At 47.9% G+C, this 72,089-nt stretch overlaps 3 protein-coding genes across 3 annotated transcripts; all 3 read right to left on the bottom strand.

Annotated features, from left to right (window-relative positions):
* Positions 1 to 6,382: 6,382 nt before the first annotated feature.
* LOC123420719 (EP1-like glycoprotein 3) lies at positions 6,383 to 7,946 on the bottom strand. The gene has a single exon (XM_045107416.1). The coding sequence runs from the start codon at positions 7,894 to 7,896 to the stop codon at positions 6,475 to 6,477; it is 1,422 nt and encodes a 473-aa protein (XP_044963351.1). The 5' UTR covers positions 7,897 to 7,946; the 3' UTR covers positions 6,383 to 6,474.
* Positions 7,947 to 26,751: 18,805 nt separating this feature from the next.
* Positions 26,752 to 28,315, bottom strand: LOC123420720 (EP1-like glycoprotein 3). Its single transcript, XM_045107417.1, has one exon. It carries the CDS (start codon positions 28,263 to 28,265, stop codon positions 26,844 to 26,846), a length of 1,422 nt encoding a protein of 473 aa, XP_044963352.1. The 5' UTR covers positions 28,266 to 28,315; the 3' UTR covers positions 26,752 to 26,843.
* Positions 28,316 to 47,120: 18,805 nt separating this feature from the next.
* LOC123420718 (EP1-like glycoprotein 3) lies at positions 47,121 to 48,684 on the bottom strand. Its single transcript, XM_045107415.1, has one exon. It carries the CDS (start codon positions 48,632 to 48,634, stop codon positions 47,213 to 47,215), a length of 1,422 nt encoding a protein of 473 aa, XP_044963350.1. The 5' UTR covers positions 48,635 to 48,684; the 3' UTR covers positions 47,121 to 47,212.
* Between the last annotated feature and the right edge of the window lie 23,405 nt (positions 48,685 to 72,089).

Raw genomic sequence — 72,089 nt, 5'->3', positions numbered from 1 at the left:
AACATATGGTAGGCAACGAGACTTAATCGATAGAAGCGATAAAACTAGCATGGCAATGATAGTAATGTTATCTAGGGAAATGATCATCTTGCGTGAGATCCCGCGTGGAAGAAGAATGCCTCCGTGAAGCAGACGAACCGACGTAGTCGAGCGGGTCCTCACATCCGACACGCTTGTTGAACTCTATCGAGACGAAGCAAACCGGAAACACGAATCAACACACGAGATTCACCACACGATGCACAACACAAATGATGCATGAGCAGCTGAATACATGCAAGTCACGGCATGACAATTTCACACAATCAAAACTACACATTAAGTGAAGTTCAATATGCAACGAGTTGCATATCGACGAAACTCCGCATATGAATTATTTAGTTCACTCCCGGTTATTTACACGGCAATATTAATGTTGTCAAACATGCAAGAGGTGGAGCGGAAATTAAACTACCTATCTAGACATTTTAAGTGAGGTCGGAAATGACATATAGCACCTCCGAGACGACCTCACATGTTAATTTACAATTCTGTCCAGATCTGAGCTAACACATTTAATTAGTTGTTAAACAGCAAAACAAATAGGTTCACGTGATTCTACGCGTCAAGACAAGCAATCTACACATAGAGATCATCTCCAACGGAGCTACGGATCAAAAGTTACAAGCACCACAAGATATGATGGCATGAATGCAATATGCATGCAACGGCGGTCACGAGCACTTCAAAACATCCAACCAGCAAGGGAAAATGAAACTAAATGAGATTCTAAGCAAGTTTCATGTAGGACACGTTCAAATCGGAGCTACGGTTCAAAAACTACGAGCAAAACAAGAAATGACTACAATCTGCCAAAATCAGCCACATAGCACTTTCTACACCCCACAACTACGGCTACACAACTCCGATAAGCTCAAGCAAGGCATGGCACGGAAGAGGGCAAGATGCACTACTACAAACACCCAACAACAACTAGCATGGCAGCAAGGAGCACTAGGAAAAGAAGACACAAAATGGTATCTCACACACTATTTCAGACTTAGTGAAAATTACACCTCATGAAAGTGCAGTTTTCGATCTGAAGCTATATTGACAGCAGCAAAACCTATAGCTACAGGACTTCAAATGGCGTGAGAATTTACAGCATGCTAGAGAAACACAAGGGGTACAACTAACTCCATTGGATCAACCTCAAAAGAGCTACAGATCACAAGATGCAAGCAAGACAAGACAGCAACAAAATAATAACAGATTCCAGACTTAGAAATATTTCAGCACGTCCAAAACAGCACTATTTCTAGCAAATTGAGAGCAAGCAAAACACACCTAAACATGCATTTCTATTGCAACCAAAAACACCAGGGGCTAAACAAAACATCCAAGATCAACTCCCTAGTTGACAACTAATTCAAACGAGGCACGGAATAAATCCTACGAATTAAACAAAAGGGCAACATAGCAAAATATCTCGCGAACTAACTTGCTCAAAAGCTAAAACTAATTGCACAGAAAAATCACATGGATTTTTCTATCCCGAAAACATATAAAATATGTGGGGTTTGCAACACAAAATAATGTCACACATTAATGCGAGATAATCACCTATATACGGGAAAATAAACTACCGGCAATCCATACACGCAAAAATACAAATGACTGGCCTAAAATACAAGATAAAATGGTCCCTAAAACATAGACATTTTATCTATGGCATACGGGCAACCCGGTCTTGCACGAAAAATAAATACGGGTCGAAACCTATTAGGACAGCACACTTATCTAGGCAAACAGCACGCTAAACAACGTCAAACAAATGTGCAAGTTGTGGAATCATGTTCTACTCGCAAAACTACCCCAAAACCATATAAAATACTCCTCGTTTCGACTTACGGAATAAAAGTTACAGGCATTTAAATATATCTATTTACTGGAATTTATCTAAAACGAAATAAAAACTTAAAATACTACATGGGCCGACAGGGGCGCAAAATAGCAATCGGATGCCTGGGCGAGGAATAGGGAACAGGGGCAAGGGAGGCTTACCTTGGGCCGGATCAGACCGGCCTGGTCGGCTGGGGAGGCTCCTGGGCCAGGGAGCGGCGACGCACTGGAGTTGGGCCGCGACTGGCGACCCGGGGGCGAGGTGGGCCGCGAGGCTGACGGGGACGACGGGCCAGCGGTGCTGGCGGGCGACAGGAGGCCAGCCCAGGCGCTAGCGAGGCTGACGGCGCGGTCAACGGCGCGCCAGCGGGATCGTGACCCCGATCTGGATCGCACGCGGCGGCGGCTCCTTCTCCCGCGGCGGCGACCCGCGGTGCATGGCGACGGGAGCACAGGGGGCTCAAAGGGACCGGCCGGATCGGTGTGTCCGAGGCGGCGGCGGGACAACGCAAGGAGCAGGCGGCGATGCGGGAGAGGCGGCGGCGCATGGCGGCAGCGGCGAGGGGGCGCACCGGCCGGCGTAACTCCGGTGGGGCTCCGACCTGGCCAGGGACGGCGACGGGGCGCCTAGGCCAGGGACGCCAACTCCGGCGAGGCCCTCCGGTGGCGCTCCGATGAGGAGGCGCGACGAGGAGCAGCAGGAGGAGCTCGGCCAGAGAACGCTCGGGCGCGGCGGCGGCGCGGATGGGCCTGCCCGGGCCCGATCTGGGCTCGGCGGGCCCGCGGCGGCTGGTGGGTGGGAGGAGAGAGAGTGCGGCTAGGGTTTGAGGGGCGCGGATCCCGAGGAAGAGAGAGAGGGGTTGTCTGAATAATGCATGGGGGTCTATAAATAGACAAACGGGGGGGGGGGGGGGGCTCGGTTAACCGGAATCGCGTTCCGGATCCAACCGCGGTGTCGGATTCGGACGATTCCGAACGTGGGTATGGGTACGCGGCCGTGTAGAGGGGATATCCGAAGAGGAGAGGGAGAACGGGCGGCGCGACAACGATTTTTAAAACACCGACAGACGTCCGACGGTAGACCGAATACGGTGCCGCTACGGTCGACCGTTCGGGTACCAGACGGTCTCCGATCGCGACGAAATTCGATAGGCGGCCTAGCTATATTAAAATAAGACCGCACGTCAAATCTCAATCCGGTCAGAGAAAGTTTTAAGCATACTTAAAAAACAGGGTTTCGAACGATGCCGCGGGCGCGTGCGTGTGCGGTCGGACTCAGAACGGACAACGACGAGAACCGGCAACTACTAACGGATGCAAGTTTTGAAAACGGGCGGCAACGGGATGCTGATGCAATGCTTATGATGCGCATGATGCGATGATGATGCGACAAAAGAAAATAGACACACGACGAAAACGGAATAGAAGGGGAATCTTCTGGAACGTCGGCATCGGGCTGTCACAACGGTGTTGTCTAAGGGTGCTGCCAGACCTTCCTGGAGGGCGTCGGGGCTACCATTTCCTTCTCCCCGCCGAGTACCGGGGGAAACCCTTGGCGACAGCGTCGTCATCGTCACGTCCCTTCTTGGAGGTATTGATTGGTACTGGCGATTCGGAGCCTGGCAGCTTGGTGGGAGATCTTTAGTGGGCGCAACGGTCGCGAGGCTTCTCCGCTTTTTTTGTTGACCCGCCACTGTCGGCATTTGTTCCTTTTTGTATTTTCTTTTTAGTTTTTTTTTGGCGTGACTATGTTGTTTACGCCCCAACATATATCGTCATTTGTATCGGTGTCGGTTGCTTTGAAATACAAAGTGGGGGGAAACCCTTTTTCGTCAAAAGCCAGTGCAGCCACCAAAAGAGCAAATGGAGGACCAGCTCCATGGTGGACTTAAAAAGAACATATTTCTATCACCAAAACAATTTTGTAGGTACACTAATACATACATTACATGTTCAGTAATAATTTCATACATGGTGTATATAAAAGAAAATACAGACATGAAAATGGTCATTTTTTGTTGTTGTTGGGCCGAGATATTTTTTGTATACAATCTGCAACTCATAATTCTTTTGATCGAAATTTTACGGACATGTTGGGAATATCTATAAGTTTTCAGAAAAATATTATTTTTTTAAACATAGAAAAAACATTTCTGAATCATTTAAAATAAAGTTCTCGAGTGTACCTGTCTACCAAAACTTGCACTCAGTGAGCCATACACATTTTAACAAAGATGTTGTGATTTCTTTCCTTCTAGATGTTCCATAAAGCCGGTGTTGGCGACACGGAGTAGGGTTGGCAGCGCTCACAACAACATCAATAGTGCTATCTCAACAGACTTCTACATGCGTTTTACAGGGTTAGTTTGAGTTGGCAGATTGTTATTGAATTAAGGGGAGGGAGAGGGAGGGGAACTTTTGAAATCTGGGTGTATATACATTCTATATGTAAAACAAAATTAGCAATTCAACATAAAATCAAGAAAATCTCAAACTATTTTTAAATAAACTTGATCTTTAATTATACTTGTAAGAAAATTTTCAAAAAAGAAAATTACACTTTCATTTCTTTTCATAAAAAGACAATTTTTGGGTCAAAACAGTATGACTAGTGACCTATAATAACAAATAAATTTCATTTTTTTTGTTCAAAAGTCAATATAGACTTTTTTCTTGAAAATTATATAGTAGTACAAAACAAAGTCAAGTTTAATCTAAAAATATATCAAAACTATTTTGTCTTTTTAATTAACTAATTAAAAAATCATTATATAGGCTGTATATACAATCAGGAACCAAAGTGTATTTCCCGGAGGGAGGGACACCCATTTGAAATTCAGGAGGAGGGGGGGCGGGGCGTAATAGTGGGTATGTTGTTTAGATTACTAGATGATGCCTCGTCACGTTGCTGCGGAAAACTTGCTAGAAGATCTATGAAAATTGCTAAAAAACATCTATAACTTATAAGAAGCGAATATAAGCTCAGAAATGAAAATAAAATATAAAAAGTGTAAAAAGAGAAAAAAAATGCAGTAAAAGAATGTCATTTTTAACAAAAATGTGAATTTGAACTACATATGTATGGTACATGCAACCAACACATATATTGTTAATATAAAATCTAATGCGAAAAGTAACTTAAGAGTAATATGCATGAATTGATGTTATGATGCTTGCATGTATAGAGTAATGAAAAAACAATGTAATTTATAACTTAAATACATAAATTTCTCATGTGTAGCACACTTGCATGTCTAGGAAAATAGTACTAGTGGGTTGTATCTATTTAGAAATAAAAGATTGAAGTGGGATGGTGCTGTGTGGCGAGCTTTGCTACATCAAAAGAAATTTACAGCGCCCACCCCACCTGTTAAATTCTGGGGCGGTTAATTAGGAAGGGAAGGTTTAGGGCTTTGCTACAGCTACGGATGCTTTACAAGACTTCTATGGACGAGGCTGAGCTGGGTTATTTTAATTGGTGATTAGATGAGGCCGGTCCCACGGTGAAAATCAAAGGGGAAGATTAATGAAGGGAAAAGTATAGGTCCGTAACTTTTTGTAAAACAAATCCGTAAGTCTAGCATTTTTGAAAGGTTTATACTGACTATTAATCCCACCGCCCCCCTGATGTGCATTGGGTGGGCCCCTCCTCTATTTTCCTCCAATTAGAAAGAGCCATGTAAGCCATTACGTTACTTTACGGTATGGTAGCTATGTAGGTTTAGCATTGCTCACTAAAAAAGGACAAATCAACTGTTTCATAAAATTGTCTTAAATAAAAAACTGATCTGTAAAATCATGTAGCCTTTTTAACACATTATGAACGCAAACGTTTGTATATACATGCGTATATATTCATCTTTTTAAATGCACACACGTACACCTTATTTCAATACACCTTATAATTTTTTGAAATAAGTTGAGGTATATTGCGAGCATCGGAACTTAAACCCTGGTAAAATAAAGATACCAGTGTTCCTCTAACTACCCAACCAGGTACGTAAAATCTAGCATTTTGGACAGTATCCGACTAGGAGCTCAATGTGGTAAATTTTCGTGTTTTGATCCTTTTCTGGAACTTGATTCAAATCTGACCTTAATTTATACAAATTTTGGGATCTGATTTTTTTTTCCTATCATCAGGTTCTATAACGGTAGGGTATAACAACCTATCACCGTAGTCTCTAATGGTAGAATTGCAGGTCCTATCAATTTTTTTCCTTAGTATGCGGCACGGTGTTCACACCTACCGACGATCACCTTGACGGTAGGGTACAGGCTACCGCCATCATGTGTGGTTGTACGGGTCCGTGGTGTTGACGTGGATAAGTTTCCTACCGTCAGAGAGGTCAACGGTAGCCTGTTATACCCTGCCGTTAAAGACTCGACGAATTTTTTATAAGAGGGTCAGACCCCGATTTATTTACAAACAACGGTCAGATCCGGATCAAAATTTTAAAAAGGGTCAAAACATGAAATTTTGCCTCTCAGTTAGGGAGAATGGAGAAAAGATTATTTCATTCTCATGGTCAACTTTGGAATTTCAACATATATGCCATAGAACTTAATTCGTGGTGCTCAGGGTGGGAGTAATCAGATCCTGGCTGACTCGGCCTGCACCTTGATGTGCATGGTGGAGTTGTAGTGCACCACCTCGGGCCGCACCGTCTGCATCGAGAACACCTCCGACTGCAGGTAGCAGAACCCGTCGCCGGCGTTGGGGCCGTAGTAGAACTGCGCCGCCGCGCACGCGCAGTCGTCCAGGCACGCCTTCTTGCACGCCTCCTCGCCCACCCGCTCCACGGCCCGCATGCTCGTGGCGTGGTCGTTGAAGTAGCCCGTGCCCGGCAGCGACACCAGCCGGTGCTGCGCGCGCCGCCCCGGCGACGACGAGGAGCCGCACGCCGTCGGCGGTGGACTCGTCGGGACGCAGCCGCGGTTGGGCCTCCGGAAGTCCACCGCCCGGAAGTTGGCCGCGTCGGGGCAGCTGCACTGCGTGTCGTCCGTGCACACGCCGTACGCGCCGCAGACTGTTGGGTACGCGCAGCCGCCGTCCGGGAAGAGGCGCAGCACGTCGAACACCGGCGCCCAGCCCGAGCCGGAGCGCCACTCGTAGAGCCGGAGGTGGCCGTCGTGCTCCAGCCGCATGTACTGCACGGTGCCCGCCACGACGGTGGGCAGCTGGATGACGGCCACTGACGGCGCTCCGGGCCGGGCGGAGACCGTGAGGCTCCCGTTGGCGTACGTCGCGTAGGCGCCGACCGCGGTCTCGCCGAAGCCGAGGTGGAAATAGCGCTGCGGCGGCGTGGCGTAGACGTAGGCGCTCAGGGCGTCGTCCTCGACGGTGAGGTAGAACCTGCCGTCGCGCCAGTCAGCCGCCGACGCGTTGGCGGTGAGCCGCGCGCCGTGCTTCAGCGACTGGCCGACGAGCAGCGCGTCCGTGGGCTGGTCGAACGACTGCCACACCGTGGCGTTGAGCCCGTCGAACAGCACCAGGTTGCCGTCGCTGCCGATGGTCACCCCGGCGACGGACCGGCCCTTGGCGCCGGCGGACCACACCGCCGACCCGTTGGCCGATCTGAGCACCAGCTCACCCTCAGGCGTGAGCTCCGCGGAGGCGCCCTCGCCCACGGGGCTGGCGCGGTTGGCGGACCAGACGACCTGCGGGACGCCGGTCGTGACGGAGGTGATGAGCGCGCCGCTGTTGCAGTAGACGACGGCGACGCCGAGGAGGAAGCCGGCGCACGGGGCCGCGCCGTGGCTGCTGGTGCAGAAGAAGCCGAAGGCGAAGGAGGGGCCGAAGCCGGCCGGGTTGAGGCGCAGCAGGGCGACGCGCGCCACGGAGCCGTCGGTGTAGACGACGTGGTGCGGCAGGCCGGCGTCCGTGTTGGCCCAGGTCGTGGGCGCCCTCGCCGCCGGGTAGTCAAACCTCTGCTGCTCCTGCTGCTGCGCTCGAACCCCGCCGCCGGCGAGAAGGCAGCCGATCAGCGCGATGATCGTGGCACGGTGCATCATGGGCCGTGACTGCTTGATCGTGATCGTGATGTGATAGTGGATGGAGCACTGTGGTGGAGGAACGATCGACGGAGCGTGTTCTTTTATAGTATAAGCGATCGGGATCGGTGTGGACAGGAAGCATGTGGAATTCCGGCGTGGAAGTCGTCGTCGTCGACCGGGATGGCGCCGCGCCGCCGCGTGCCGTTGGTTCACGACCCGTCAGCGCGCGCGTATGTACGTACGCACACGCAACGTGGCGGCGAGGTGTGCCGGTGGCCAGCTTATTGCCCGCCGTACGCATGTGTGCATGTACAGCGCGTACGTACATGGTTTTCTTGTACCGTTCCTCGAGCTCATTTCCTTGCATGTTATACTTCGATCGCCCTGTCGGTGGCACGCGCATACATACCTTAGTACGATACTGTCCGGTCATGAGTGCTTGCTTAATTCATTGTAAGAGAGTTTGTGATTGGGGTGATCAGGATCCACCAACCCCGCGTCGTCTGCATCGTTGGATCCGCATGTAACATTTTTCCTCCTATGCAGCAAAATTTCGATATCATGCAACAATTTTTTCAACGGTTACAATAAAAAATAAAATTTGTAAAAAATAAAATTTGTAGAAAAAAAATATCTACGTGATCGTAACAAAAAATGAAGCTGATGGTACGTGGTAGCAAAAGTCAAACGTCGATTGTAACAAAAATTTACGTGACGTGTATGCAACTTTTAGTGAACGGTTACAGCAAAACATGATGCCGGTTGTAGCAAAAATTAACACGGTTGTAGCAAAAAGTAAAAAAACTAACAAAAAATCCGACAAACTAGAGTTGCAACGAAACTTATATGCATTTTTTTACTGAGACAAAATATAGTAAAAAACGCTTGTAGCAAAAATGACGCAGGTTGCAACATATTTAGACGCAAAATGTTGCATCCATTGACCAGAGAAGCGCGCAGATGGAAAAAATATTGCAAGGGCCCGCGCGCGCCAGGGGGCGACCGACGCGTCGGTTCGGCCGGCGCGCGGGTGGGAAACGATTCCCTTTGTGATTTGCATGAGAATAGATAGAATCGTTTGATTCCGTATATGTGCGTGCTTGCATTTTTTTTTGTCCATGTCTGAGTGATACTACTTTAATCATGTGTCTATGACACATATAGATGTGACATCGTTATTGCACATCTAAATGATTAAATCAAGTATAAAAAGGTAAAAAAGTGAAAAATAAATACCAACATGAATCTTCACGTAAAGTCAACAATATACTATGGTTTATATGTGTAATACTTATCTCATATCTAGAAGTGTTTTAGTAAAATCGTACTGTAATATCAGCTTCGGAACTAGTCTACTTCATTTGTACTAAAAAAATTAACCTCTTCCTGCTAGTTCACATGGCGGAACTACCATTTGCAAACGAGTTGTGCATACGGACATCTCCTCATTTTTAAAAGGAATCCAATATGATAAAAGAACCGGTTGCCACTGAGATTAGAGAGGCAAATCAAAAAGCTCACACTATAAGGAAGGGTAGTAGTATGCACTTATGTCAGCAAGGTAGTGAATTAACAAAGAAAAGGACTAAACTTGGCTGTATAATGACGAGTCGAAAGACAGGAGATTTGTTGGCTGGAAGTCAAGATTTCAAGCCATATATGAGAAATAAAAGGAATAGGCATGATGTAATATCTAAATGTCTTGAACCAGGGATTGGAAGGCATTTTAACAGAAGTTTTCACTTTGCTAGCACGGAAAGTGGTCAGTCAAACAATAGGGATAAGCAGTTTAAGCCAAGGCATCAACAGAGGACCGTCGAAGTATAAGACAATGGGGAAATTACCAGGAGAGAGAGAGCTCATGGAATAGCATTTTTACCTCTAACAATGAGAATATGGAGCAGAGGGCACTTAATAAGAAAATGAGGAGAAGGGAGAAAAAACCGAGAACCGCTCGCGTCGCCTTCAGGGGGGAACTCGGGCGCCCTAGCCGCCGCCGCCCTCAACCTCCCTTCTCCCCTGCTTCCCCGCCGTCGTCGGAGGAGGCCGGGCTCGCCCGGCGGACGGCGGCCCTTCCTCCCTTCTTTACGAGGGGATCCTTTGGCTGAAATGCGACGGCCTCCCTGGGCGTACGACATGGAGGCGGAGTTGGTGCGCTCGGGTGGCGGCCCGATGGGATCTCGGCGGCGCTGCAAGGCTGGCATCGGCGGGTCTGGGGTTCACAATCCCAGATCGGTCCTCCTCGGACTCGGGCGCCGTCCGACGGCCCTAAGCGGTGTTGGGCGCGCGCATTGACTCTCCTCCTTCACAGATGTGATTGGGGGCAGCACGAGGCGTTGGCGTGCTGCTGGATCTGAACAAGGTGGTGGCGCCATCCCTTCGTCAGGGATGACGATCAGGTGGTGGGTCCCTGTGGCGTCGCTGGTGGCGGCGGATCTTGGGATCCCGCTCACGGGGACGTCGCAGGATGTGGTGGCCCATGCAGGAGAGATGGGTTTTTCGAACAGATATGGATGAAAGCTTGCTTTTGGCTACTGCCAAGGCCGATGATGGCGGCGTTGTCTATGTCGCTCCCTTCCTTAAGGCATCACGGAGGAGTAGTTCAAGGCCACTCTCTTCTACCTTCGGGGGAACCCTAGATCAGTAGATCGGATGACGACGACGTTTTGGTGTCGTTTCCCTCTTGGGGGCGTCATTCATGGAGGTACACACGGCCTCGAGGGACCATTGGTCGGCATCTACGGTGGAGCGGCGTTTCCTGTGACACATCGACGTCGTGGAGTCTCGGCGACGAGGCGCGGCAAAGTCTCAGCGACGGATGCGTGATGATGAGCGCACGTAGGGAGGAGGCGTTGTCTGGTGCCGTGGGGGCATCGATGACAGGCCTTGCAAGGTCGATGTGTGAGTAACTGTTCTGAAGATGGATTGATGGAAACCGACGGCGACGACTTATGAGGGTGCGTTGGACCGGTTTGTGCCCCTGACCCGGTATGTAGCTCGATCGGGGCCTCCGGCTTTAGATGTTAGGCTGTGTGAGAGGATATGTGGCTCACACTTTCTGCAGTCCTTCATCATTGGATAGGAGTAGCGACAGATGTTGCCAAGAAGGTGGCTTCAGACATATTGATGTATTGTTTTATAAGATCTTTGTGTATAAATAATAAAGTAGCTGCATCCATCTTCGAGATGCAGAGGCCGGGGATCATCCTCCTTTTCTATTTTTTTTTAAAAAAATGAGGAGGATGCATCATGTCGACCAAAACAATTTCCAAATGGATTGGCATTTACAAGTCAATCCTGAAATAATTTTTCACAGTCCGATAAGTTTATTGTAGCGCTTGCTTCTTCCAGTGTATCATGTGATCGACCATTTGCGTTCTTTCTTTGTACACAAAATAGGTGGTTGGATACAATTGCTGCCCTCAGAAGGATAATCAGGTGGTTGATTCATTGAATGACATACAAAAATGATGGGTAAGAGAGCTTGGTTTTGCTATGTTATTAGATATGCCTGCTTGCAGCCTACTTGCAGACTGCCACGAGGGTTAACGCTCTGGTTAATAAACCCATTCAACTTGAGGAGAAAAACCCTTGTTATCAGAGGCCATCGTATTAAAATTTGAAATATTATGAATAAAATGCTAAGAATACCTGATGGTTCAATTCAAGTTACGATGCCTCGTGGCACGGGGAAGCCAATTTTTAAAAATAGGTTCAGAAGAACTGTGGAAATCAACAAATGAAACAGTTGAAAGTAGCAAGCCAATTAAGCACTTCATCAATATAATTGCTTCGATAATGGAGAGGGAAACCCTAAATAGAAACTTTTTACGGATTGTGCTATGTGTTTACCTGGCTACAGCAAGTGGTCATGTGCTAAGTTTCATCTACTCTTAGCATTGACTAATATGACTCAAAAATTACTCAATTTTATATTAAAATAATATAAAATTAAGTTATTTTTGAGTTATTTATTTTAAAACGGAAGTACATTACTGGCCATGCAGCTAATATACATACATGTTGTACGCTCCCCAACTCTTATTCTTCTTGAAAATGGCCCACTATTCAAGCATGTCTCCATTGCGGTGCTAGATCGGCTTGACTCGTTGGACGTAAAGTCAGGCTAGTCATAGTGGGGGTATCATAGCTAGTAACATAGTCTTGGGACTAGCAAACATGGTGATGTGGCAAGTAATTAAAGAAGAGAGAGATGATTAAAGTAACATATGTAGATACCGTAACATGTTAAATGCTATGCTACTATGTGTCATACATGTCAATAAATGAGATCACCTATGATGCTTGTTTATGATACTATGCACTATGAATGTAGTATGGTACAATAGTAACATATGCATGATACTACTATATGTTACTCTCCACTATGAGCAGCCTCAATCAGTGAGTATGGAAGGCTGTCGCTAAGACGCACAGTATTGGTACAGAGCTAATACGACATGTATGACATATTCTTCCCTTTGGAGGCGCGGACGCAATGCCTAGCGGCTTAATCTTCAAATAATGTACCATCACCGACGCGTACGTCCGTTCTGTGCCCTTCAAACAGGAGCGACCTAGGGTTTCCCCCTCCCCCTTCCGTTGCCGTCGGCCGCCAACCGCCGGTCAGGCCCCTCCTCCGCCCTCGTCCCCCTCGTCCCCCTCCCGGATCCGCCCTCGCGCCGCCTTCTCTGGAGGTGGCCGAGACGGCATGCGAGCTCCTCTCCCGTGGGCGGCTTCCTCCTCCGTCTCACCCTCCTCGCCATCGCCGTCGTCGAGGGGCGCCTCGACGCTGGTCCAGGAGGTGCCGGCGGCGGCGGGCCCTCCTTTCCACGCGCGCTCGTTACCCCTTCCCGGGGCAGGGGACGGCTGCGGTGCAGCTCGGCCGGTTGCGGTCCGCCGACCCGGTGGTGGTGGCCGGCGGCGGGTGAGGTGGGGGCGCTCCTCCTTGGCGGCAGGACGCCCTGGTGGTGCGGGTGGCCGACGACGCGCCTCCGGCTCAGATCTGGGCCCTGCGGGCCCCATCTAGGTCCTAGCGGGCCAGCTCCCGGCGTGGGTGCGGTGTCTTCTGCGTGGTGGTGAGGAGGAGCAACTTGGAGAGGGGAGGGGTGGCGCCGCGATGGTGTGCCTATGCAGCGTGATGGCGGAAGCTTCACGGGAGGGGGGGGGGGGTCATGGCCGGGCCTTTGCCACGGGCCTGGAATGCTCCTGCTATTGCGGCCGGTCGGCTACCGTCGTTGACGGTGGAGGTTGAGCCCTCCCGCATGCCGACGGTGATGTTGCTCCTAGTCCCGGTTCATCTTCATCGCTGTGCAGGTCTCTCCTTACAGCGTCGTGGTGAGACGGCGCAGGGGCCTCAAGAACGTGTTGGTGCAGGGTGTAGGTCGGCTTGGTGGCAGGCTCCGGAGCGCCCGAGGTGCAGGTTGAGATCGGGGGAAACCCCTGTCGGCCCGGCCGACACTGACGCGGTGACGCCATTGGGTGTCGCCGAACCTTCCTAGAGGGCGTCGAGGCTACCCTTCCTCGCGCCTCGTTGCGTATAGAGGGAAACTCTTGGCAACAGCGCCTTCATCGTCGCATTCCTTCTTGGAGGTGTTGATGGGTACCGGTGCATTGGAGTCTTGGAACTTGGTGGAAGACTCTTAGTGGGCATAGCGGTTGCGAGTCTTTTCTGTTTTCTGTCGATCCACCTGCGTCGGTATTTGTTTCTTTTGTATTTTCTTTTCCATTTTTTTTGTTCGTGACTGTGTTTTTTCCGCCCCAGCACCTCTCGTCGGATGTTCTGTTTGGTTGGTTTGTAATACAAAGTAGGGGAAACCCTTTTTCGTCAAAACAGGACGACCTCTTCCAGGAATGTAGCTAGGGGCTGGCATCCTGCAGCCTGTTCACCAAACCGAAGAAGCTGGTCAACATCGGCCTAGCTGGCCAGAGGTTGACACAGATGTCCTTCATCACCGGTCGTGCCATGCTAAACAAGTCCATCATTTACTTCATCTGATTGTTCAGAAGAGGCAGGTGCTCGGACGCTTGGAATTGAGCCCAAAAGATCTTCTCTGATAGTGGGCACATACGTGCTCACCACACCACAACACTATCTTGAAGGTCTCTCAAGAACACCAAATTTGTGTAAGATGGGCAAAACGGCTCTCACCAAAAGTGCAGCAAAGCAGGTATGACTTATCGGTGGCGATCTTCTTCACTTGGTTCAACACTTTGCAATCCGCTTGGGCTTGGGTTCTGGCCTCCTAACAAATCGAGCTCATTTTGGAACACTTGGCTACTTGCTGGTTCGTTTCTTCCTGAAGGATGACTCGTTGAGCGTAAATCCCCTTCAGGTCTTCCTTGGTGTCCGCGACCCAGGCCGCCTGCTATTCACCGACCTCTTTAGCCTTGGCCAGCTCTCTGTTGGCTTGCTTCGCTGCAGCCTTCTCATGCTCGATTTCCTGCCGAGTTTTTCGCAACTCGGCCGGAGTTTTTCAAGCTCCGTGGAGAAAGCTATAGATAGATTTAAAATACAATTTAGAAGCTCTAAGAATCCATGTCATACAAATCTACAAATACTAAAGATTTTATGAATTTACCTTGTTGTCCCGCCATCTGCTTCTTGAGCAGATCCATGTCCTTTCCGGACCGGTCAAGCTTATGCTTTAGGTCTTCCAACTCCCTTGAGTTGGATACGGAAGCCGAAGCCGACACCTGAAAAAGTGCAAGATCAGCCTCCTCGCACGATATCGATCCCCTGATTGGCCTCGTTAATCCTATTAGGGTCTCGGGGGCTGCTGTATTTTCACTTATTTAACTCAGGGCTATGGTGGTCTCATCTTTGTATCTAACTCACGGCTTGGGGCTACTGTGGTTATGCACTCATGATATTTGTTTGCAGAACTATAGGTCTTTAGACCACTTATTTTCTACTCATCCGCTAAGAGCTATGGGATACATCTAGTTTTCAGCAACTCTAAGCATTAATGAAATTTCTAAACAAAGATTGAAGGTTACCTCTAAACAAAAATTGCACCCAAAGGTACGCGGTGCTCTGCAAGGGTGGAGGAGCTAGTCATGGCCGCCTACATCTCTTTTGTCCACCCATTGGGATCCTGCCCTACAACAGGAGGGGAAGGAAGGGTCACCTCGGCTCTCTCCATTAAAGGAGTAGAAGCTAAGGAGGGCTGCGGAGGTGGATGTGGATCCACTGGGTCCGAGGATGCTGCTTCGCCCGACTTCTCCCTTTCCATGGAGGAAGGGTTTCTACCCAATAGGTCCTCGGACACCGAGGTCTCTACCTTGGCCATAGGGATGCTGGCACTGTCCCCCGTGGGGAGCACGAGTGGAGCTTGAGAAGTCACCACCCCAACCCGTCTTGGGCGGGAGGGGAAGGATGACGCTCCTGGATGCGCTGGCTAGAGGAAGCCTGCTTGATAACTCCTTGTCACATAGACGAGAGAATTGCGAGCTGAAAAAGACAAAAGACCAATTAGACTTATGAAAGAGAGGGACCAGTGCATGGTAAATGAAATAAAATACCGCCTCGGGCGGTGGTTTGCTCTTGTGGGGCATGGCGAGGTCGTCCTCCGAATCTTAAAGGATGACGTCGGCCTTGGCAGGAGCCTGATGAGGAGCGGCTTCGAGGCCATTATAAGGCACCTCCGGTTGCAGCCGGTGTAGGCCCACGCAAGCTCTTAAGACACCATCCTCTTCCTTGTAGGGGATGACGTACCTTCCGTCCCCTTATCCTCCTCTTCATTTCCTTCCTCCTTGTCAGAGGAGATGACTCTGACATCCTCGGACTTAGCGTCTAATGTATCACGGATCCGAAGACCTTTCCTCTTCTTCTTTGACTCTTTCTTGGACTTAGCCGGGGCTTTTGGAGGCACCATTGACAATAGGGCGTGAAGCTCGGGGGTCTTGATGTCTTTGGGCAGCAGTGACGAGCATTTGATAAGCGCCACCTTGGATCCTCATTTCTAAATAAAAAAGGAAGGTTTAGGTAAATATGAAATCCAGTATTATTAAAGATCATCGGCATTGTTGTTACCGCGGAAGGGACGCACGAGGCCTTATAGCCGATGTGTGGCCCGTCTCGGGAAATTTGTTCTTGGGGTTTTTTAAAAAGGGTCATCCACACACCATCAATATCATTGTGGAAGAAGTTCCACAGTGTTGTGGTGTCTTCGGGCTCGAACATCCACATCAGGCTGGCCCGAAGCTGAAGTGGTAGGATGAAGCGATGCAGCATCACGTCCACCACGTTCACCAGCTCAATCTTCTTATTCGAGGATCCAGATACTCTCCTGTAGGGTGGCGATATCCTCTGGATTGGCCCAGTATAGGCCTTACCTCTGCCAGGACACGCTAAATTCCTTGGAGGTAGACCTGTAAAGGGGGAGGCACGGCGTGGTCTGCGATGAGCGTTCAGTGCCGTAGAACCACTTGCTCTGCCAGATCTTCACAGTTTCAATAAAGATACCCTTCAGCCACTCTGGTTTCTGGAGCTTGCTGATCATGGGCCCCCCACATTCGGCGAATTCATCGCCACCTCTCTTCAGCTTGACGCAGAAGGTTTGCTGCCATAGGCTAAAGTGCCTCTCCACCCGCAAGAATGCCTCACACGCTATTACGTAAGTGGTGAGGTGCATGATGCAGTTTGGGGCCAGATTGTAGAAATCTAGCGAGTAGAAGAAAAGGATTCCTCGCACGAAGGGGTGCAGGGGAACCCTAGACCCCAAATGAGGTGGGGGATGAAGATGACCCACTCCCCTGGCTTGGGAGTAGGGACGCGTTAGCCGTGCTCTGGGACCCTGCAGGTGGCATTAACACGTATGTAGCCCACCGATGGGAGCTCTTCGATGGTGGCGTCGGTGACTTTGGAAGCCACCCATTTCCTCTGTAGTTCCGCTTTGGCCATGGCATATGATGTGGAAGACTGGAAAAAAGCCTCGAGCTTGCAAATGGGGATTGAGGGTGCGAGAGCTGGAAGGTTTGGGTGTTAGAACAAAAGGGAGTCGTGAGGTAAAAGATTCACAACCCCTGCTCTTTATAAGCCGGTAAAAAGGCAATGCATCCCATCCGCTCCGCCATAAAAGTCGTCATGTTTCGGTTAACCGTGCCGTTATGGACGTTTGAGGTGAAAGAATTGATTGATGATATCCCCTAAAATGCAGGGCACAATCTCTGTTTTGATACAACATGCCAATTAGAGGGTTGCCTCAAACCACGATTCAAGTAAGCCATGATGGATGCGCGTGATGTCACGAATGGTGACGATTTGGAAAAAGTTGTTAGTTATTGACTGTCGAACAAGCCTATGAATCTAGTCTTCAAGACTAGAAATGTTGCACATTTCGAATAAGCCAAGATGCATTCTAATAATGAGTGGCCAAACTGGCTTTATCCCTTGTTAAAAGAATAGCACAGGCAAGTTCCGGATGTACGAATTTTGTGCATATGCTTGGGCGGGGCTGTTGAACTTGCCTACTAAGCCGAAGACTATCAGGCTGAAGATAGTATCCAAAAAAGATTACCATCCTTGGCTTCGAAGACAAGTTCGAGGGCTACTGAAGGTGTCCTCGACTAGGGGGTCCTTGCCAAGCCGTCCTATTCCATGGGTCGGGATGACAACCCGTTAAGAAGGAAGGACTCCGGAGGCTTCTAACCTATGGCGTAAGCATATCAGACTTAACCAATGATCTCACGTGCGCTCCAAGCAGGTTGTTAGATTCGGCATATAATCCCTAGATGGCAACCGACCATGTGTAATCATTGATACCCTCGATGCCTATGTAATCCCAAGGGGTTAGTCCGTACAAACAAAAAATATTCATTATCATACCCCAAGGGTTTAGACTACAATTATGATCTCAAGGTATATCAACTGTGTACTTCGATACAACCGTAACATAAGCAAGAGCATGACGTAGGATTTTACCTCCTAAAAAAGGGCCCGAACGAGGGTAAAAATGTTGTGTCCCTTGTCTCTTGTTAACCACCGACCCGATCACACAACTTGCCCCCCTACCCGAGGTCTACAGGTTTTGATACCTACGCTGCTACTGCATATACACGGGGCTAGCAGGTGGGCCCCACTTAGCAGAAATGTCGGTTACGCCCTCCCCTCCCCTCCCTCTCCTCCCCACCTTCCTGTGCCCCTCGCGTCACCCCGAGCGGCGGCCGGGGCAGTGCCGCTCGCCTAGCCGCCAGCTCCCTTCCTCCCAGCCCCTCCCTGCCGTCGGGCAAGGCCCGGGGCGGTGTCGGCGGCAGTGGGACCTCCCTTCCCCGCTCATCATGGCCTCCCACTTGAGGGAACGTTAGGATGGCGGTGTGCCTCGACCGATAGACGGTCTGGTGATCTACGGGTGGCCTGTCCGCGGTGGAGCTGCCCCTTGGCGGTGTGGTGGTGGCCGCTGGTGTGCTGGTCCGGTGCGTCGCCCACGGCCCAGATCTGGGCCCTTGGGCCCCATTTGGGTTTTAGATGGACCGAGTCGGTCCTCTAGCGGTGCTAGTTGCGGTCGGATGGATATGTGCTCCTGCTCGGACGTGGATCGGCGAAGCCTTGACGCGCCTGTTGCATCACAACAACAATGGCTTCACGGGCGGGGGCCTGGTCAGTCCCGTGGGCCCGTGTTACTGGTATGACTCAGTTGCTGCGTCGGGTCGGCTACTACCTCAGTGGTGGAGGTCGGTCCCTCGCGCGTGTCTACTGTACTGCTACTCCTGGTTTCCGGCATGTGTACGTCTCCTTTCTTCAGACCTCGCGTATTTTCTCCGGGAAGACGGTGTGGGAAGCTTCTAGACCGTGTTGGCGGGGGATGGTGGTCGGTATGGTAGCGGGCTCTGGCGCGTCCGAGGTGAAGGTTGGGATCAGGAGAAATCCCTATCGGCCCGGCCGACACCTGCACGGTTGTCACGCCCAAGATGCGACCCTATCCTCAATTTGGCTCGAAGGCCTCGTCAGGGATAGAAGCGCATCTCGTCGTGTCGCAAGAATGGATATCGTTACAAGTACATGTACTGAAAAGATGAGATATATATACAGAGTTGGCTTACACTCGCCACAAGCTACATCAGAGTCACATCAGTACATTACATAATCAACAAGAGTAAGAGCAGGGTCCGACTACGGACGAAAACAAACGAGAAAAATAAGAACGACGTCCATCCTTGCTATCCCAGGCTGCCGGCCTGGAACCCATCCTAGATTGATGAAGAAGAAGAAGAAGAAGAAGCAACTCCAAATGAACAATCAACGCGCTCGCGTCAAGTAACCTTTACATGTACCTGAAACTGGTGTTGTAGTAATCTGTGAGCCACAGGGGACTCAGCAATCTCATTTCCAAAGGTATCAAGACTAGCAAAGCTTAATGGATGAGGTATGGTTAAGTGGTGAGGTTGCATCAGCGGCTAAGCATATATTTGGTGGCTAACTTACGAGTACAAGAAATAAGAGGGGGAAGATCTATGCATAACGGACGTGAACTACTGATGATCAAAAGAATGATCCTGAACACCTATCTACGTCAGACATAACCCCACCGTGTCCTCGATCGGAGAAGGAACTCACGAAAGAGACAGTCACGGTTACGCACACAGTTGGCAAGTTTTAATTAAGTTAACTTCAAGTTATCTAGAACCAGTGTTAAACAAAGCTTTCACGTTGCCACATAACCGCGGGCACGGCTTTCCGAAAGATTTAACCCTGCAGGGGTGCTCCAACTAGTCCATCACAAATTACCACAAGCCGCATAGAAATCCTCAATCACGAAGCTCGCGATCTCGTCAGATTCCTTAGTGGAAAACCTTAACTCTGAGATTACCCAAAGCATCACCGGAATCCCGATGCACAAGATATCTCGTCAAAGGTAAAACTAATCCAGCAAGGCCGCCCGACGTGTCGACGATTCCGATAGGAGCCGCGTTTCTCGTTCTCAGGACAGGACGGATGGAACTAGCTATGGGTGCCAAACCTCGAGTTTCCCCGTGGTGGCCCCGCAGGCAGACCGTTTGGGACCAACACCATCAGCACTGGCCCCCCCTGTTTATGTAAAATTACTCCTCGGGTTCTTGACGCCCTATGCATCTCAAATTTTTAACAAATTATTATGTTGGGCAAATGTAGAACCAATGTTGGGCCTTGCCAGACCAGCTTTAATCTAAAACGAATTATCAAAGGGGTCCCCATAACAACCCCGATCGTGTTAGGAGCGCTCATTTATGGAACATAACACCAGTAGCCGAAAACTAAGGGGGCAAAGGTGGAACAAAACACCATGCTAGAAAGGCCAAGCCTTCCACCTTTTACAAAGTATATAGGTGCATTAAATTAAATAACATTTAATAGGGTGATATAGCAAGGAACCCATGTAATCATATGGAAGCAACTGCACCTGCAACTAGCAACGCTAACATAGGGTTAAGCAAGCGGTAACATAGCCAATCAGTGGTTTGCTAGGTCGAACAGGTTGAGGGTAATCATGGCATTGTTGAGAGGCTGATATTTAACATATGGTAGGCAACGAGACTTAATCGATAGAAGCGATAAAACTAGCATGGCAATGATAGTAATGTTATCTAGGGAAATGATCATCTTGCGTGAGATCCCGCGTGGAAGAAGAATGCCTCCGTGAAGCAGACGAACCGACGTAGTCGAGCGGGTCCTCACATCCGACACGCTTGTTGAACTCTATCGAGACGAAGCAAACCGGAAACACGAATCAACACACGAGATTCACCACACGATGCACAACACAAATGATGCATGAGCAGCTGAATACATGCAAGTCACGGCATGACAATTTCACACAATCAAAACTACACATTAAGTGAAGTTCAATATGCAACGAGTTGCATATCGACGAAACTCCGCATATGAATTATTTAGTTCACTCCCGGTTATTTACACGGCAATATTAATGTTGTCAAACATGCAAGAGGTGGAGCGGAAATTAAACTACCTATCTAGACATTTTAAGTGAGGTCGGAAATGACATATAGCACCTCCGAGACGACCTCACATGTTAATTTACAATTCTGTCCAGATCTGAGCTAACACATTTAATTAGTTGTTAAACAGCAAAACAAATAGGTTCACGTGATTCTACGCGTCAAGACAAGCAATCTACACATAGAGATCATCTCCAACGGAGCTACGGATCAAAAGTTACAAGCACCACAAGATATGATGGCATGAATGCAATATGCATGCAACGGCGGTCACGAGCACTTCAAAACATCCAACCAGCAAGGGAAAATGAAACTAAATGAGATTCTAAGCAAGTTTCATGTAGGACACGTTCAAATCGGAGCTACGGTTCAAAAACTACGAGCAAAACAAGAAATGACTACAATCTGCCAAAATCAGCCACATAGCACTTTCTACACCCCACAACTACGGCTACACAACTCCGATAAGCTCAAGCAAGGCATGGCACGGAAGAGGGCAAGATGCACTACTACAAACACCCAACAACAACTAGCATGGCAGCAAGGAGCACTAGGAAAAGAAGACACAAAATGGTATCTCACACACTATTTCAGACTTAGTGAAAATTACACCTCATGAAAGTGCAGTTTTCGATCTGAAGCTATATTGACAGCAGCAAAACCTATAGCTACAGGACTTCAAATGGCGTGAGAATTTACAGCATGCTAGAGAAACACAAGGGGTACAACTAACTCCATTGGATCAACCTCAAAAGAGCTACAGATCACAAGATGCAAGCAAGACAAGACAGCAACAAAATAATAACAGATTCCAGACTTAGAAATATTTCAGCACGTCCAAAACAGCACTATTTCTAGCAAATTGAGAGCAAGCAAAACACACCTAAACATGCATTTCTATTGCAACCAAAAACACCAGGGGCTAAACAAAACATCCAAGATCAACTCCCTAGTTGACAACTAATTCAAACGAGGCACGGAATAAATCCTACGAATTAAACAAAAGGGCAACATAGCAAAATATCTCGCGAACTAACTTGCTCAAAAGCTAAAACTAATTGCACAGAAAAATCACATGGATTTTTCTATCCCGAAAACATATAAAATATGTGGGGTTTGCAACACAAAATAATGTCACACATTAATGCGAGATAATCACCTATATACGGGAAAATAAACTACCGGCAATCCATACACGCAAAAATACAAATGACTGGCCTAAAATACAAGATAAAATGGTCCCTAAAACATAGACATTTTATCTATGGCATACGGGCAACCCGGTCTTGCACGAAAAATAAATACGGGTCGAAACCTATTAGGACAGCACACTTATCTAGGCAAACAGCACGCTAAACAACGTCAAACAAATGTGCAAGTTGTGGAATCATGTTCTACTCGCAAAACTACCCCAAAACCATATAAAATACTCCTCGTTTCGACTTACGGAATAAAAGTTACAGGCATTTAAATATATCTATTTACTGGAATTTATCTAAAACGAAATAAAAACTTAAAATACTACATGGGCCGACAGGGGCGCAAAATAGCAATCGGATGCCTGGGCGAGGAATAGGGAACAGGGGCAAGGGAGGCTTACCTTGGGCCGGATCAGACCGGCCTGGTCGGCTGGGGAGGCTCCTGGGCCAGGGAGCGGCGACGCACTGGAGTTGGGCCGCGACTGGCGACCCGGGGGCGAGGTGGGCCGCGAGGCTGACGGGGACGACGGGCCAGCGGTGCTGGCGGGCGACAGGAGGCCAGCCCAGGCGCTAGCGAGGCTGACGGCGCGGTCAACGGCGCGCCAGCGGGATCGTGACCCCGATCTGGATCGCACGCGGCGGCGGCTCCTTCTCCCGCGGCGGCGACCCGCGGTGCATGGCGACGGGAGCACAGGGGGCTCAAAGGGACCGGCCGGATCGGTGTGTCCGAGGCGGCGGCGGGACAACGCAAGGAGCAGGCGGCGATGCGGGAGAGGCGGCGGCGCATGGCGGCAGCGGCGAGGGGGCGCACCGGCCGGCGTAACTCCGGTGGGGCTCCGACCTGGCCAGGGACGGCGACGGGGCGCCTAGGCCAGGGACGCCAACTCCGGCGAGGCCCTCCGGTGGCGCTCCGATGAGGAGGCGCGACGAGGAGCAGCAGGAGGAGCTCGGCCAGAGAACGCTCGGGCGCGGCGGCGGCGCGGATGGGCCTGCCCGGGCCCGATCTGGGCTCGGCGGGCCCGCGGCGGCTGGTGGGTGGGAGGAGAGAGAGTGCGGCTAGGGTTTGAGGGGCGCGGATCCCGAGGAAGAGAGAGAGGGGTTGTCTGAATAATGCATGGGGGTCTATAAATAGACAAACGGGGGGGGGGGGGGCTCGGTTAACCGGAATCGCGTTCCGGATCCAACCGCGGTGTCGGATTCGGACGATTCCGAACGTGGGTATGGGTACGCGGCCGTGTAGAGGGGATATCCGAAGAGGAGAGGGAGAACGGGCGGCGCGACAACGATTTTTAAAACACCGACAGACGTCCGACGGTAGACCGAATACGGTGCCGCTACGGTCGACCGTTCGGGTACCAGACGGTCTCCGATCGCGACGAAATTCGATAGGCGGCCTAGCTATATTAAAATAAGACCGCACGTCAAATCTCAATCCGGTCAGAGAAAGTTTTAAGCATACTTAAAAAACAGGGTTTCGAACGATGCCGCGGGCGCGTGCGTGTGCGGTCGGACTCAGAACGGACAACGACGAGAACCGGCAACTACTAACGGATGCAAGTTTTGAAAACGGGCGGCAACGGGATGCTGATGCAATGCTTATGATGCGCATGATGCGATGATGATGCGACAAAAGAAAATAGACACACGACGAAAACGGAATAGAAGGGGAATCTTCTGGAACGTCGGCATCGGGCTGTCACAACGGTGTTGTCTAAGGGTGCTGCCAGACCTTCCTGGAGGGCGTCGGGGCTACCATTTCCTTCTCCCCGCCGAGTACCGGGGGAAACCCTTGGCGACAGCGTCGTCATCGTCACGTCCCTTCTTGGAGGTATTGATTGGTACTGGCGATTCGGAGCCTGGCAGCTTGGTGGGAGATCTTTAGTGGGCGCAACGGTCGCGAGGCTTCTCCGCTTTTTTTGTTGACCCGCCACTGTCGGCATTTGTTCCTTTTTGTATTTTCTTTTTAGTTTTTTTTTGGCGTGACTATGTTGTTTACGCCCCAACATATATCGTCATTTGTATCGGTGTCGGTTGCTTTGAAATACAAAGTGGGGGGAAACCCTTTTTCGTCAAAAGCCAGTGCAGCCACCAAAAGAGCAAATGGAGGACCAGCTCCATGGTGGACTTAAAAAGAACATATTTCTATCACCAAAACAATTTTGTAGGTACACTAATACATACATTACATGTTCAGTAATAATTTCATACATGGTGTATATAAAAGAAAATACAGACATGAAAATGGTCATTTTTTGTTGTTGTTGGGCCGAGATATTTTTTGTATACAATCTGCAACTCATAATTCTTTTGATCGAAATTTTACGGACATGTTGGGAATATCTATAAGTTTTCAGAAAAATATTATTTTTTTAAACATAGAAAAAACATTTCTGAATCATTTAAAATAAAGTTCTCGAGTGTACCTGTCTACCAAAACTTGCACTCAGTGAGCCATACACATTTTAACAAAGATGTTGTGATTTCTTTCCTTCTAGATGTTCCATAAAGCCGGTGTTGGCGACACGGAGTAGGGTTGGCAGCGCTCACAACAACATCAATAGTGCTATCTCAACAGACTTCTACATGCGTTTTACAGGGTTAGTTTGAGTTGGCAGATTGTTATTGAATTAAGGGGAGGGAGAGGGAGGGGAACTTTTGAAATCTGGGTGTATATACATTCTATATGTAAAACAAAATTAGCAATTCAACATAAAATCAAGAAAATCTCAAACTATTTTTAAATAAACTTGATCTTTAATTATACTTGTAAGAAAATTTTCAAAAAAGAAAATTACACTTTCATTTCTTTTCATAAAAAGACAATTTTTGGGTCAAAACAGTATGACTAGTGACCTATAATAACAAATAAATTTCATTTTTTTTGTTCAAAAGTCAATATAGACTTTTTTCTTGAAAATTATATAGTAGTACAAAACAAAGTCAAGTTTAATCTAAAAATATATCAAAACTATTTTGTCTTTTTAATTAACTAATTAAAAAATCATTATATAGGCTGTATATACAATCAGGAACCAAAGTGTATTTCCCGGAGGGAGGGACACCCATTTGAAATTCAGGAGGAGGGGGGGCGGGGCGTAATAGTGGGTATGTTGTTTAGATTACTAGATGATGCCTCGTCACGTTGCTGCGGAAAACTTGCTAGAAGATCTATGAAAATTGCTAAAAAACATCTATAACTTATAAGAAGCGAATATAAGCTCAGAAATGAAAATAAAATATAAAAAGTGTAAAAAGAGAAAAAAAATGCAGTAAAAGAATGTCATTTTTAACAAAAATGTGAATTTGAACTACATATGTATGGTACATGCAACCAACACATATATTGTTAATATAAAATCTAATGCGAAAAGTAACTTAAGAGTAATATGCATGAATTGATGTTATGATGCTTGCATGTATAGAGTAATGAAAAAACAATGTAATTTATAACTTAAATACATAAATTTCTCATGTGTAGCACACTTGCATGTCTAGGAAAATAGTACTAGTGGGTTGTATCTATTTAGAAATAAAAGATTGAAGTGGGATGGTGCTGTGTGGCGAGCTTTGCTACATCAAAAGAAATTTACAGCGCCCACCCCACCTGTTAAATTCTGGGGCGGTTAATTAGGAAGGGAAGGTTTAGGGCTTTGCTACAGCTACGGATGCTTTACAAGACTTCTATGGACGAGGCTGAGCTGGGTTATTTTAATTGGTGATTAGATGAGGCCGGTCCCACGGTGAAAATCAAAGGGGAAGATTAATGAAGGGAAAAGTATAGGTCCGTAACTTTTTGTAAAACAAATCCGTAAGTCTAGCATTTTTGAAAGGTTTATACTGACTATTAATCCCACCGCCCCCCTGATGTGCATTGGGTGGGCCCCTCCTCTATTTTCCTCCAATTAGAAAGAGCCATGTAAGCCATTACGTTACTTTACGGTATGGTAGCTATGTAGGTTTAGCATTGCTCACTAAAAAAGGACAAATCAACTGTTTCATAAAATTGTCTTAAATAAAAAACTGATCTGTAAAATCATGTAGCCTTTTTAACACATTATGAACGCAAACGTTTGTATATACATGCGTATATATTCATCTTTTTAAATGCACACACGTACACCTTATTTCAATACACCTTATAATTTTTTGAAATAAGTTGAGGTATATTGCGAGCATCGGAACTTAAACCCTGGTAAAATAAAGATACCAGTGTTCCTCTAACTACCCAACCAGGTACGTAAAATCTAGCATTTTGGACAGTATCCGACTAGGAGCTCAATGTGGTAAATTTTCGTGTTTTGATCCTTTTCTGGAACTTGATTCAAATCTGACCTTAATTTATACAAATTTTGGGATCTGATTTTTTTTTCCTATCATCAGGTTCTATAACGGTAGGGTATAACAACCTATCACCGTAGTCTCTAATGGTAGAATTGCAGGTCCTATCAATTTTTTTCCTTAGTATGCGGCACGGTGTTCACACCTACCGACGATCACCTTGACGGTAGGGTACAGGCTACCGCCATCATGTGTGGTTGTACGGGTCCGTGGTGTTGACGTGGATAAGTTTCCTACCGTCAGAGAGGTCAACGGTAGCCTGTTATACCCTGCCGTTAAAGACTCGACGAATTTTTTATAAGAGGGTCAGACCCCGATTTATTTACAAACAACGGTCAGATCCGGATCAAAATTTTAAAAAGGGTCAAAACATGAAATTTTGCCTCTCAGTTAGGGAGAATGGAGAAAAGATTATTTCATTCTCATGGTCAACTTTGGAATTTCAACATATATGCCATAGAACTTAATTCGTGGTGCTCAGGGTGGGAGTAATCAGATCCTGGCTGACTCGGCCTGCACCTTGATGTGCATGGTGGAGTTGTAGTGCACCACCTCGGGCCGCACCGTCTGCATCGAGAACACCTCCGACTGCAGGTAGCAGAACCCGTCGCCGGCGTTGGGGCCGTAGTAGAACTGCGCCGCCGCGCACGCGCAGTCGTCCAGGCACGCCTTCTTGCACGCCTCCTCGCCCACCCGCTCCACGGCCCGCATGCTCGTGGCGTGGTCGTTGAAGTAGCCCGTGCCCGGCAGCGACACCAGCCGGTGCTGCGCGCGCCGCCCCGGCGACGACGAGGAGCCGCACGCCGTCGGCGGTGGACTCGTCGGGACGCAGCCGCGGTTGGGCCTCCGGAAGTCCACCGCCCGGAAGTTGGCCGCGTCGGGGCAGCTGCACTGCGTGTCGTCCGTGCACACGCCGTACGCGCCGCAGACTGTTGGGTACGCGCAGCCGCCGTCCGGGAAGAGGCGCAGCACGTCGAACACCGGCGCCCAGCCCGAGCCGGAGCGCCACTCGTAGAGCCGGAGGTGGCCGTCGTGCTCCAGCCGCATGTACTGCACGGTGCCCGCCACGACGGTGGGCAGCTGGATGACGGCCACTGACGGCGCTCCGGGCCGGGCGGAGACCGTGAGGCTCCCGTTGGCGTACGTCGCGTAGGCGCCGACCGCGGTCTCGCCGAAGCCGAGGTGGAAATAGCGCTGCGGCGGCGTGGCGTAGACGTAGGCGCTCAGGGCGTCGTCCTCGACGGTGAGGTAGAACCTGCCGTCGCGCCAGTCAGCCGCCGACGCGTTGGCGGTGAGCCGCGCGCCGTGCTTCAGCGACTGGCCGACGAGCAGCGCGTCCGTGGGCTGGTCGAACGACTGCCACACCGTGGCGTTGAGCCCGTCGAACAGCACCAGGTTGCCGTCGCTGCCGATGGTCACCCCGGCGACGGACCGGCCCTTGGCGCCGGCGGACCACACCGCCGACCCGTTGGCCGATCTGAGCACCAGCTCACCCTCAGGCGTGAGCTCCGCGGAGGCGCCCTCGCCCACGGGGCTGGCGCGGTTGGCGGACCAGACGACCTGCGGGACGCCGGTCGTGACGGAGGTGATGAGCGCGCCGCTGTTGCAGTAGACGACGGCGACGCCGAGGAGGAAGCCGGCGCACGGGGCCGCGCCGTGGCTGCTGGTGCAGAAGAAGCCGAAGGCGAAGGAGGGGCCGAAGCCGGCCGGGTTGAGGCGCAGCAGGGCGACGCGCGCCACGGAGCCGTCGGTGTAGACGACGTGGTGCGGCAGGCCGGCGTCCGTGTTGGCCCAGGTCGTGGGCGCCCTCGCCGCCGGGTAGTCAAACCTCTGCTGCTCCTGCTGCTGCGCTCGAACCCCGCCGCCGGCGAGAAGGCAGCCGATCAGCGCGATGATCGTGGCACGGTGCATCATGGGCCGTGACTGCTTGATCGTGATCGTGATGTGATAGTGGATGGAGCACTGTGGTGGAGGAACGATCGACGGAGCGTGTTCTTTTATAGTATAAGCGATCGGGATCGGTGTGGACAGGAAGCATGTGGAATTCCGGCGTGGAAGTCGTCGTCGTCGACCGGGATGGCGCCGCGCCGCCGCGTGCCGTTGGTTCACGACCCGTCAGCGCGCGCGTATGTACGTACGCACACGCAACGTGGCGGCGAGGTGTGCCGGTGGCCAGCTTATTGCCCGCCGTACGCATGTGTGCATGTACAGCGCGTACGTACATGGTTTTCTTGTACCGTTCCTCGAGCTCATTTCCTTGCATGTTATACTTCGATCGCCCTGTCGGTGGCACGCGCATACATACCTTAGTACGATACTGTCCGGTCATGAGTGCTTGCTTAATTCATTGTAAGAGAGTTTGTGATTGGGGTGATCAGGATCCACCAACCCCGCGTCGTCTGCATCGTTGGATCCGCATGTAACATTTTTCCTCCTATGCAGCAAAATTTCGATATCATGCAACAATTTTTTCAACGGTTACAATAAAAAATAAAATTTGTAAAAAATAAAATTTGTAGAAAAAAAATATCTACGTGATCGTAACAAAAAATGAAGCTGATGGTACGTGGTAGCAAAAGTCAAACGTCGATTGTAACAAAAATTTACGTGACGTGTATGCAACTTTTAGTGAACGGTTACAGCAAAACATGATGCCGGTTGTAGCAAAAATTAACACGGTTGTAGCAAAAAGTAAAAAAACTAACAAAAAATCCGACAAACTAGAGTTGCAACGAAACTTATATGCATTTTTTTACTGAGACAAAATATAGTAAAAAACGCTTGTAGCAAAAATGACGCAGGTTGCAACATATTTAGACGCAAAATGTTGCATCCATTGACCAGAGAAGCGCGCAGATGGAAAAAATATTGCAAGGGCCCGCGCGCGCCAGGGGGCGACCGACGCGTCGGTTCGGCCGGCGCGCGGGTGGGAAACGATTCCCTTTGTGATTTGCATGAGAATAGATAGAATCGTTTGATTCCGTATATGTGCGTGCTTGCATTTTTTTTTGTCCACGTCTGAGTGATACTACTTTAATCATGTGTCTATGACACATATAGATGTGACATCGTTATTGCACATCTAAATGATTAAATCAAGTATAAAAAGGTAAAAAAGTGAAAAATAAATACCAACATGAATCTTCACGTAAAGTCAACAATATACTATGGTTTATATGTGTAATACTTATCTCATATCTAGAAGTGTTTTAGTAAAATCGTACTGTAATATCAGCTTCGGAACTAGTCTACTTCATTTGTACTAAAAAAATTAACCTCTTCCTGCTAGTTCACATGGCGGAACTACCATTTGCAAACGAGTTGTGCATACGGACATCTCCTCATTTTTAAAAGGAATCCAATATGATAAAAGAACCGGTTGCCACTGAGATTAGAGAGGCAAATCAAAAAGCTCACACTATAAGGAAGGGTAGTAGTATGCACTTATGTCAGCAAGGTAGTGAATTAACAAAGAAAAGGACTAAACTTGGCTGTATAATGACGAGTCGAAAGACAGGAGATTTGTTGGCTGGAAGTCAAGATTTCAAGCCATATATGAGAAATAAAAGGAATAGGCATGATGTAATATCTAAATGTCTTGAACCAGGGATTGGAAGGCATTTTAACAGAAGTTTTCACTTTGCTAGCACGGAAAGTGGTCAGTCAAACAATAGGGATAAGCAGTTTAAGCCAAGGCATCAACAGAGGACCGTCGAAGTATAAGACAATGGGGAAATTACCAGGAGAGAGAGAGCTCATGGAATAGCATTTTTACCTCTAACAATGAGAATATGGAGCAGAGGGCACTTAATAAGAAAATGAGGAGAAGGGAGAAAAAACCGAGAACCGCTCGCGTCGCCTTCAGGGGGGAACTCGGGCGCCCTAGCCGCCGCCGCCCTCAACCTCCCTTCTCCCCTGCTTCCCCGCCGTCGTCGGAGGAGGCCGGGCTCGCCCGGCGGACGGCGGCCCTTCCTCCCTTCTTTACGAGGGGATCCTTTGGCTGAAATGCGACGGCCTCCCTGGGCGTACGACATGGAGGCGGAGTTGGTGCGCTCGGGTGGCGGCCCGATGGGATCTCGGCGGCGCTGCAAGGCTGGCATCGGCGGGTCTGGGGTTCACAATCCCAGATCGGTCCTCCTCGGACTCGGGCGCCGTCCGACGGCCCTAAGCGGTGTTGGGCGCGCGCATTGACTCTCCTCCTTCACAGATGTGATTGGGGGCAGCACGAGGCGTTGGCGTGCTGCTGGATCTGAACAAGGTGGTGGCGCCATCCCTTCGTCAGGGATGACGATCAGGTGGTGGGTCCCTGTGGCGTCGCTGGTGGCGGCGGATCTTGGGATCCCGCTCACGGGGACGTCGCAGGATGTGGTGGCCCATGCAGGAGAGATGGGTTTTTCGAACAGATCTGGATGAAAGCTTGCTTTTGGCTACTGCCAAGGCCGATGATGGCGGCGTTGTCTATGTCGCTCCCTTCCTTAAGGCATCACGGAGGAGTAGTTCAAGGCCACTCTCTTCTACCTTCGGGGGAACCCTAGATCAGTAGATCGGATGACGACGACGTTTTGGTGTCGTTTCCCTCTTGGGGGCGTCATTCATGGAGGTACACACGGCCTCGAGGGACCATTGGTCGGCATCTACGGTGGAGCGGCGTTTCCTGTGACACATCGACGTCGTGGAGTCTCGGCGACGAGGCGCGGCAAAGTCTCAGCGACGGATGCGTGATGATGAGCGCACGTAGGGAGGAGGCGTTGTCTGGTGCCGTGGGGGCATCGATGACAGGCCTTGCAAGGTCGATGTGTGAGTAACTGTTCTGAAGATGGATTGATGGAAACCGACGGCGACGACTTATGAGGGTGCGTTGGACCGGTTTGTGCCCCTGACCCGGTATGTAGCTCGATCGGGGCCTCCGGCTTTAGATGTTAGGCTGTGTGAGAGGATATGTGGCTCACACTTTCTGCAGTCCTTCATCATTGGATAGGAGTAGCGACAGATGTTGCCAAGAAGGTGGCTTCAGACATATTGATGTATTGTTTTATAAGATCTTTGTGTATAAATAATAAAGTAGCTGCATCCATCTTCGAGATGCAGAGGCCGGGGATCATCCTCCTTTTCTATTTTTTTTAAAAAAAATGAGGAGGATGCATCATGTCGACCAAAACAATTTCCAAATGGATTGGCATTTACAAGTCAATCCTGAAATAATTTTTCACAGTCCGATAAGTTTATTGTAGCGCTTGCTTCTTCCAGTGTATCATGTGATCGACCATTTGCGTTCTTTCTTTGTACACAAAATAGGTGGTTGGATACAATTGCTGCCCTCAGAAGGATAATCAGGTGGTTGATTCATTGAATGACATACAAAAATGATGGGTAAGAGAGCTTGGTTTTGCTATGTTATTAGATATGCCTGCTTGCAGCCTACTTGCAGACTGCCACGAGGGTTAACGCTCTGGTTAATAAACCCATTCAACTTGAGGAGAAAAACCCTTGTTATCAGAGGCCATCGTATTAAAATTTGAAATATTATGAATAAAATGCTAAGAATACCTGATGGTTCAATTCAAGTTACGATGCCTCGTGGCACGGGGAAGCCAATTTTTAAAAATAGGTTCAGAAGAACTGTGGAAATCAACAAATGAAACAGTTGAAAGTAGCAAGCCAATTAAGCACTTCATCAATATAATTGCTTCGATAATGGAGAGGGAAACCCTAAATAGAAACTTTTTACGGATTGTGCTATGTGTTTACCTGGCTACAGCAAGTGGTCATGTGCTAAGTTTCATCTACTCTTAGCATTGACTAATATGACTCAAAAATTACTCAATTTTATATTAAAATAATATAAAATTAAGTTATTTTTGAGTTATTTATTTTAAAACGGAAGTACATTACTGGCCATGCAGCTAATATACATACATGTTGTACGCTCCCCAACTCTTATTCTTCTTGAAAATGGCCCACTATTCAAGCATGTCTCCATTGCGGTGCTAGATCGGCTTGACTCGTTGGACGTAAAGTCAGGCTAGTCATAGTGGGGGTATCATAGCTAGTAACATAGTCTTGGGACTAGCAAACATGGTGATGTGGCAAGTAATTAAAGAAGAGAGAGATGATTAAAGTAACATATGTAGATACCGTAACATGTTAAATGCTATGCTACTATGTGTCATACATGTCAATAAATGAGATCACCTATGATGCTTGTTTATGATACTATGCACTATGAATGTAGTATGGTACAATAGTAACATATGCATGATACTACTATATGTTACTCTCCACTATGAGCAGCCTCAATCAGTGAGTATGGAAGGCTGTCGCTAAGACGCACAGTATTGGTACAGAGCTAATACGACATGTATGACATATTCTTCCCTTTGGAGGCGCGGACGCAATGCCTAGCGGCTTAATCTTCAAATAATGTACCATCACCGACGCGTACGTCCGTTCTGTGCCCTTCAAACAGGAGCGACCTAGGGTTTCCCCCTCCCCCTTCCGTTGCCGTCGGCCGCCAACCGCCGGTCAGGCCCCTCCTCCGCCCTCGTCCCCCTCGTCCCCCTCCCGGATCCGCCCTCGCGCCGCCTTCTCTGGAGGTGGCCGAGACGGCATGCGAGCTCCTCTCCCGTGGGCGGCTTCCTCCTCCGTCTCACCCTCCTCGCCATCGCCGTCGTCGAGGGGCGCCTCGACGCTGGTCCAGGAGGTGCCGGCGGCGGCGGGCCCTCCTTTCCACGCGCGCTCGTTACCCCTTCCCGGGGCAGGGGACGGCTGCGGTGCAGCTCGGCCGGTTGCGGTCCGCCGACCCGGTGGTGGTGGCCGGCGGCGGGTGAGGTGGGGGCGCTCCTCCTTGGCGGCAGGACGCCCTGGTGGTGCGGGTGGCCGACGACGTGCCTCCGGCTCAGATCTGGGCCCTGCGGGCCCCATCTAGGTCCTAGCGGGCCAGCTCCCGGCGTGGGTGCGGTGTCTTCTGCGTGGTGGTGAGGAGGAGCAACTTGGAGAGGGGAGGGGTGGCGCCGCGATGGTGTGCCTATGCAGCGTGATGGCGGAAGCTTCACGGGAGGGGGGGGGTCATGGCCGGGCCTTTGCCACGGGCCTGGAATGCTCCTGCTATTGCGGCCGGTCGGCTACCGTCGTTGACGGTGGAGGTTGAGCCCTCCCGCATGCCGACGGTGATGTTGCTCCTAGTCCCGGTTCATCTTCATCGCTGTGCAGGTCTCTCCTTACAGCGTCGTGGTGAGACGGCGCAGGGGCCTCAAGAACGTGTTGGTGCAGGGTGTAGGTCGGCTTGGTGGCAGGCTCCGGAGCGCCCGAGGTGCAGGTTGAGATCGGGGGAAACCCCTGTCGGCCCGGCCGACACTGACGCGGTGACGCCATTGGGTGTCGCCGAACCTTCCTAGAGGGCGTCGAGGCTACCCTTCCTCGCGCCTCGTTGCGTATAGAGGGAAACTCTTGGCAACAGCGCCTTCATCGTCGCATTCCTTCTTGGAGGTGTTGATGGGTACCGGTGCATTGGAGTCTTGGAACTTGGTGGAAGACTCTTAGTGGGCATAGCGGTTGCGAGTCTTTTCTGTTTTCTGTCGATCCACCTGCGTCGGTATTTGTTTCTTTTGTATTTTCTTTTCCATTTTTTTTGTTCGTGACTGTGTTTTTTCCGCCCCAGCACCTCTCGTCGGATGTTCTGTTTGGTTGGTTTGTAATACAAAGTAGGGGAAACCCTTTTTCGTCAAAACAGGACGACCTCTTCCAGGAATGTAGCTAGGGGCTGGCATCCTGCAGCCTGTTCACCAAACCGAAGAAGCTGGTCAACATCGGCCTAGCTGGCCAGAGGTTGACACAGATGTCCTTCATCACCGGTCGTGCCATGCTAAACAAGTCCATCATTTACTTCATCTGATTGTTCAGAAGAGGCAGGTGCTCGGACGCTTGGAATTGAGCCCAAAAGATCTTCTCTGATAGTGGGCACATACGTGCTCACCACACCACAACACTATCTTGAAGGTCTCTCAAGAACACCAAATTTGTGTAAGATGGGCAAAACGGCTCTCACCAAAAGTGCAGCAAAGCAGGTATGACTTATCGGTGGCGATCTTCTTCACTTGGTTCAACACTTTGCAATCCGCTTGGGCTTGGGTTCTGGCCTCCTAACAAATCGAGCTCATTTTGGAACACTTGGCTACTTGCTGGTTCGTTTCTTCCTGAAGGATGACTCGTTGAGCGTAAATCCCCTTCAGGTCTTCCTTGGTGTCCGCGACCCAGGCCGCCTGCTATTCACCGACCTCTTTAGCCTTGGCCAGCTCTCTGTTGGCTTGCTTCGCTGCAGCCTTCTCATGCTCGATTTCCTGCCGAGTTTTTCGCAACTCGGCCGGAGTTTTTCAAGCTCCGTGGAGAAAGCTATAGATAGATTTAAAATACAATTTAGAAGCTCTAAGAATCCATGTCATACAAATCTACAAATACTAAAGATTTTATGAATTTACCTTGTTGTCCCGCCATCTGCTTCTTGAGCAGATCCATGTCCTTTCCGGACCGGTCAAGCTTATGCTTTAGGTCTTCCAACTCCCTTGAGTTGGATACGGAAGCCGAAGCCGACACCTGAAAAAGTGCAAGATCAGCCTCCTCGCACGATATCGATCCCCTGATTGGCCTCGTTAATCCTATTAGGGTCTCGGGGGCTGCTGTATTTTCACTTATTTAACTCAGGGCTATGGTGGTCTCATCTTTGTATCTAACTCACGGCTTGGGGCTACTGTGGTTATGCACTCATGATATTTGTTTGCAGAACTATAGGTCTTTAGACCACTTATTTTCTACTCATCCGCTAAGAGCTATGGGATACATCTAGTTTTCAGCAACTCTAAGCATTAATGAAATTTCTAAACAAAGATTGAAGGTTACCTCTAAACAAAAATTGCACCCAAAGGTACGCGGTGCTCTGCAAGGGTGGAGGAGCTAGTCATGGCCGCCTACATCTCTTTTGTCCACCCATTGGGATCCTGCCCTACAACAGGAGGGGAAGGAAGGGTCACCTCGGCTCTCTCCATTAAAGGAGTAGAAGCTAAGGAGGGCTGCGGAGGTGGATGTGGATCCACTGGGTCCGAGGATGCTGCTTCGCCCGACTTCTCCCTTTCCATGGAGGAAGGGTTTCTACCCAATAGGTCCTCGGACACCGAGGTCTCTACCTTGGCCATAGGGATGCTGGCACTGTCCCCCGTGGGGAGCACGAGTGGAGCTTGAGAAGTCACCACCCCAACCCGTCTTGGGCGGGAGGGGAAGGATGACGCTCCTGGATGCGCTGGCTAGAGGAAGCCTGCTTGATAACTCCTTGTCACATAGACGAGAGAATTGCGAGCTGAAAAAGACAAAAGACCAATTAGACTTATGAAAGAGAGGGACCAGTGCATGGTAAATGAAATAAAATACCGCCTCGGGCGGTGGTTTGCTCTTGTGGGGCATGGCGAGGTCGTCCTCCGAATCTTAAAGGATGACGTCGGCCTTGGCAGGAGCCTGATGAGGAGCGGCTTCGAGGCCATTATAAGGCACCTCCGGTTGCAGCCGGTGTAGGCCCACGCAAGCTCTTAAGACACCATCCTCTTCCTTGTAGGGGATGACGTACCTTCCGTCCCCTTATCCTCCTCTTCATTTCCTTCCTCCTTGTCAGAGGAGATGACTCTGACATCCTCGGACTTAGCGTCTAATGTATCACGGATCCGAAGACCTTTCCTCTTCTTCTTTGACTCTTTCTTGGACTTAGCCGGGGCTTTTGGAGGCACCATTGACAATAGGGCGTGAAGCTCGGGGGTCTTGATGTCTTTGGGCAGCAGTGACGAGCATTTGATAAGCGCCACCTTGGATCCTCATTTCTAAATAAAAAAGGAAGGTTTAGGTAAATATGAAATCCAGTATTATTAAAGATCATCGGCATTGTTGTTACCGCGGAAGGGACGCACGAGGCCTTATAGCCGATGTGTGGCCCGTCTCGGGAAATTTGTTCTTGGGGTTTTTTAAAAAGGGTCATCCACACACCATCAATATCATTGTGGAAGAAGTTCCACAGTGTTGTGGTGTCTTCGGGCTCGAACATCCACATCAGGCTGGCCCGAAGCTGAAGTGGTAGGATGAAGCGATGCAGCATCACGTCCACCACGTTCACCAGCTCAATCTTCTTATTCGAGGATCCAGATACTCTCCTGTAGGGTGGCGATATCCTCTGGATTGGCCCAGTATAGGCCTTACCTCTGCCAGGACACGCTAAATTCCTTGGAGGTAGACCTGTAAAGGGGGAGGCACGGCGTGGTCTGCGATGAGCGTTCAGTGCCGTAGAACCACTTGCTCTGCCAGATCTTCACAGTTTCAATAAAGATACCCTTCAGCCACTCTGGTTTCTGGAGCTTGCTGATCATGGGCCCCCCACATTCGGCGAATTCATCGCCACCTCTCTTCAGCTTGACGCAGAAGGTTTGCTGCCATAGGCTAAAGTGCCTCTCCACCCGCAAGAATGCCTCACACGCTATTACGTAAGTGGTGAGGTGCATGATGCAGTTTGGGGCCAGATTGTAGAAATCTAGCGAGTAGAAGAAAAGGATTCCTCGCACGAAGGGGTGCAGGGGAACCCTAGACCCCAAATGAGGTGGGGGATGAAGATGACCCACTCCCCTGGCTTGGGAGTAGGGACGCGTTAGCCGTGCTCTGGGACCCTGCAGGTGGCATTAACACGTATGTAGCCCACCGATGGGAGCTCTTCGATGGTGGCGTCGGTGACTTTGGAAGCCACCCATTTCCTCTGTAGTTCCGCTTTGGCCATGGCATATGATGTGGAAGACTGGAAAAAAGCCTCGAGCTTGCAAATGGGGATTGAGGGTGCGAGAGCTGGAAGGTTTGGGTGTTAGAACAAAAGGGAGTCGTGAGGTAAAAGATTCACAACCCCTGCTCTTTATAAGCCGGTAAAAAGGCGATGCATCCCATCCGCTCCGCCATAAAAGTCGTCATGTTTCGGTTAACCGTGCCGTTATGGACGTTTGAGGTGAAAGAATTGATTGATGATATCCCCTAAAATGCAGGGCACAATCTCTGTTTTGATACAACATGCCAATTAGAGGGTTGCCTCAAACCACGATTCAAGTAAGCCATGATGGATGCGCGTGATGTCACGAATGGTGACGATTTGGAAAAAGTTGTTAGTTATTGACTGTCGAACAAGCCTATGAATCTAGTCTTCAAGACTAGAAATGTTGCACATTTCGAATAAGCCAAGATGCATTCTAATAATGAGTGGCCAAACTGGCTTTATCCCTTGTTAAAAGAATAGCACAGGCAAGTTCCGGATGTACGAATTTTGTGCATATGCTTGGGCGGGGCTGTTGAACTTGCCTACTAAGCCGAAGACTATCAGGCTGAAGATAGTATCCAAAAAAGATTACCATCCTTGGCTTCGAAGACAAGTTCGAGGGCTACTGAAGGTGTCCTCGACTAGGGGGTCCTTGCCAAGCCGTCCTATTCCATGGGTCGGGATGACAACCCGTTAAGAAGGAAGGACTCCGGAGGCTTCTAACCTATGGCGTAAGCATATCAGACTTAACCAATGATCTCACGTGCGCTCCAAGCAGGTTGTTAGATTCGGCATATAATCCCTAGATGGCAACCGACCATGTGTAATCATTGATACCCTCGATGCCTATGTAATCCCAAGGGGTTAGTCCGTACAAACAAAAAATATTCATTATCATACCCCAAGGGTTTAGACTACAATTATGATCTCAAGGTATATCAACTGTGTACTTCGATACAACCGTAACATAAGCAAGAGCATGACGTAGGATTTTACCTCCTAAAAAAGGGCCCGAACGAGGGTAAAAATGTTGTGTCCCTTGTCTCTTGTTAACCACCGACCCGATCACACAACTTGCCCCCCTACCCGAGGTCTACAGGTTTTGATACCTACGCTGCTACTGCATATACACGGGGCTAGCAGGTGGGCCCCACTTAGCAGAAATGTCGGTTACGCCCTCCCCTCCCCTCCCTCTCCTCCCCACCTTCCTGTGCCCCTCGCGTCACCCCGAGCGGCGGCCGGGGCAGTGCCGCTCGCCTAGCCGCCAGCTCCCTTCCTCCCAGCCCCTCCCTGCCGTCGGGCAAGGCCCGGGGCGGTGTCGGCGGCAGTGGGACCTCCCTTCCCCGCTCATCATGGCCTCCCACTTGAGGGAACGTTAGGATGGCGGTGTGCCTCGACCGATAGACGGTCTGGTGATCTACGGGTGGCCTGTCCGCGGTGGAGCTGCCCCTTGGCGGTGTGGTGGTGGCCGCTGGTGTGCTGGTCCGGTGCGTCGCCCACGGCCCAGATCTGGGCCCTTGGGCCCCATTTGGGTTTTAGATGGACCGAGTCGGTCCTCTAGCGGTGCTAGTTGCGGTCGGATGGATATGTGCTCCTGCTCGGACGTGGATCGGCGAAGCCTTGACGCGCCTGTTGCATCACAACAACAATGGCTTCACGGGCGGGGGCCTGGTCAGTCCCGTGGGCCCGTGTTACTGGTATGACTCAGTTGCTGCGTCGGGTCGGCTACTACCTCAGTGGTGGAGGTCGGTCCCTCGCGCGTGTCTACTGTACTGCTACTCCTGGTTTCCGGCATGTGTACGTCTCCTTTCTTCAGACCTCGCGTATTTTCTCCGGGAAGACGGTGTGGGAAGCTTCTAGACCGTGTTGGCGGGGGATGGTGGTCGGTATGGTAGCGGGCTCTGGCGCGTCCGAGGTGAAGGTTGGGATCAGGAGAAATCCCTATCGGCCCGGCCGACACCTGCACGGTTGTCACGCCCAAGATGCGACCCTATCCTCAATTTGGCTCGAAGGCCTCGTCAGGGATAGAAGCGCATCTCGTCGTGTCGCAAGAATGGATATCGTTACAAGTACATGTACTGAAAAGATGAGATATATATACAGAGTTGGCTTACACTCGCCACAAGCTACATCAGAGTCACATCAGTACATTACATAATCAACAAGAGTAAGAGCAGGGTCCGACTACGGACGAAAACAAACGAGAAAAATAAGAACGACGTCCATCCTTGCTATCCCAGGCTGCCGGCCTGGAACCCATCCTAGATTGATGAAGAAGAAGAAGAAGAAGAAGAAGCAACTCCAAATGAACAATCAACGCGCTCGCGTCAAGTAACCTTTACATGTACCTGAAACTGGTGTTGTAGTAATCTGTGAGCCACAGGGGACTCAGCAATCTCATTTCCAAAGGTATCAAGACTAGCAAAGCTTAATGGATGAGGTATGGTTAAGTGGTGAGGTTGCATCAGCGGCTAAGCATATATTTGGTGGCTAACTTACGAGTACAAGAAATAAGAGGGGGAAGATCTATGCATAACGGACGTGAACTACTGATGATCAAAAGAATGATCCTGAACACCTATCTACGTCAGACATAACCCCACCGTGTCCTCGATCGGAGAAGGAACTCACGAAAGAGACAGTCACGGTTACGCACACAGTTGGCAAGTTTTAATTAAGTTAACTTCAAGTTATCTAGAACCAGTGTTAAACAAAGCTTTCACGTTGCCACATAACCGCGGGCACGGCTTTCCGAAAGATTTAACCCTGCAGGGGTGCTCCAACTAGTCCATCACAAATTACCACAAGCCGCATAGAAATCCTCAATCACGAAGCTCGCGATCTCGTCAGATTCCTTAGTGGAAAACCTTAACTCTGAGATTACCCAAAGCATCACCGGAATCCCGGTGCACAAGATATCTCGTCAAAGGTAAAACTAATCCAGCAAGGCCGCCCGACGTGTCGACGATTCCGATAGGAGCCGCGTTTCTCGTTCTCAGGACAGGACGGATGGAACTAGCTACGGGTGCCAAACCTCGAGTTTCCCCGTGGTGGCCCCGCAAGCAGACCGTTTGGGACCAACACCATCAGCACTGGCCCCCCTGTTTATGTAAAATTACTCCTCGGGTTCTTGACGCCCTATGCATCTCAAATTTTTAACAAATTATTATGTTGGGCAAATGTAGAACCAATGTTGGGCCTTGCCAGACCAGCTTTAATCTAAAACGAATTATCAAAGGGGTCCCCATAACAACCCCGATCGTGTTAGGAGCGCTCATTTATGGAACATAACACCAGTAGCCGAAAACTAAGGGGGCAAAGGTGGAACAAAACACCATGCTAGAAAGGCCAAGCCTTCCACCTTTTACAAAGTATATAGGTGCATTAAATTAAATAACATTTAATAGGGTGATATAGCAAGGAACCCATGTAATCATATGGAAGCAACTGCACCTGCAACTAGCAACGCTAACATAGGGTTAAGCAAGCGGTAACATAGCCAATCAGTGGTTTGCTAGGTCGAACAGGTTGAGGGTAATCATGGCATTGTTGAGAGGCTGATATTTAACATATGGTAGGCAACGAGACTTAATCGATAGAAGCGATAAAACTAGCATGGCAATGATAGTAATGTTATCTAGGGAAATGATCATCTTGCGTGAGATCCCGCGTGGAAGAAGAATGCCTCCGTGAAGCAGACGAACCGACGTAGTCGAGCGGGTCCTCACATCCGACACGCTTGTTGAACTCTATCGAGACGAAGCAAACCGGAAACACGAATCAACACACGAGATTCACCACACGATGCACAACACAAATGATGCATGAGCAGCTGAATACATGCAAGTCACGGCATGACAATTTCACACAATCAAAACTACACATTAAGTGAAGTTCAATATGCAACGAGTTGCATATCGACGAAACTCCGCATATGAATTATTTAGTTCACTCCCGGTTATTTACACGGCAATATTAATGTTGTCAAACATGCAAGAGGTGGAGCGGAAATTAAACTACCTATCTAGACATTTTAAGTGAGGTCGGAAATGACATATAGCACCTCCGAGACGACCTCACATGTTAATTTACAATTCTGTCCAGATCTGAGCTAACACATTTAATTAGTTGTTAAACAGCAAAACAAATAGGTTCACGTGATTCTACGCGTCAAGACAAGCAATCTACACATAGAGATCATCTCCAACGGAGCTACGGATCAAAAGTTACAAGCACCACAAGATATGATGGCATGAATGCAATATGCATGCAACGGCGGTCACGAGCACTTCAAAACATCCAACCAGCAAGGGAAAATGAAACTAAATGAGATTCTAAGCAAGTTTCATGTAGGACACGTTCAAATCGGAGCTACGGTTCAAAAACTACGAGCAAAACAAGAAATGACTACAATCTGCCAAAATCAGCCACATAGCACTTTCTACACCCCACAACTACGGCTACACAACTCCGATAAGCTCAAGCAAGGCATGGCACGGAAGAGGGCAAGATGCACTACTACAAACACCCAACAACAACTAGCATGGCAGCAAGGAGCACTAGGAAAAGAAGACACAAAATGGTATCTCACACACTATTTCAGACTTAGTGAAAATTACACCTCATGAAAGTGCAGTTTTCGATCTGAAGCTATATTGACAGCAGCAAAACCTATAGCTACAGGACTTCAAATGGCGTGAGAATTTACAGCATGCTAGAGAAACACAAGGGGTACAACTAACTCCATTGGATCAACCTCAAAAGAGCTACAGATCACAAGATGCAAGCAAGACAAGACAGCAACAAAATAATAACAGATTCCAGACTTAGAAATATTTCAGCACGTCCAAAACAGCACTATTTCTAGCAAATTGAGAGCAAGCAAAACACACCTAAACATGCATTTCTATTGCAACCAAAAACACCAGGGGCTAAACAAAACATCCAAGATCAACTCCCTAGTTGACAACTAATTCAAACGAGGCACGGAATAAATCCTACGAATTAAACAAAAGGGCAACATAGCAAAATATCTCGCGAACTAACTTGCTCAAAAGCTAAAACTAATTGCACAGAAAAATCACATGGATTTTTCTATCCCGAAAACATATAAAATATGTGGGGTTTGCAACACAAAATAATGTCACACATTAATGCGAGATAATCACCTATATACGGGAAAATAAACTACCGGCAATCCATACACGCAAAAATACAAATGACTGGCCTAAAATACAAGATAAAATGGTCCCTAAAACATAGACATTTTATCTATGGCATACGGGCAACCCGGTCTTGCACGAAAAATAAATACGGGTCGAAACCTATTAGGACAGCACACTTATCTAGGCAAACAGCACGCTAAACAACGTCAAACAAATGTGCAAGTTGTGGAATCATGTTCTACTCGCAAAACTACCCCAAAACCATATAAAATACTCCTCGTTTCGACTTACGGAATAAAAGTTACAGGCATTTAAATATATCTATTTACTGGAATTTATCTAAAACGAAATAAAAACTTAAAATACTACATGGGCCGACAGGGGCGCAAAATAGCAATCGGATGCCTGGGCGAGGAATAGGGAACAGGGGCAAGGGAGGCTTACCTTGGGCCGGATCAGACCGGCCTGGTCGGCTGGGGAGGCTCCTGGGCCAGGGAGCGGCGACGCACTGGAGTTGGGCCGCGACTGGCGACCCGGGGGCGAGGTGGGCCGCGAGGCTGACGGGGACGACGGGCCAGCGGTGCTGGCGGGCGACAGGAGGCCAGCCCAGGCGCTAGCGAGGCTGACGGCGCGGTCAACGGCGCGCCAGCGGGATCGTGACCCCGATCTGGATCGCACGCGGCGGCGGCTCCTTCTCCCGCGGCGGCGACCCGCGGTGCATGGCGACGGGAGCACAGGGGGCTCAAAGGGACCGGCCGGATCGGTGTGTCCGAGGCGGCGGCGGGACAACGCAAGGAGCAGGCGGCGATGCGGGAGAGGCGGCGGCGCATGGCGGCAGCGGCGAGGGGGCGCACCGGCCGGCGTAACTCCGGTGGGGCTCCGACCTGGCCAGGGACGGCGACGGGGCGCCTAGGCCAGGGACGCCAACTCCGGCGAGGCCCTCCGGTGGCGCTCCGATGAGGAGGCGCGACGAGGAGCAGCAGGAGGAGCTCGGCCAGAGAACGCTCGGGCGCGGCGGCGGCGCGGATGGGCCTGCCCGGGCCCGATCTGGGCTCGGCGGGCCCGCGGCGGCTGGTGGGTGGGAGGAGAGAGAGTGCGGCTAGGGTTTGAGGGGCGCGGATCCCGAGGAAGAGAGAGAGGGGTTGTCTGAATAATGCATGGGGGTCTATAAATAGACAAACGGGGGGGGGGGGGGCTCGGTTAACCGGAATCGCGTTCCGGATCCAACCGCGGTGTCGGATTCGGACGATTCCGAACGTGGGTATGGGTACGCGGCCGTGTAGAGGGGATATCCGAAGAGGAGAGGGAGAACGGGCGGCGCGACAACGATTTTTAAAACACCGACAGACGTCCGACGGTAGACCGAATACGGTGCCGCTACGGTCGACCGTTCGGGTACCAGACGGTCTCCGATCGCGACGAAATTCGATAGGCGGCCTAGCTATATTAAAATAAGACCGCACGTCAAATCTCAATCCGGTCAGAGAAAGTTTTAAGCATACTTAAAAAACAGGGTTTCGAACGATGCCGCGGGCGCGTGCGTGTGCGGTCGGACTCAGAACGGACAACGACGAGAACCGGCAACTACTAACGGATGCAAGTTTTGAAAACGGGCGGCAACGGGATGCTGATGCAATGCTTATGATGTGCATGATGCGATGATGATGCGACAAAAGAAAATAGACACACGACGAAAACGGAATAGAAGGGGAATCTTCTGGAACGTCGGCATCGGGCTGTCACAACGGTGTTGTCTAAGGGTGCTGCCAGACCTTCCTGGAGGGCGTCGGGGCTACCATTTCCTTCTCCCCGCCGAGTACCGGGGGAAACCCTTGGCGACAGCGTCGTCATCGTCACGTCCCTTCTTGGAGGTATTGATTGGTACTGGCGATTCGGAGCCTGGCAGCTTGGTGGGAGATCTTTAGTGGGCGCAACGGTCGCGAGGCTTCTCCGCTTTTTTTGTTGACCCGCCACTGTCGGCATTTGTTCCTTTTTGTATTTTCTTTTTAGTTTTTTTTTGGCGTGACTATGTTGTTTACGCCCCAACATATATCGTCATTTGTATCGGTGTCGGTTGCTTTGAAATACAAAGTGGGGGGAAACCCTTTTTCGTCAAAAGCCAGTGCAGCCACCAAAAGAGCAAATGGAGGACCAGCTCCATGGTGGACTTAAAAAGAACATATTTCTATCACCAAAACAATTTTGTAGGTACACTAATACATACATTACATGTTCAGTAATAATTTCATACATGGTGTATATAAAAGAAAATACAGACATGAAAATGGTCATTTTTTGTTGTTGTTGGGCCGAGATATTTTTTGTATACAATCTGCAACTCATAATTCTTTTGATCGAAATTTTACGGACATGTTGGGAATATCTATAAGTTTTCAGAAAAATATTATTTTTTTAAACATAGAAAAAACATTTCTGAATCATTTAAAATAAAGTTCTCGAGTGTACCTGTCTACCAAAACTTGCACTCAGTGAGCCATACACATTTTAACAAAGATGTTGTGATTTCTTTCCTTCTAGATGTTCCATAAAGCCGGTGTTGGCGACACGGAGTAGGGTTGGCAGCGCTCACAACAACATCAATAGTGCTATCTCAACAGACTTCTACATGCGTTTTACAGGGTTAGTTTGAGTTGGCAGATTGTTATTGAATTAAGGGGAGGGAGAGGGAGGGGAACTTTTGAAATCTGGGTGTATATACATTCTATATGTAAAACAAAATTAGCAATTCAACATAAAATCAAGAAAATCTCAAACTATTTTTAAATAAACTTGATCTTTAATTATACTTGTAAGAAAATTTTCAAAAAAGAAAATTACACTTTCATTTCTTTTCATAAAAAGACAATTTTTGGGTCAAAACAGTATGACTAGTGACCTATAATAACAAATAAATTTCATTTTTTTTGTTCAAAAGTCAATATAGACTTTTTTCTTGAAAATTATATAGTAGTACAAAACAAAGTCAAGTTTAATCTAAAAATATATCAAAACTATTTTGTCTTTTTAATTAACTAATTAAAAAATCATTATATAGGCTGTATATACAATCAGGAACCAAAGTGTATTTCCCGGAGGGAGGGACACCCATTTGAAATTCAGGAGGAGGGGGGGCGGGGCGTAATAGTGGGTATGTTGTTTAGATTACTAGATGATGCCTCGTCACGTTGCTGCGGAAAACTTGCTAGAAGATCTATGAAAATTGCTAAAAAACATCTATAACTTATAAGAAGCGAATATAAGCTCAGAAATGAAAATAAAATATAAAAAGTGTAAAAAGAGAAAAAAAATGCAGTAAAAGAATGTCATTTTTAACAAAAATGTGAATTTGAACTACATATGTATGGTACATGCAACCAACACATATATTGTTAATATAAAATCTAATGCGAAAAGTAACTTAAGAGTAATATGCATGAATTGATGTTATGATGCTTGCATGTATAGAGTAATGAAAAAACAATGTAATTTATAACTTAAATACATAAATTTCTCATGTGTAGCACACTTGCATGTCTAGGAAAATAGTACTAGTGGGTTGTATCTATTTAGAAATAAAAGATTGAAGTGGGATGGTGCTGTGTGGCGAGCTTTGCTACATCAAAAGAAATTTACAGCGCCCACCCCACCTGTTAAATTCTGGGGCGGTTAATTAGGAAGGGAAGGTTTAGGGCTTTGCTACAGCTACGGATGCTTTACAAGACTTCTATGGACGAGGCTGAGCTGGGTTATTTTAATTGGTGATTAGATGAGGCCGGTCCCACGGTGAAAATCAAAGGGGAAGATTAATGAAGGGAAAAGTATAGGTCCGTAACTTTTTGTAAAACAAATCCGTAAGTCTAGCATTTTTGAAAGGTTTATACTGACTATTAATCCCACCGCCCCCCTGATGTGCATTGGGTGGGCCCCTCCTCTATTTTCCTCCAATTAGAAAGAGCCATGTAAGCCATTACGTTACTTTACGGTATGGTAGCTATGTAGGTTTAGCATTGCTCACTAAAAAAGGACAAATCAACTGTTTCATAAAATTGTCTTAAATAAAAAACTGATCTGTAAAATCATGTAGCCTTTTTAACACATTATGAACGCAAACGTTTGTATATACATGCGTATATATTCATCTTTTTAAATGCACACACGTACACCTTATTTCAATACACCTTATAATTTTTTGAAATAAGTTGAGGTATATTGCGAGCATCGGAACTTAAACCCTGGTAAAATAAAGATACCAGTGTTCCTCTAACTACCCAACCAGGTACGTAAAATCTAGCATTTTGGACAGTATCCGACTAGGAGCTCAATGTGGTAAATTTTCGTGTTTTGATCCTTTTCTGGAACTTGATTCAAATCTGACCTTAATTTATACAAATTTTGGGATCTGATTTTTTTTTCCTATCATCAGGTTCTATAACGGTAGGGTATAACAACCTATCACCGTAGTCTCTAATGGTAGAATTGCAGGTCCTATCAATTTTTTTTCCTTAGTATGCGGCACGGTGTTCACACCTACCGACGATCACCTTGACGGTAGGGTACAGGCTACCGCCATCATGTGTGGTTGTACGGGTCCGTGGTGTTGACGTGGATAAGTTTCCTACCGTCAGAGAGGTCAACGGTAGCCTGTTATACCCTGCCGTTAAAGACTCGACGAATTTTTTATAAGAGGGTCAGACCCCGATTTATTTACAAACAACGGTCAGATCCGGATCAAAATTTTAAAAAGGGTCAAAACATGAAATTTTGCCTCTCAGTTAGGGAGAATGGAGAAAAGATTATTTCATTCTCATGGTCAACTTTGGAATTTCAACATATATGCCATAGAACTTAATTCGTGGTGCTCAGGGTGGGAGTAATCAGATCCTGGCTGACTCGGCCTGCACCTTGATGTGCATGGTGGAGTTGTAGTGCACCACCTCGGGCCGCACCGTCTGCATCGAGAACACCTCCGACTGCAGGTAGCAGAACCCGTCGCCGGCGTTGGGGCCGTAGTAGAACTGCGCCGCCGCGCACGCGCAGTCGTCCAGGCACGCCTTCTTGCACGCCTCCTCGCCCACCCGCTCCACGGCCCGCATGCTCGTGGCGTGGTCGTTGAAGTAGCCCGTGCCCGGCAGCGACACCAGCCGGTGCTGCGCGCGCCGCCCCGGCGACGACGAGGAGCCGCACGCCGTCGGCGGTGGACTCGTCGGGACGCAGCCGCGGTTGGGCCTCCGGAAGTCCACCGCCCGGAAGTTGGCCGCGTCGGGGCAGCTGCACTGCGTGTCGTCCGTGCACACGCCGTACGCGCCGCAGACTGTTGGGTACGCGCAGCCGCCGTCCGGGAAGAGGCGCAGCACGTCGAACACCGGCGCCCAGCCCGAGCCGGAGCGCCACTCGTAGAGCCGGAGGTGGCCGTCGTGCTCCAGCCGCATGTACTGCACGGTGCCCGCCACGACGGTGGGCAGCTGGATGACGGCCACTGACGGCGCTCCGGGCCGGGCGGAGACCGTGAGGCTCCCGTTGGCGTACGTCGCGTAGGCGCCGACCGCGGTCTCGCCGAAGCCGAGGTGGAAATAGCGCTGCGGCGGCGTGGCGTAGACGTAGGCGCTCAGGGCGTCGTCCTCGACGGTGAGGTAGAACCTGCCGTCGCGCCAGTCAGCCGCCGACGCGTTGGCGGTGAGCCGCGCGCCGTGCTTCAGCGACTGGCCGACGAGCAGCGCGTCCGTGGGCTGGTCGAACGACTGCCACACCGTGGCGTTGAGCCCGTCGAACAGCACCAGGTTGCCGTCGCTGCCGATGGTCACCCCGGCGACGGACCGGCCCTTGGCGCCGGCGGACCACACCGCCGACCCGTTGGCCGATCTGAGCACCAGCTCACCCTCAGGCGTGAGCTCCGCGGAGGCGCCCTCGCCCACGGGGCTGGCGCGGTTGGCGGACCAGACGACCTGCGGGACGCCGGTCGTGACGGAGGTGATGAGCGCGCCGCTGTTGCAGTAGACGACGGCGACGCCGAGGAGGAAGCCGGCGCACGGGGCCGCGCCGTGGCTGCTGGTGCAGAAGAAGCCGAAGGCGAAGGAGGGGCCGAAGCCGGCCGGGTTGAGGCGCAGCAGGGCGACGCGCGCCACGGAGCCGTCGGTGTAGACGACGTGGTGCGGCAGGCCGGCGTCCGTGTTGGCCCAGGTCGTGGGCGCCCTCGCCGCCGGGTAGTCAAACCTCTGCTGCTCCTGCTGCTGCGCTCGAACCCCGCCGCCGGCGAGAAGGCAGCCGATCAGCGCGATGATCGTGGCACGGTGCATCATGGGCCGTGACTGCTTGATCGTGATCGTGATGTGATAGTGGATGGAGCACTGTGGTGGAGGAACGATCGACGGAGCGTGTTCTTTTATAGTATAAGCGATCGGGATCGGTGTGGACAGGAAGCATGTGGAATTCCGGCGTGGAAGTCGTCGTCGTCGACCGGGATGGCGCCGCGCCGCCGCGTGCCGTTGGTTCACGACCCGTCAGCGCGCGCGTATGTACGTACGCACACGCAACGTGGCGGCGAGGTGTGCCGGTGGCCAGCTTATTGCCCGCCGTACGCATGTGTGCATGTACAGCGCGTACGTACATGGTTTTCTTGTACCGTTCCTCGAGCTCATTTCCTTGCATGTTATACTTCGATCGCCCTGTCGGTGGCACGCGCATACATACCTTAGTACGATACTGTCCGGTCATGAGTGCTTGCTTAATTCATTGTAAGAGAGTTTGTGATTGGGGTGATCAGGATCCACCAACCCCGCGTCGTCTGCATCGTTGGATCCGCATGTAACATTTTTCCTCCTATGCAGCAAAATTTCGATATCATGCAACAATTTTTTCAACGGTTACAATAAAAAATAAAATTTGTAAAAAATAAAATTTGTAGAAAAAAAATATCTACGTGATCGTAACAAAAAATGAAGCTGATGGTACGTGGTAGCAAAAGTCAAACGTCGATTGTAACAAAAATTTACGTGACGTGTATGCAACTTTTAGTGAACGGTTACAGCAAAACATGATGCCGGTTGTAGCAAAAATTAACACGGTTGTAGCAAAAAGTAAAAAAACTAACAAAAAATCCGACAAACTAGAGTTGCAACGAAACTTATATGCATTTTTTTACTGAGACAAAATATAGTAAAAAACGCTTGTAGCAAAAATGACGCAGGTTGCAACATATTTAGACGCAAAATGTTGCATCCATTGACCAGAGAAGCGCGCAGATGGAAAAAATATTGCAAGGGCCCGCGCGCGCCAGGGGGCGACCGACGCGTCGGTTCGGCCGGCGCGCGGGTGGGAAACGATTCCCTTTGTGATTTGCATGAGAATAGATAGAATCGTTTGATTCCGTATATGTGCGTGCTTGCATTTTTTTTTGTCCACGTCTGAGTGATACTACTTTAATCATGTGTCTATGACACATATAGATGTGACATCGTTATTGCACATCTAAATGATTAAATCAAGTATAAAAAGGTAAAAAAGTGAAAAATAAATACCAACATGAATCTTCACGTAAAGTCAACAATATACTATGGTTTATATGTGTAATACTTATCTCATATCTAGAAGTGTTTTAGTAAAATCGTACTGTAATATCAGCTTCGGAACTAGTCTACTTCATTTGTACTAAAAAAATTAACCTCTTCCTGCTAGTTCACATGGCGGAACTACCATTTGCAAACGAGTTGTGCATACGGACATCTCCTCATTTTTAAAAGGAATCCAATATGATAAAAGAACCGGTTGCCACTGAGATTAGAGAGGCAAATCAAAAAGCTCACACTATAAGGAAGGGTAGTAGTATGCACTTATGTCAGCAAGGTAGTGAATTAACAAAGAAAAGGACTAAACTTGGCTGTATAATGACGAGTCGAAAGACAGGAGATTTGTTGGCTGGAAGTCAAGATTTCAAGCCATATATGAGAAATAAAAGGAATAGGCATGATGTAATATCTAAATGTCTTGAACCAGGGATTGGAAGGCATTTTAACAGAAGTTTTCACTTTGCTAGCACGGAAAGTGGTCAGTCAAACAATAGGGATAAGCAGTTTAAGCCAAGGCATCAACAGAGGACCGTCGAAGTATAAGACAATGGGGAAATTACCAGGAGAGAGAGAGCTCATGGAATAGCATTTTTACCTCTAACAATGAGAATATGGAGCAGAGGGCACTTAATAAGAAAATGAGGAGAAGGGAGAAAAAACCGAGAACCGCTCGCGTCGCCTTCAGGGGGGAACTCGGGCGCCCTAGCCGCCGCCGCCCTCAACCTCCCTTCTCCCCTGCTTCCCCGCCGTCGTCGGAGGAGGCCGGGCTCGCCCGGCGGACGGCGGCCCTTCCTCCCTTCTTTACGAGGGGATCCTTTGGCTGAAATGCGACGGCCTCCCTGGGCGTACGACATGGAGGCGGAGTTGGTGCGCTCGGGTGGCGGCCCGATGGGATCTCGGCGGCGCTGCAAGGCTGGCATCGGCGGGTCTGGGGTTCACAATCCCAGATCGGTCCTCCTCGGACTCGGGCGCCGTCCGACGGCCCTAAGCGGTGTTGGGCGCGCGCATTGACTCTCCTCCTTCACAGATGTGATTGGGGGCAGCACGAGGCGTTGGCGTGCTGCTGGATCTGAACAAGGTGGTGGCGCCATCCCTTCGTCAGGGATGACGATCAGGTGGTGGGTCCCTGTGGCGTCGCTGGTGGCGGCGGATCTTGGGATCCCGCTCACGGGGACGTCGCAGGATGTGGTGGCCCATGCAGGAGAGATGGGTTTTTCGAACAGATCTGGATGAAAGCTTGCTTTTGGCTACTGCCAAGGCCGATGATGGCGGCGTTGTCTATGTCGCTCCCTTCCTTAAGGCATCACGGAGGAGTAGTTCAAGGCCACTCTCTTCTACCTTCGGGGGAACCCTAGATCAGTAGATCGGATGACGACGACGTTTTGGTGTCGTTTCCCTCTTGGGGGCGTCATTCATGGAGGTACACACGGCCTCGAGGGACCATTGGTCGGCATCTACGGTGGAGCGGCGTTTCCTGTGACACATCGACGTCGTGGAGTCTCGGCGACGAGGCGCGGCAAAGTCTCAGCGACGGATGCGTGATGATGAGCGCACGTAGGGAGGAGGCGTTGTCTGGTGCCGTGGGGGCATCGATGACAGGCCTTGCAAGGTCGATGTGTGAGTAACTGTTCTGAAGATGGATTGATGGAAACCGACGGCGACGACTTATGAGGGTGCGTTGGACCGGTTTGTGCCCCTGACCCGGTATGTAGCTCGATCGGGGCCTCCGGCTTTAGATGTTAGGCTGTGTGAGAGGATATGTGGCTCACACTTTCTGCAGTCCTTCATCATTGGATAGGAGTAGCGACAGATGTTGCCAAGAAGGTGGCTTCAGACATATTGATGTATTGTTTTATAAGATCTTTGTGTATAAATAATAAAGTAGCTGCATCCATCTTCGAGATGCAGAGGCCGGGGATCATCCTCCTTTTCTATTTTTTTTTAAAAAAATGAGGAGGATGCATCATGTCGACCAAAACAATTTCCAAATGGATTGGCATTTACAAGTCAATCCTGAAATAATTTTTCACAGTCCGATAAGTTTATTGTAGCGCTTGCTTCTTCCAGTGTATCATGTGATCGACCATTTGCGTTCTTTCTTTGTACACAAAATAGGTGGTTGGATACAATTGCTGCCCTCAGAAGGATAATCAGGTGGTTGATTCATTGAATGACATACAAAAATGATGGGTAAGAGAGCTTGGTTTTGCTATGTTATTAGATATGCCTGCTTGCAGCCTACTTGCAGACTGCCACGAGGGTTAACGCTCTGGTTAATAAACCCATTCAACTTGAGGAGAAAAACCCTTGTTATCAGAGGCCATCGTATTAAAATTTGAAATATTATGAATAAAATGCTAAGAATACCTGATGGTTCAATTCAAGTTACGATGCCTCGTGGCACGGGGAAGCCAATTTTTAAAAATAGGTTCAGAAGAACTGTGGAAATCAACAAATGAAACAGTTGAAAGTAGCAAGCCAATTAAGCACTTCATCAATATAATTGCTTCGATAATGGAGAGGGAAACCCTAAATAGAAACTTTTTACGGATTGTGCTATGTGTTTACCTGGCTACAGCAAGTGGTCATGTGCTAAGTTTCATCTACTCTTAGCATTGACTAATATGACTCAAAAATTACTCAATTTTATATTAAAATAATATAAAATTAAGTTATTTTTGAGTTATTTATTTTAAAACGGAAGTACATTACTGGCCATGCAGCTAATATACATACATGTTGTACGCTCCCCAACTCTTATTCTTCTTGAAAATGGCCCACTATTCAAGCATGTCTCCATTGCGGTGCTAGATCGGCTTGACTCGTTGGACGTAAAGTCAGGCTAGTCATAGTGGGGGTATCATAGCTAGTAACATAGTCTTGGGACTAGCAAACATGGTGATGTGGCAAGTAATTAAAGAAGAGAGAGATGATTAAAGTAACATATGTAGATACCGTAACATGTTAAATGCTATGCTACTATGTGTCATACATGTCAATAAATGAGATCACCTATGATGCTTGTTTATGATACTATGCACTATGAATGTAGTATGGTACAATAGTAACATATGCATGATACTACTATATGTTACTCTCCACTATGAGCAGCCTCAATCAGTGAGTATGGAAGGCTGTCGCTAAGACGCACAGTATTGGTACAGAGCTAATACGACATGTATGACATATTCTTCCCTTTGGAGGCGCGGACGCAATGCCTAGCGGCTTAATCTTCAAATAATGTACCATCACCGACGCGTACGTCCGTTCTGTGCCCTTCAAACAGGAGCGACCTAGGGTTTCCCCCTCCCCCTTCCGTTGCCGTCGGCCGCCAACCGCCGGTCAGGCCCCTCCTCCGCCCTCGTCCCCCTCGTCCCCCTCCCGGATCCGCCCTCGCGCCGCCTTCTCTGGAGGTGGCCGAGACGGCATGCGAGCTCCTCTCCCGTGGGCGGCTTCCTCCTCCGTCTCACCCTCCTCGCCATCGCCGTCGTCGAGGGGCGCCTCGACGCTGGTCCAGGAGGTGCCGGCGGCGGCGGGCCCTCCTTTCCACGCGCGCTCGTTACCCCTTCCCGGGGCAGGGGACGGCTGCGGTGCAGCTCGGCCGGTTGCGGTCCGCCGACCCGGTGGTGGTGGCCGGCGGCGGGTGAGGTGGGGGCGCTCCTCCTTGGCGGCAGGACGCCCTGGTGGTGCGGGTGGCCGACGACGCGCCTCCGGCTCAGATCTGGGCCCTGCGGGCCCCATCTAGGTCCTAGCGGGCCAGCTCCCGGCGTGGGTGCGGTGTCTTCTGCGTGGTGGTGAGGAGGAGCAACTTGGAGAGGGGAGGGGTGGCGCCGCGATGGTGTGCCTATGCAGCGTGATGGCGGAAGCTTCACGGGAGGGGGGGGGGGGTCATGGCCGGGCCTTTGCCACGGGCCTGGAATGCTCCTGCTATTGCGGCCGGTCGGCTACCGTCGTTGACGGTGGAGGTTGAGCCCTCCCGCATGCCGACGGTGATGTTGCTCCTAGTCCCGGTTCATCTTCATCGCTGTGCAGGTCTCTCCTTACAGCGTCGTGGTGAGACGGCGCAGGGGCCTCAAGAACGTGTTGGTGCAGGGTGTAGGTCGGCTTGGTGGCAGGCTCCGGAGCGCCCGAGGTGCAGGTTGAGATCGGGGGAAACCCCTGTCGGCCCGGCCGACACTGACGCGGTGACGCCATTGGGTGTCGCCGAACCTTCCTAGAGGGCGTCGAGGCTACCCTTCCTCGCGCCTCGTTGCGTATAGAGGGAAACTCTTGGCAACAGCGCCTTCATCGTCGCATTCCTTCTTGGAGGTGTTGATGGGTACCGGTGCATTGGAGTCTTGGAACTTGGTGGAAGACTCTTAGTGGGCATAGCGGTTGCGAGTCTTTTCTGTTTTCTGTCGATCCACCTGCGTCGGTATTTGTTTCTTTTGTATTTTCTTTTCCATTTTTTTTGTTCGTGACTGTGTTTTTTCCGCCCCAGCACCTCTCGTCGGATGTTCTGTTTGGTTGGTTTGTAATACAAAGTAGGGGAAACCCTTTTTCGTCAAAACAGGACGACCTCTTCCAGGAATGTAGCTAGGGGCTGGCATCCTGCAGCCTGTTCACCAAACCGAAGAAGCTGGTCAACATCGGCCTAGCTGGCCAGAGGTTGACACAGATGTCCTTCATCACCGGTCGTGCCATGCTAAACAAGTCCATCATTTACTTCATCTGATTGTTCAGAAGAGGCAGGTGCTCGGACGCTTGGAATTGAGCCCAAAAGATCTTCTCTGATAGTGGGCACATACGTGCTCACCACACCACAACACTATCTTGAAGGTCTCTCAAGAACACCAAATTTGTGTAAGATGGGCAAAACGGCTCTCACCAAAAGTGCAGCAAAGCAGGTATGACTTATCGGTGGCGATCTTCTTCACTTGGTTCAACACTTTGCAATCCGCTTGGGCTTGGGTTCTGGCCTCCTAACAAATCGAGCTCATTTTGGAACACTTGGCTACTTGCTGGTTCGTTTCTTCCTGAAGGATGACTCGTTGAGCGTAAATCCCCTTCAGGTCTTCCTTGGTGTCCGCGACCCAGGCCGCCTGCTATTCACCGACCTCTTTAGCCTTGGCCAGCTCTCTGTTGGCTTGCTTCGCTGCAGCCTTCTCATGCTCGATTTCCTGCCGAGTTTTTCGCAACTCGGCCGGAGTTTTTCAAGCTCCATGGAGAAAGCTATAGATAGATTTAAAATACAATTTAGAAGCTCTAAGAATCCATGTCATACAAATCTACAAATACTAAAGATTTTATGAATTTACCTTGTTGTCCCGCCATCTGCTTCTTGAGCAGATCCATGTCCTTTCCGGACCGGTCAAGCTTATGCTTTAGGTCTTCCAACTCCCTTGAGTTGGATACGGAAGCCGAAGCCGACACCTGAAAAAGTGCAAGATCAGCCTCCTCGCACGATATCGATCCCCTGATTGGCCTCGTTAATCCTATTAGGGTCTCGGGGGCTGCTGTATTTTCACTTATTTAACTCAGGGCTATGGTGGTCTCATCTTTGTATCTAACTCACGGCTTGGGGCTACTGTGGTTATGCACTCATGATATTTGTTTGCAGAACTATAGGTCTTTAGACCACTTATTTTCTACTCATCCGCTAAGAGCTATGGGATACATCTAGTTTTCAGCAACTCTAAGCATTAATGAAATTTCTAAACAAAGATTGAAGGTTACCTCTAAACAAAAATTGCACCCAAAGGTACGCGGTGCTCTGCAAGGGTGGAGGAGCTAGTCATGGCCGCCTACATCTCTTTTGTCCACCCATTGGGATCCTGCCCTACAACAGGAGGGGAAGGAAGGGTCACCTCGGCTCTCTCCATTAAAGGAGTAGAAGCTAAGGAGGGCTGCGGAGGTGGATGTGGATCCACTGGGTCCGAGGATGCTGCTTCGCCCGACTTCTCCCTTTCCATGGAGGAAGGGTTTCTACCCAATAGGTCCTCGGACACCGAGGTCTCTACCTTGGCCATAGGGATGCTGGCACTGTCCCCCGTGGGGAGCACGAGTGGAGCTTGAGAAGTCACCACCCCAACCCGTCTTGGGCGGGAGGGGAAGGATGACGCTCCTGGATGCGCTGGCTAGAGGAAGCCTGCTTGATAACTCCTTGTCACATAGACGAGAGAATTGCGAGCTGAAAAAGACAAAAGACCAATTAGACTTATGAAAGAGAGGGACCAGTGCATGGTAAATGAAATAAAATACTGCCTCGGGCGGTGGTTTGCTCTTGTGGGGCATGGCGAGGTCGTCCTCCGAATCTTAAAGGATGACGTCGGCCTTGGCAGGAGCCTGATGAGGAGCGGCTTCGAGGCCATTATAAGGCACCTCCGGTTGCAGCCGGTGTAGGCCCACGCAAGCTCTTAAGACACCATCCTCTTCCTTGTAGGGGATGACGTACCTTCCGTCCCCTTATCCTCCTCTTCATTTCCTTCCTCCTTGTCAGAGGAGATGACTCTGACATCCTCGGACTTAGCGTCTAATGTATCACGGATCCGAAGACCTTTCCTCTTCTTCTTTGACTCTTTCTTGGACTTAGCCGGGGCTTTTGGAGGCACCATTGACAATAGGGCGTGAAGCTCGGGGGTCTTGATGTCTTTGGGCAGCAGTGACGAGCATTTGATAAGCGCCACCTTGGATCCTCATTTCTAAATAAAAAAGGAAGGTTTAGGTAAATATGAAATCCAGTATTATTAAAGATCATCGGCATTGTTGTTACCGCGGAAGGGACGCACGAGGCCTTATAGCCGATGTGTGGCCCGTCTCGGGAAATTTGTTCTTGGGGTTTTTTAAAAAGGGTCATCCACACACCATCAATATCATTGTGGAAGAAGTTCCACAGTGTTGTGGTGTCTTCGGGCTCGAACATCCACATCAGGCTGGCCCGAAGCTGAAGTGGTAGGATGAAGCGATGCAGCATCACGTCCACCACGTTCACCAGCTCAATCTTCTTATTCGAGGATCCAGATACTCTCCTGTAGGGTGGCGATATCCTCTGGATTGGCCCAGTATAGGCCTTACCTCTGCCAGGACACGCTAAATTCCTTGGAGGTAGACCTGTAAAGGGGGAGGCACGGCGTGGTCTGCGATGAGCGTTCAGTGCCGTAGAACCACTTGCTCTGCCAGATCTTCACAGTTTCAATAAAGATACCCTTCAGCCACTCTGGTTTCTGGAGCTTGCTGATCATGGGCCCCCCACATTCGGCGAATTCATCGCCACCTCTCTTCAGCTTGACGCAGAAGGTTTGCTGCCATAGGCTAAAGTGCCTCTCCACCCGCAAGAATGCCTCACACGCTATTACGTAAGTGGTGAGGTGCATGATGCAGTTTGGGGCCAGATTGTAGAAATCTAGCGAGTAGAAGAAAAGGATTCCTCGCACGAAGGGGTGCAGGGGAACCCTAGACCCCAAATGAGGTGGGGGATGAAGATGACCCACTCCCCTGGCTTGGGAGTAGGGACGCGTTAGCCGTGCTCTGGGACCCTGCAGGTGGCATTAACACGTATGTAGCCCACCGATGGGAGCTCTTCGATGGTGGCGTCGGTGACTTTGGAAGCCACCCATTTCCTCTGTAGTTCCGCTTTGGCCATGGCATATGATGTGGAAGACTGGAAAAAAGCCTCGAGCTTGCAAATGGGGATTGAGGGTGCGAGAGCTGGAAGGTTTGGGTGTTAGAACAAAAGGGAGTCGTGAGGTAAAAGATTCACAACCCCTGCTCTTTATAAGCCGGTAAAAAGGCGATGCATCCCATCCGCTCCGCCATAAAAGTCGTCATGTTTCGGTTAACCGTGCCGTTATGGACGTTTGAGGTGAAAGAATTGATTGATGATATCCCCTAAAATGCAGGGCACAATCTCTGTTTTGATACAACATGCCAATTAGAGGGTTGCCTCAAACCACGATTCAAGTAAGCCATGATGGATGCGCGTGATGTCACGAATGGTGACGATTTGGAAAAAGTTGTTAGTTATTGACTGTCGAACAAGCCTATGAATCTAGTCTTCAAGACTAGAAATGTTGCACATTTCGAATAAGCCAAGATGCATTCTAATAATGAGTGGCCAAACTGGCTTTATCCCTTGTTAAAAGAATAGCACAGGCAAGTTCCGGATGTACGAATTTTGTGCATATGCTTGGGCGGGGCTGTTGAACTTGCCTACTAAGCCGAAGACTATCAGGCTGAAGATAGTATCCAAAAAAGATTACCATCCTTGGCTTCGAAGACAAGTTCGAGGGCTACTGAAGGTGTCCTCGACTAGGGGGTCCTTGCCAAGCCGTCCTATTCCATGGGTCGGGATGACAACCCGTTAAGAAGGAAGGACTCCGGAGGCTTCTAACCTATGGCGTAAGCATATCAGACTTAACCAATGATCTCACGTGCGCTCCAAGCAGGTTGTTAGATTCGGCATATAATCCCTAGATGGCAACCGACCATGTGTAATCATTGATACCCTCGATGCCTATGTAATCCCAAGGGGTTAGTCCGTACAAACAAAAAATATTCATTATCATACCCCAAGGGTTTAGACTACAATTATGATCTCAAGGTATATCAACTGTGTACTTCGATACAACCGTAACATAAGCAAGAGCATGACGTAGGATTTTACCTCCTAAAAAAGGGCCCGAACGAGGGTAAAAATGTTGTGTCCCTTGTCTCTTGTTAACCACCGACCCGATCACACAACTTGCCCCCCTACCCGAGGTCTACAGGTTTTGATACCTACGCTGCTACTGCATATACACGGGGCTAGCAGGTGGGCCCCACTTAGCAGAAATGTCGGTTACGCCCGCACTACATGTATCGGTTTAGCTGTAGCGTGGGCCTCGTGTACCACGCTGCTACTAAGCTCCTCTTATCCTCTCTCTCTCTCTCGGCCTTCTGTTTGCTCACTCTCACTTCTTCACTCTTGCGCTCTTCTCACTGTCGTACTCAGCCACGCTGCCGTCGCCGACCTCGCTTCATGGTTATCCGCTCTTCCTCCCAAGCCCCGGTGACCCTGCCTCATCACTACTCCGTCGCCAATCGATCCCGCCAGAGTCCTGGCGCCCCTGCATCGCCGACGTAAGCCTCCAACCACGAATGTATTCTTGTCACACCCTCGTCCCTCCAATTGCTCTTCTCCCCATCCCGGCTGAGCCCTGCTCTTCCTCCCGAGCCCCGGTGGTGAACCCTAGGTCGATTGGTACGAACCTTAGGTCATTGGGACGGACCTGATGAGTGATACGTTTACGCTTATTCATCCTTTGTTTAAACCGAGATATTTCATTGCAACTGAGATATTCATTCTGATATTGGTACTAATGACTAATGAATGCAAATGATTCCGTAAACAATAATGTTAGATCTACAAAAACTTACAAAGGTTTACTTAGCCTTCCAAACTAATTCTTCTCTCCTTCCTGATTTTCAGTGGGGTGGGCCCCCTCATCCTCAATTACCAATCACAATCCTACACATCAGTTTATACGTAAAATCTTTAAGTAAGCCTTTGTAGATGTAGCATTACTCTTCCGTAAATCTCTTTTTGAGGTGTTTCCACGGGAAATGGACTAAAAGGGAAGAATATATGTAGGAGGATCGAAAGGTGTACAAAAGGAGAACTAGGATTATTGTCATGCTGTAGTATCCAGCGCTGCTCAAAAGTTGACCAATACATATACATTGGACGACAGCATATAACTTAGATTATTGTCATGCTTTAACACCCACGTAGTCCATATGACAACAATCTTTCTGAAATAATGTATATCTTGTGGATATTTTTTTGTGAAAGGAGGTTAAACCCCCGGTCTCTGCATCAATCGATGCATGCAGATATTTATGTTCATCATCACGTATATTTTGTGGAGATACCTATCTTCATCATCATGTATATCTTGTGGAAATAAAATATGTATGTGGAAGTAATGGTAGATGCATATCTTTTATTGATAAAAGTCATGGGATATTGCTACAATATCTTAAAGATATTCTCGACATCACTTAATCCCACTTGCTTAATCCAAGCGTCTATAAATAGAGTCCTTCTAGAAGAACACTTCAGGCTTTTCGCAAGCAGAGCAAAATGAAGGCCGGGAGAATGACCATTCTGGTGATCATGTTGCTGGTCCTATTAACCATTGAAGGTACAAGAAATCATACGTTAACCTACATATGCCATACTAATGTATATATAGAAAGAATATACTTTGTATTTGTGCATTGTCTCAAATTTGTCATTGTGAACTAACGATAACAATAGACTTGGTATACGCGTAACATGTATCAGGCATCAAATAGATGTGTACAGCTTATACCAAAGGAAGAACTGATCCACACTTGTATGATTTTCCTTTTATTTCCCTGTTTTGCCTTGTCCTTTCACCCCTTGTTGCTAATTCGGGACTTGATTTCACAAACAGAACCCAGTAGCGGAGAGCAACTAGGCGGCCAAAAGTTTATTGGTGGTGGTGCTTCACATTTATCTTCAAGACAAGGTGGGAGTGCTTTGGCTCCATCTCCAGGAACAGATAGAGGCGATGATAATTTCGCTCCATTGCTGCCACTCAGACATCAGTGCCATGAAACGAAGGTATATGGTCCGCCATGTCGTGACGTTCATCCAGTTGTCAACTGCAAACTCTATTGCGCCGGCTTACACTATACTGGTGGCCGTTGTCGTGGCCCTAGCCCTGATGATTTTTGTTATTGCATTACGTGTTGAGGGCAGCATTGCCCTGCAAAAAAAGAAAATAAATAAAGTTTCACTGCACATGTTTAGTTGGTATGATTTCATTTCAGCCATTCTAATCTAGTTAGAGTTGCTTAAAAGATGAAATCTGGGCCAGGACCTATGTGCTGTTATAGCTAAGTTAGTGGTCTAGTATAAGGCGATATATGTAGATTAACGCCAACTCCACAGATAGAATAATTCAACATCGTGTTTGAATGGCACAAATGGTTCAAGCAAAAAGATATACACAACCTTATTCTTGCGACGAGCTTCTAAACTAATTGTTTTGAGGGAAATCATGTATCCAGCAAGGCGTGTAGGGAAATGAACCAGAAATCGGCTATTAATCAAAAATAGAGTCCTGAAAGGGTTTTGGTTACCACTCAAAATTTTGAGATTTTCCACGGTTACCACATATTTCGATGCCCCTCGATAAATGGACATTTCAAGCAAAAAGAATTGAACCTTTTGAATTTAAACCCTCAGTGTACAGTAAGGTATGACAACATCTCTCGCTACCAGAAATCGCAATATTTCTATGGGCTAAAACCAACAGCAAAAGGGCCGAACCCGACAGGAAAAGTATTTGCAACATTTTGCTGTTAGTTCAATTTTGACATAAATATTCCTTACATTTTGCTGTTAGCTCATGGCTGACAGGAATTTGTATGTCACAGCCATAATGATTAGTCCTGCCGGCCCTAAACCGCCAGTGGAATGTACAGGCGTACAACATAATGAGCCATTTAAATTTGTATGTTGCGTCTAACGGGCCCGACAGGAAAAAAAACACACACACAAAAATTTGTCTGCCAGTTCAACATAGTTAGTTTTGGAGTATTTCACTGTTTTAGAGGTAACTTGTTGGAGTGTCCCTTCTTTGTACCTTTTCACTTTTTTTCAGATTACGCGTATACAAAACGTGAAAAATAAACAAGAAGTTGAACTAGTAACATGACAACCCCGCCTAGAAAACGTCCCACTAAGCTAGAAGTTCTTTTATAACAAATATACGTTCAAGTGCTATCTATATCTATTTTGAAAGAATTTGAATCCAAAATCCAATTATGTATTTCGTTCAAATTATGATGCTCAAAAGTTTAAGATAACCGCAGTAACCACGTTTACTGGCCCGTTGGTAAATATGCTTCGTTTGGTAACCAAAACACTGGGTGGTGATAGCGTTGCAGCGGCGTGGCGTTCACATAGGCGCTTAGGGCGTCGTCCTCGGCAACGAGGTAAAGTCTGTCGTGACACTAGTCAGCCGCCGACACGTTGGCGCTGAGCCACGCGCCATGCCTGAGCGATTTCACGACGAGGAGCACGTCAATGGGGTGGTTGCACGACTGCCACATCGTGGAGTTGCACCCGTCAAACAACACAAGGTAGTGTTGCTGTCGATGGTCACCCCGGCGACAGACCGGCCCTTGGTGCCGGCAGACCACACTGCCCAGCAGTTGGCCGAAAAGAGCACGAGGTCGTTCTCGGGCACCAGATCCGCTGCGGCAACCTCTGGATGGTGCTGTCGCGGTTAGTTTCAATTCACATAATATTAGTCTAAATAGTTATGTTTCATACAAAAAAATCTCACTAAAATAATAAGTATACTACAACTATAGAATAAGCAAATATAATAGTATTATATATTAGTTTCAATTCACACTGTTAGTTTCAATATTTCATACAAACAAAACTCATTGAAATAATTTTATCAATTCCAACAACAATGTGTAGGGTATGGTTTCTAGTTATAAATAATTTGATGACAGTTCAAATAACAAGTTCATTAAGTCAACGGAGGTTTGCAACGAAAATATTCACCATTCGCATGTTTTGTTACATTAATTCAAAAGTTTTGTTAAGTCTCAGTCATCTGAGACTTGGTTATGTTTGAGTCAATGCTATATTCTTTTAATCTTGCATGGAAATCCTTAATTAAAATATACTACTGCCTCCGTCATGGTTTAGAAGGCTTGTTTGAAAATTCTCTGAAACCTACTAGGTGGTTATTAATTGGCTGTGAGATGGTCTGAAAAATAACATTCACACTACGCATGCATATATAAATAGTAGAAACAATTACTAATTAACTGCAAGAAGTAAATACTATGCCCTAAATCTTTATTAAGAAAATGCACGTAAATTTAACCGTACCTTTCAAACTATGACGGAAGGAGTATGTCAGTTGACTGAGACTTGGTCGACTGAAATATAACCACACCCTTATGAAAATAGCGAGAAGAAAGGACCTGCTAGATATTTTTTTTGCTTTGATTCATTTTCATATGTTCCATGGAGGACTCAAACACGACAGCAAGGCACATGAAAAACAACGGCTAATAACACAGCATTATAGATTTATGCAACGCAAGCAGTCCATCATTTCAGATAAATTCTTACAATACTGCCCCAACAAGAACATGGCTCGTCTCACAACTAAAACATAGCAAAACAAAGCTTATTATAGCATGATCAGAACTTGGGATCAATCTTTCAGACGGTCAATTTGACCACATATGTCCGGGTCAGTTGCGCAGTAAGTAAGGACCGTATGAACAAGGCTTAATGGACGGATGGCTTCATTGTCATCAAAAACGCAGGAGAACCTCTGTACCTTGTTGTTGCTGAGATCATACTTGGTGATTGTATTACAATGAAAATAATATATGCAGTTGCTATCGACCGACGGTAGCTTATCTGCATTAACAGATAGACACTTGTTGTAATCAAGAAAGAGCGCTCGGCTGCCAATGTTCCTCACAGGTTCTAGCAGTTTTTTCCCAGTGTCGACCTTGAAAACCTCCACCGTGTGGTCCCAACCATGACGACGAGTAACAAGGAGCAGTTCCCGAGCAGATTCTACAAGGTAGTAGTGTAAAAAGTTTTTGTCAAATGTCGTTGCTATCAGGTCAGCGCGATACTGCGGCGGCTTGCCCACGACCTTGTATATCCGTCCAGCGTTGTCGACCAAGTAAAAGTGGCCGGCGTAGGAAAGTAGGCTGCGAAGGTAGAACTCGCCCTCCGTGGAGCCTTCGAACTGTACCTTGCATAGCGGGCTGGCGGGATCAGCACAGTAAACCACGGCCTGGCCGTGCCAGTCTTCAAACGAGAAGAGAAGCGTGGGGCTAGAGCTGGAGCCGGCAACGGCAGCGAGCACATCGCTTTCCTGAGGAATCGGAGCGGCGAAGGGGATCAAGTCGCCAGTGAAGGGGTTGAGCAGACGAGCAGGGTGCAGGCCCTCGGGGTCGCCAAGAATAAGGAGACCATCGGAGGCACCGACCAGGATGTAGTTCTCCTCGTCGAGCAGCGGGACAGGGAGTCGGAGGAAGCGCCCGGTGGAGCCGTTGAAGAAGAGGCGGCCGCCCACCCCATCGACGGGCTTCTTGTCGTCGAGCATGACCCATTCGCGCTCGAGGAAACGGTGGTCGCCGCCCAGGCCTAGTGGAGGCGGCTTGGCGATGGCGGCGCTCACCTTGTTGCATACGTCCTTCAGGTCCTCGTCGTTGGTGGCGGACAGCAAGTCGCAGACGGACTGCATGAGATCCCTGCGGATGGACGATAACCACTCAGCGGCCATGGTGCTCTCAGAACGATTCTCTGCCGTTGGGATGGGGTACGAGGTGTAGATGTGTATGCTCGTCGTACGAGGTGTAGATGGGTCCTATATATATACATTGGATGGATCGACGGAATGTGTGAGGATTGACGAGAGGACGATTGGTTTCACCGCCATCCTTCGCGATTCCCATGATAAATGTTCGGGCGCCCGTACGTATTCCATCTATATCTATATCTATATCTATACTTCTATACTTATACTAATTAGACACTCTCAAGAAAATCACACGTTAATTAGAAAATACCAACCGTTCATCTTTATGGGGCCGAATTATTACGGTGTAGATCAATCCGTAAAATCCCAGTGAAAAAACCAGTTGAAAGGCCAAAAATCAATTTTTATGGAAAATATCCTTAGATCTCATCTAATCCCCGTCTAAAAAACATTGCATCTATCCTCACCCTTCCTATCCTAAAAATAACTATTCCTCACTCTAAGATTCCATCTATCCCCCGTCTCAAAAAAAATAGCTCCGTCTCAAAAAAATATCACGTCTAGCTATCATCGCCTCTCAATCCTCTTCTATGAGAGGAGGGCATCTTCTTTCCATAATGTTTATCCACCAGGCTAGGTTTCAGGTTGCCTTCACTGTTGCTCCTATATAGCTGCCGTCTCTTGGGAACGCAAGTCCGAATTTTGCTTACTCTCTCCGGCGAATCTCCATGGAGCAACCTAGCTGGCAAGCGCTTTCGGCTGAGGGAAACAAACACGTACAACAGGTAAGCAGGTTGATTTATTCCTTTCGTGAATACATGTACATACACATGACGGTGATTGATTGAATATGGGTAGATGTGCACAAGGCACGACATTAGGTACTTGCCCAGCCAGCTATGGGAAGATGCCAAATTACACACGCTATTTAAAGCTGTTAATCTTATGAAAAACATAAGCACCAATGTACAGTTTAATCTCCGTAGCAGTTAATGGATGAAACTGGGTCTCACATGTTACACTATATATGTATTCCCTCATGGCTGTATCATTATCCGACGAATCTTTTCTTAGTTTATTTCCACGATACTAATTGATGTGGATGATTTTGGGGCTAAAGTTACTAAGGGAAAAGTAATAGAAGTGAAACACATCTCAGATTCAAAGTATACAATTATATTCAGAAAAGTAATTTGTAACTTGCTATACCTGAACATATATACATGTAAATTGTGCATGTTATCTTCTAATAAAATATATAATGAAAGATAGAAGTAGAATATAAATCCACATACACTGTCAACTTCCGAATTTGTAAATCTGAGGTTGAGGCACCTTTGATAATTATATTTAGATGGAACAAGTGATATATTATTGTTTTGTGTGGCTACTATGTAAGAAAAAGTTATGGAAACTGTGTTCTCTTTTTCTCCTTAAATAGTACATGCTTTTTTACATTATTCATTTGAATTCACATGTGATTGGGCCTTCACATTATTCATATTTTATAAAAAACATGTAGTGTTTTTCTTATAATCTATAAGGCATATAAATAGGTCAGGCTTCATTAGTATTATTCAATTGTTTAATCTAACTAGGCGTAAGCAAAATATGATGCATGGTGATATTAACATAGTGAAAACATCTAAATGACATAGTTTTGATACAAATCATTTCTTTCTACATGTAGTTTAGTACTTTGTCTTCATTATATTTCCAAATGAAACTATATCACCATATGGAGTACAAACCTTATGCTCCCAAGATTCACATAGCCAAAACAATCAAAGGAAAATCCTATTTTTTTCTTACATGTAAACGTCTACACAAACATTTGACTACAAAATATCTGCATTTGCATCTTACATAAAAAGTGTCATGTGTGGATCTAAAAATAGCAAATAGTAGTACATAAGATATGATACCTTCATTTGAATTTCTATTAAAATAACAAGTAGCAGTACACTTCTGCATGTACATTTTCTTCTCAAACTTCAGAGTGCATTTTAGTTATTTTTATAACACAACTCAAAGGAGACATACGTGATAATATCTTATTAGTGTCACTAGGTTTTAGACATGATAGAACATATTGCACACAATTAAGGAAATGAGAGGGTACAACAATTTTTCATGATGGGAGCATGCTGATCCTACTTAGTGTTAGGTATGATACAATTTTTTCCTAGATACTTATTTATTATAATGTATATGAAGGAAACTAATGTTGTTGTGTACTTCCAACGGCCAAAAATAAGTGTTGCTTATTTAGTAGAACATATGACACTTATTTTGGATGGAGGGAGTACTATTTTTCCTTTCATTAATAGTCCAAGTACAGATCAGTGTAACATAATTGAATTTTTTTACAAATATCCCATAATTTTCTTCAAGAATTGTATCATTACTATTACACGGTAACCGATGTGCGTTGCTGCATGTTATTAGTACCAATTATTCAAAAAATGTTATTTTAACAATCTAAACAAATAAAAAAAATATTGAACACAAGAATATTAATAGAAGTTTAATGATTTGGTTAAAGAGACTATCCCGTGCGTCTGCACGGGTTTACGACTAGTATATCCAATTAACAGCAGTCCTCATGGACTCATGGTAATTACGAGGGGGCTTTCTGCAGTCCAATGAACAGCAGTCGATTCGTATCCTACGACAAACCAGTGGAGTACTACCGGCCGGTTGCATGCAAATCCCTCCCGGTCGGTTGCATGCAAATCCTTGTGTGTTCTCAACCTAGGCCGCGTTCCTACGATAAACCAGTGGAGACTGTGGAGTACTACCGTGCAACAACAAATTAATCGAAATGTCACTATGGCCGGCCACGCATCAGCGACACTATCGAGTGATCGATCCTTCATGAACTGACTCGACAGATCCATCAGCACTTTCTTGAAAATTATGGTCTACCATGTGGCAAGCCATAAGCGGACTTCTTTTTTTGGATACTCGGCTTATTTGCATCTAAGCCGTGTACTTCATAAAAAACATCCGGTAACAACAGAACACTGCACAAAATCTTGGAGGGTGTGGTTGTTCAGCCAACATAGTCTGCGTTCATGTCTGGAAGACATATCTTGGAGGATGTGGTTGTCCTACGTGAAACGTTGCACGAAATCCACACAAAGAAACTAGATGGGGTTATCTTTAAAATGGACTTCGAAAAAGTCTATGATAAAGTTAAGTGGTCATTTCTTCAACGGGCCTTACGTATGGAAGGATTCAATGAAAAGTGGAGACAACAGGTTGACACTTTCATTCATAAAGGTAGTCAATGAGTTCAAGTTAATGATGACATTGATCACTTTTTTCAAACACATAAGGGGTTAAGACAGGGGGATTCAATGTCTCCAGTGTTGTTCAACATAGTAGCAGATATGTTGACAATACTGATTGACAGAGCTAAAGAGAAGGGTCAAATAGGTGGTCTCATTTCACATTTGGTAGATGGAGGTGTCTCCATTTTACAATATGCGGATGATACAATTATATTCATGGAACATGATATGGAGAAAGCGAGGAATATGAAATTAATATCGTGTTTATTTGAACAACTATCGGGATTGAAAATCAATTTTAATAAAAGTGAACTATTATGCTTTGGGAAAGCAAGAGAAGAGCAAGACGCTTATCGACAGCTATTTGGTTGTGAAATGGGTTCTTTACCTTTTAGCTATCTTGGGATTCCTATTCATCACAGGCGTTTAATAATTAAAGAATGGAAATGTATTGAAGAAAGATTTGAAAAAAAAATTAAGTTGCTGGAAGGGCAAGCTTATGTCATATGGAGGCAGACTGGTTTTAATTAACTCTGTGTTAACAAGCCTACCTATGTTTCTTTTGTCTTTTTTCAAGATACCTATAGGGGTACGAAAAAGACTAGATTTCTATATATCTCGTTTCTTTTGGCAAACTGATGAGAATAAAAAAATACAGATTAGCATGTTGGATATGATTTGTAGACCCAAGGACTAGGGGGTTTGGGAATTGAAAATTTAGAAGTAAAGAATAAATGCTTGCTGAGTAAATGGTTGTATAGATTATCCACAGAGACAGAAGGCATGTGGATTCAAATATTAAGAAATAAGTATCTTAACACAAGAACTTTAGCTCAAGCAACAATTAGGTCCGATGATTCACCTTTCTGGAAAGGGTTAATGAGGATAAAGATTAATTTTTTTCCAAAGGGTGAAGTTTATTGTATGAGATGGTACCTCGACAAGATATTGGGAAGATACTTGGCTTGGTGACACACCACTTGCTTTACAATATCCCTTACTCTACAATATTACACAACGTAAGCAGGACTATGTGTCCACAGTCTTACAATCCGTACATATTAATATGCACTTCAGATGAGCTCTAGTAGGAACACGTTGGGAGGCATGGATGCATTTGGTAAAAATACTTATGCAGGTACAATTATCAGATCATCCAGAGAGCGTTTGATGGATTTTAACTGTGAATGGGTGAAAAGACCTCGATGACGCCTAGAGAGGGGGGGGGTGAATAGGCTATTTAAAAATTTCTTCGGATTTGGCTTAAACCTAATGCGAAAATAAACTAAGAGGATAATTTTCAAGCACAAATCCTAAATGCAATAGGCACCGCAACGTGTATCAACAACACGATCTATCAAGATGGACACAATACAATTACTAACAAGCACAAGCAAGTTACACAAACTTACTTGAGCTATATCACCCGACAAGTAGGTGAACGACACAAGATACTAGATCATACTATAGCACACAATATATCAAAAGCTGCAAGTGTGAACGTGTGGATATAGAGGGTATGCTTGAACGATTAATCTTGTACAAAGAAATAGCCAACACAATATAATGAGCACAAACAATATGCAATGTATGTATGCTCAAGTAACACAAGTAAACCACAAGTAAGGAGTTAGGGTTAAGGATAACCAAGGTCACTGAGACAAAGATGTATCCCGATGTTCACTTCCTTGGAGGGAAGCTAGTCACCGTTAGAGAGGTGGATGTTACCACGAAGGCACACCAACGCCTCGAAGGCTCACCCTATTCTCCCTTTGAGATAACACCACGAAGGCGTTTCTCAACCACTAGTGGTAAGCCTTTGAGGTGGCTTCCAAACCCTCACAAACTTTTCCGGGGGGTAATCACACGGATTGATTCCTCTCCGAAGAACTCCTACCGCCTAGGAGTCTCCAACCTCCAAGAGTAACAAGGTCACGGGGAATGCTCAAAACTTGCTCAAATCTCAAATAGCTTGGGTTGAGAGAAGGAGAGGGAGACGGTCTATCTTTTGATTGGAACAACTCTCAAAGGGGCTCACAAATGGTCTTGGGATCTAAGATTTGGTGTGAGAAAATGTGTGTGTGGTAGAAATGTGTTCTTATGAGGCTAAGGCTGTGTTGGGGCACCCTCTCACGAAGTGGAAGGGGGGTATTTATAGTGGGGAGAGAAAAACAGCCGTTGGGGACACTTTAAGTCATATAGGGGTCGGACATCCGGTAGTTCACGGATGTCTGGGCGTCCACAAGGGGTCGGACGTCGAGGGCTGTAAATATATATGGAACCACAGTGGAGTTGAACAGGGACCGGACGTCCGGAGAAGGCCGGAAGTTCGAGTTATTCGACTCAAACTTCTCTGGTGCAAGGTTCCGGATTTCCGAAAGGGGACGGACGTCCGACCCTCGGACGTCCGGAGGGAGCCGGAAGTCCGAGTTATATGGCTCAAGTTCTTCTGGCGCAAAGCTCCGGATTTCCGAAGCTGGCCGGACGTCCGGCCCTCGGACGTCCGGAGGGAGCCGCGAGTCCGAGTTATATGGCTCAAGTTTCTCTGGTGCATAGTTCCGGATTTCCGAAGCTGGTCGGACGTCCGGGCCTCGGACGTCCGGAGGGAGCCGGAAGTCCGAGTTATATGGCTCTGATTTCTCTCGTATAAGATTATGGATTTCCGAAGCAGCTGGTCGTCCGGCCCTCGGACGTCCGGAGGAAGCCGGATGTCCGAGGCACTGGTTCTGTTATCAGATAACAGCAGAGCAGTGGAGATGTGGTCTGAGCAGAACAGTGGAGATGTAGTTTGAGCAAGTTCATCGCAAAACCTGTGATCCCCTCTTAATAGTGCGGGATCCCTAAAGACTCAAGAATCATAAAAGGGGTACTGATGATCCATACTTGAGTGTATACTTTTATTCGCCGATCATCACTCCGCACCACTAACGTCAAAGGAACTGATATCTTTGAGTTAGCCCTTTCACTTGAGCTTGATGTTGTTGTTCCTTCTTGGTTCAAGTTGAAAGCAAGACATGATAAAGTCTTCAAGCGGCTCTCCCATACACAATGTCGAAAGCCTAGCTTATGTATTCATCTTCATTTGTCCACCATGTGAACATCCACAAGAATCAAGCATGTAGTGCTCAGGAATGCTTATCTTGATCTTGTCCTTGTTAGCACATGAGCTTGTCCTTATCAACACATGATCATTAACAATAGTTTCAATGATATATTCGTGCTGATCCACTTGAACTTGCACACCACAATCTTGATGACGATCACCACTTGATGTCATACTTTATGGGTTGTATGAGATCTTCCTTTTGACGCAAGCCCATGGAAGCACACCTAACCCCGACATAGGACTCTCACAAAGACCATGGGTTAGTACACAAACACGTAATGGACAATGTTTACCATACCATGGGATCACTTGATCCCTCTCGGTACATCTTATACGCTTTGTGTGTTGATCATCTTGATTTACTCTTTGTCTGAGATCTTGATCAACCTAGTGTCTCTATGACCATTCTTTGGATAATACCTTGAATACCATCTTGGTCATCATATAAACTCCTTGAACCCAACAGATGGACTTCAAGAAGTGCCTATGGACAAAACCTATAAATATAACTTAAGGCAACCATTAGTCCATAGGAATTGTCATCAATTACCAAAACCACATATGGAGATATATGCTCTAACAATCTCCCCCATTTTGGTAATTGATGACAACCACTTCAAGAGAGTTTATATAAGGAAATAAGCATAACCAAGCGCACACATACAAAGCAATAATGCATGCATGAAAGATGTAAATGCTTACGCAATAAAAGCAAAACCCTCTAAACATATCCAAAGTAAACTCTCTAAACTTCTCCCCCATTGGCATCGATTGCCAAAATGGACGAAAAGTTTAGCAAGCCAATATAGTAGGTGGTCCTCCAAAAAGTGTGTACTTATCAGCAAATGAGTGCAGAGAAATACACGAATACAATGATAAGTAGTTGGAGGAAAACAAACTATATTGAGGACCCAAAGATTGCAAATAAAAGGATCGTATGCCACAAAGACATACAAAAATAGAGGCAAGCAATCAAAAAATTCCAGATGGAACAAACAATCATATGGTTCTTCGAACCACATGAATAAAAGATATTATAATAAAGGCAACATAGTGTTTTATCAAAAACTAGAGAAGCTCCCCATTATTTGTGCACTAATGCGAGATTTTTTGTATTTGATACAGGTGCACAAAATAGGATCGTTGCTCCCCCAAAATTAATAAAAACACACAACGAGTGCAAGAAGATAGATGAGGCAATAAGCATATCAATTGCACAAAACAAATGGTTGAGCAACATGTAAAAGAAGCAACTTAAGAATAGGCTCAACCAAAGTAATGTGTGTGAGTCATGGCAAAGCACTTGAGAAGACTAAGATAAGGATGAGCATCACTCATCAACATAGTCTTGATGAAATGAGATACAAAGTGCAAGACATATCATTCCCACACACACATACTAGAAAATGGGTTCACAAGCTTACTAATAAACAAAATAAGAACCAACGCTTGTGACAACCCATTGTGAAGATAGGAAGTAAGAACGT

This window comes from Hordeum vulgare, unplaced genomic scaffold, assembly GCF_904849725.1.
Source record: "Hordeum vulgare subsp. vulgare unplaced genomic scaffold, MorexV3_pseudomolecules_assembly, whole genome shotgun sequence".
Classification (NCBI taxonomy): Eukaryota; Viridiplantae; Streptophyta; class Magnoliopsida; order Poales; family Poaceae; genus Hordeum; species Hordeum vulgare.
The sequence above is the reverse complement of the archived record's forward strand: the minus strand, read 5'-3'. Positions and strand labels throughout refer to the sequence as shown.

Coding starts and splice junctions, on each gene's coding strand:
- LOC123420719 (XM_045107416.1), bottom strand. CDS start 7,896: ATGATGCACCGTGCCACGATCATCGCGCTGATCGGCTGCCTTCTCGCC.
- LOC123420720 (XM_045107417.1), bottom strand. CDS start 28,265: ATGATGCACCGTGCCACGATCATCGCGCTGATCGGCTGCCTTCTCGCC.
- LOC123420718 (XM_045107415.1), bottom strand. CDS start 48,634: ATGATGCACCGTGCCACGATCATCGCGCTGATCGGCTGCCTTCTCGCC.